The 72,089-nt window shown below is 40.0% G+C and overlaps 3 protein-coding genes across 3 annotated transcripts in view; 1 reads left to right on the forward strand and 2 right to left on the reverse strand.

Moving 5' to 3' along the window:
• The window catches only part of si:dkey-39a18.1 (uncharacterized protein LOC557637 homolog), a 5,586-nt gene extending 2,058 nt beyond the window's left edge, over positions 1-3,528 (reverse strand). The window contains exons 1-3 of the mRNA XM_053650024.1: positions 3,379-3,528; positions 640-836; positions 403-540 (exon numbers count right to left, since the gene is read on the reverse strand). Coding sequence (XP_053505999.1) covers positions 403-540; positions 640-836; positions 3,379-3,528 — 485 coding nt within the window. The remainder of the gene's footprint in view (positions 1-402; positions 541-639; positions 837-3,378) is intronic.
• Positions 3,529-6,416: 2,888 nt separating this feature from the next.
• Positions 6,417-32,894, reverse strand: cand1 (cullin-associated and neddylation-dissociated 1). The gene is made up of 15 exons (XM_053650279.1): positions 32,562-32,894; positions 22,966-23,109; positions 21,391-21,545; positions 21,148-21,271; positions 17,970-18,226; positions 15,572-15,677; positions 14,644-14,789; positions 13,708-14,000; positions 13,442-13,583; positions 10,051-11,544; positions 9,011-9,106; positions 8,747-8,916; positions 8,488-8,652; positions 7,698-7,805; positions 6,417-7,566 (listed from the first exon to the last, which is right to left on the reverse strand). Exons 1-15 carry the CDS (start codon positions 32,627-32,629, stop codon positions 7,342-7,344), a joined length of 3,693 nt encoding a protein of 1,230 aa, XP_053506254.1. The 5' UTR covers positions 32,630-32,894; the 3' UTR covers positions 6,417-7,341.
• Positions 32,895-62,879: 29,985 nt separating this feature from the next.
• Positions 62,880-72,089, forward strand: part of grip1 (glutamate receptor interacting protein 1) — a 305,869-nt gene continuing 296,659 nt past the window's right edge. Inside the window, exon 1 of the mRNA XM_053650250.1 lies at positions 62,880-63,054. Within this exon, the coding sequence (XP_053506225.1) occupies positions 63,000-63,054 (55 nt within the window). The 5' untranslated portion in view covers positions 62,880-62,999. The remainder of the gene's footprint in view (positions 63,055-72,089) is intronic.

Below are 72,089 nucleotides of genomic sequence, written 5' to 3' on the forward strand. Positions count from 1 at the left end.
GCATTTCTGAGTTTCTGAGCACTTTATGACTGATAAACTCTGAAGTAACTCTCTCTCACACACACACATGCACTCACTTTTATGGTGGTGTGACCAACCAGCCTTTAAATCATCAATAAACAGAAAATAGCTCTGTGTGATTCTGCTGTGCAAGATATTGGCTGTGCACTTTCAGAATTGCACCGGTGGAATTTAATGAACAAGTTATTCACTGCAAAGTAAAGTTCAGCAGAAAACAAGAGCAAAAAGCATTGTGTGTGTGACACCTGGGCATATTTCAGAGTGAAAAGAAAGAAGGAAATGTATTTTCTTGGATAAATGAGAACACTGTAGCCTTTTATCTAACAGTAGTTTCAGAGTTTATTGCCTTCTGTAGTACAGCTCTCTTTAGGGGTGTTTTACCTGCATCCAGCTCGGCATGGTGGCCTCTCCAGGACCGTGGATTTGATGGCAGGGAGAAAGCCCTCGGCACGAGTATATCCAGTACCTTTTACCAGAAGAGTACATCTACAGAAACATGTTAATGTTCCATTTTCACATCAGGTACAGTTTATATGGTGCACCATTTGAATGCTTCAGTTATTTGTTCAGACATTATTAGGAATTATTTCATATATTCTAATGGTGTTATTTCATTACTTGGACGTGACGAGGAGTGGAAGGCTCAAGTCAGAGATGCCTTGTCCTTTGCGGACTGTGCGTGACCTGTTAACCTTAGGGTCAGAGGCTAATGTGTTCATCAGCGTGGGCAGGCTTTTTAAACTCTGAATGTCATCATCATCATCTTCATCCTGATGAGCTCCTTTAATGAGATGAGGCAGTCTGCAGGTTACATCCTACAGATTAGACAAACACGGACACAACATAACATTTTTATAGCGCTACTTTGTAAGATCAGCTCAGGAGTTTTCGGGGTATGACTGAATCTAATTTTTCAAATAATAATAATAAAAATAATAATAAACTTTATTTCAGAACACCTTTAAAAGAAGCTTCTCAAAGCGCTGTACACAAAATAAGCAGAACGCAGAAAAAAATGATAAAAGTTAATAAGAACAACAATAATAATAGTAATAATAAAAGTAGACATCAGCAGTCAAATGCAAGCTTAAAAAAAGTGTATCTTGAGTTGAGCTTTAAAATGCCAAAGGTCTGAGCTTCCCTAAGTTCGAGAGGAAGAGAGCTCCAAAAGGAAGGAGCAGAGACAGAAAAAGCCCGGTCACCCATAGATTTTAAGCGTGTTTGTGGAACAGTTAACAGATCACACTGTGACGAGCGCAGTCTGTGATCTGGGGTGTAAGGAATTAATAAAGCAGATAAGTAATGAGGAGCCAAGCCATGTAATGCTTTGTATGTCAGCATCATAATTTTAAAATCGACACAGAACCTGACCGGGAGCCAGTGCAAGGACTCCAGAACAGGAGTAATATGATTGTATTTCCTGGTCCCAGTCAGGCTCCTGGCAGCAGAGTTTTGTACATATTGGAGTTTATTGATTGTGGATTTAGAAGCGCCGGCTAAAACGGCGTTACAGTAATCTATCCGAGTGACAACGAATGAGTCAATCAGCTTTTCAGCTACAGAGCAGTTTAGCATAGGGCATTATATGTAGCAGGGGTGGAAAGCAATGCCACTATCTGTATCTGTGGTGTTTTCAGTGCTCCAAATATTAATATTTGGATTTAAAGCTAAAGTGAGAGTAGCTTAAAGTGGAAGGTGTAGAAATGTACTGTAAGCATGGTCTGGGAATGACTCTGGCAGTTCCTCAACCTCAGCTACATCACTCCAGTTTATAATCCGGCCAAAAATGCTTAATTTTGATGCGTTTTTTTCCCTCAAAAAATTTGCGATGCAATTTGCAGAGTTGTTTGTGCTTTTGTTCCGGAAAACTACTTGAATTAGTGAAATTGCAATTGCATGAAATTGTTTGTCTTTCGCAGTGCATTTTGTTGGTAAATGAGACCTTTTAGCTGTTCTCATATTCAGCGCACATGAATACGAAGAGCGCTTTGACTGAATGTGCGTCGTGATGATGTCAGATGACACATCTTGGTCTGCGTGCGGCACAGGGCAGATTTACTCATCACATTACTTCTGTTCAGAAAACACGCCTCGGAGAGTAAATACTAAAGTTTTGTCCCAAACGAAGTACTGTATACTATGTACAGTGTACTCTACCGTCTAGTGTGTGAATTTTAGAAAGGTAATATCATCTCAAATATAACACTCACGGGTTTTTTTTTTTTTTTTTTTTTACAAACCGGAAGTATAAGCCACTTCCTAGGCGACTATGCATGACGTCATACGCACGTTAGCATTAACAGACACCCAGAATCACCGACAATGACTTTCTTCAGTTTACTTTCTGTCAGCGTTCCCTTTTATTACCCAACATGACCTCAGTCACCATCAGACGGCGGAGAAATCGTCAAGTGACTGAGGAAGAAAGTGTGTAACCTCCAAGTCCTCTAAGGCAGTGGTGCATTTTACATTAAACACCGTGGAAATCAAACATGCACGAGGACAAACTTATGTTTATATCCAAAATGCTCCACTGTATGTAAGGGGCAGGGGAAACTGGTGCAAGCTGCTTAAAAGGTTTAGTTTAATTTAAGTTTATTGATATTATATGCTGTATCAGTGTAACTTCTGTTCTTTATTATAATGGAAGTGATCTATTAGTAACGAGGCCGCGTTGCTCCACATGTGCTGTGTAGACGCGCTGATACAGAGTGGGAGCGCGAGTGAGATCTCTAATGTCTCACTAAAACATTATGATCAAAAGTAAACACAAGTAAAATAATATTCCTAAAGACAGCGAGTAACAAACCACAAGGTGCAGTGAACGTGAGATTTTATTATAAATTTAGGACTGTAGTTTAATTCGGTGCTTTTTGTGCATCCATAAAAAATAATACATAAATACTATAAAATATATATATATAAAATATAATATAAAAATATTTATTTTATAGTATTTATGCATTATTTTTATGGATGCACAAAAAGTACCGAATTAAACTACAGTCCTAAATTTATAATATATATTCTGGTGTGTGTGTGTATTGGGTTCTTTTCTGTTTTGGACAAACAGTTGTGTAAAGTTTTAGTCTGAATTTTATATTTGTAACACACAGTTTGTGGATTTTATTTTAAATAAACGGGGAAAAAAAGGTACTGAAAGTTTGCCCCGCCCCATAGGATTAATCCAAATAATAATAAACGGCCAACTAATCGATTATGAAACTAATCGTTAGTTGCAGCCCTAGTTTATTCCAAATAATACATTTGATTACATCCCTAATCATAAACAAGTAGCCAGTCCCAAAAAGTGTCCATGTCACAATATAATACAGCTGTAATCCTCTCAACTGTTACCTTGTGCTTTCGGATTGAAACCGGTTCAGAGAAGTATGACGGTACTGGAGAAACCTCACGGGATGGAGATTGACTTCTTCTCATCCTACGATGGTTTGTTTTATGGAAATGAACCTCAGCAGGCCTGGTGTCAAGGCAAAAGTTAGACATTACTCCTACTTTTTAGACTACTGCCTTAAAGTAATGATGCTTGAAATTGCATAGAGTATTCATATTTGAAACCACAAATTATGTTTATTAAGGTTTTACAGCTGAATTGCCATATAAAAAGTTTACTACTATCTCTTACCAGTTTGCAGGCTCTTCCATGATTGTGTGTTTATCTGTGATGCCCATTTTCTTCGCTTTACATTACCTCAAGATGAGAAACATTTTAGAAAATTAGTTGTGTAATCAATAATTCCAAGCCTTTCAATCTTATAAATAATAGTTTTTAATTAAAGTTGAGGTTTTGTTGTGCAGTGATTTCACTATTTCTATAACCAGCATGGTTTCTAGAATTCCATTAGTAATGGGAATGCATTAGCATATAAATTGGTGTTTTGCTGCATTAAAGCAAAGCGTGCACTGAGGGGGAAAAAATACTTTTTTTGAGCCACAATAGTGATAATTTTCCCATTGCTGATCCAGGAGAATCCTGTGCTCAAAGATAAATTAATCAAGTGCACAATCCACCATGAAATAAACCACCATATGCCTCTTCTCTCCCCCCCCCCCCCCCTTCATGTATTCTTTTTTTTTTTTTACTCAATCTCACATCTGACTGTACACGTTCAATTTAGAATAAAATGAAAGCTTTAAAAGCAACACAGAACAAGAGAAAACTTTTCTTACCATTGCTAGAGTCCCAAAGTTTCAGAGTCCCAAAATACAACAGAAAAATCCAAGTAATAGTAATTTGGTTGTGTGTAAAAGCTGAATAAAGCATGTAACTGAAACAAACTATACCTGAATGGTACTCGGTCTTCACTAGGAGTCTTTGTGGTGAAGAATGGACATTACCCTGGCCGCTCTAGCATAGCAGGACAAGTTACTCTCCAGACCTCTAGCTTCTGATTGGCTGGTGCTTCTTAGACACAGACCCCATACAGAGCTGTTGAGAAACTAGTTCTCCTTACAGCCTGGTTTGCTAAAGGATCACTTTTATAAACCATTAGAGGACCATATACAGTTCCCTCTGAAAGTATTGGAACTGCAAGGCCATTTTTCCCCCTTTTGTTTGTGCTATACGTTGAAGATATTTGGGTCCGAGATCATAAGATGAATATGAGACGATAGATCTGAATTCCAGCTTTCATGTCCTCATATTTACATCTAGACGTGTTAAACACCTCGACACCTTTGTTGGCAGACAACCCAATGTTTTTGGTGAGCAAAAGTATTGGAAAGTAAATAACACTTGATATCTGGTTGCATATCCCTTGCTTGTAGTAACTGCATCAAGCAGGTGAGCCAAACCGATGTTTGATCTCAAACCCATATGTCTTCAATGTATAACGGAAACAAAAGAATTGGCCTTGTTGTTCCAATACTTTTGGAGTGTATAAGTACACTCGCATTAAACTGTAGTTTTCCTTGTCACTGGGGTGGTATCCTCATAGGTACATATTTTAGACCTTCAGTATTTATCTTTTGTCTACAAATGTTAATATTCTACTGTTAAATAAATAAATAAATAAATAAATAAATAAGATCATAATTAGACTTTAAAATGGTTAGAGGCATATTACATACACCTTTCTAAGTAAGAGGAAAAGTACTGCCGAGGTGGACAGGAAACCCTGTTCAGTGATCAAGTGAGAGGGAAACAAGTGCACAGATTAAACATTTGGCTTGTTATGTCCTCCTGCTGTGTTCACCCGTGGGCTGATTCCAGCTACAGCAATCATTACCTTGTCCTTTCATTCCCACACATACATTTAACGTTAATGTGCTCGGTTCAGTTGAGTTTGACTTTTTTTTTTCCATTACTGAGCAACTTTCTCGAACGAAGACGTCAGACAGGATATTTGAAATGTGTAACTGTTCAGCAGTAAGCTTGTTTTGTGCCGGGGTCAGGGAGGAAGCAGACGTCATTAACTCAGGTTTATGGGAAAACAAACATAGCAGGCAACTTCAAGACAACTCAGAACAGAAATCATACAGCATTTTTCTTTCCCCAACTGAAAAAGGATCAGCATTTTCAATTGTTTGTGTGGTATATGAGGCATAGCATAATATAATTGACTTTTTTTCCCCCATTGTATTTTGATAGAAGACCCAAACAAAAAAAAAAAAATCAGAAACGTGTCTATTTTTATTTCAACTTCTCTTGAATGCCTGCGATTCTATAGGCAGCTTGTATTTTTGTATTTCACCAGCACAGTCAATGTATGGGTCTTATTATGAAGAAGTTTTTTTCCTAAGGTGTTCTACAGGCACTATATATTCTGCACATCGAAGCACATGGCTGCAATGGAAATGAGGTTTATGAAGATGTTGGACTGCTTCCTCTCTGCTGGAACATTTCTGAAAATCAATCAAAAAGCAAAGATTATGTTGTTATGTGCTGACAAATGATCGATTCCACACTGTCCCAACGTTCCGCTTGGTATCATCACTGATGTCATTCACGCAAAAATATTAATCAGATGACTTCACTGTCATATCTACAATGGGACAAAAGGTGAGCAGAAAGTGATTTTTAGTGACATTTCTTCTTGAAGAATGTCCTTACCACCAACACATGGGGCATACAATGACTATTTCTTAGCCGACTAGACTGGGAGATTTATACTCTGGTAATCAGGGCACCGAGCCAACATTCATCACCTGTAACAAAGATACGTTAGGTAATTTCCTGTGAAATATGGGGGGGGGGGGGGGGGGAGTGAGAAAGCAGACATGAAACATGAATTTAAAGCTAAAAGCAAGTTCACTAAAACCAACCTGGAAAATCTGATATGCAAACACACACACACGGGTGCAATGCAAGACTCACTCGCCTGGGTGCAGCGAATGCATACTGTAACACAACCCTGCAGATAATCACACAATACTCTCCACTAATATTTTTATTCACGTGTGTGAAACTCATGTCCATACAGAGCAGTTATTTCTCATAGCAATGTTGACTCAGATTTCATTTCTGTATGTTTCCGCCAAACAAAACTGTCAGAAAATCTTACACACACACAGAGTGTATTTAGGTCACTGGATGTCTAATACATGCTGTTTACACCATGTAAATCTGCAGATGGTGGGAATGTTAAACTGATGTTTAGGATCAGGAAAAGGGGTGAATAAAGCAGTGTTCACTCGCCCAACAGCATCCTCCAGCCACGGCATCATTTCTTTAATAGAATATTTCTTACAGATACATCTCTCTGGGAGCCCACCGACCTGTCGACCACTTTTAGGCAATTTAGACAAATTGATGAGACGAGAGATGACGTTCAAATTGTACAAAAAACACCCATTAAAACTGGTCTGGTAAGAAAAAAAAATGGTAACAAACAAGAAAGATGGTCCTTAGAACAGGTGGACTGACTTAACGCTAACACGTACCCCTGTCAATCCGATAAGAGTCTACATTGAAGAATGAAAAGAACAAAATCTCCCCCATCGATAACATAAGTAAGCTCACAGTCTGTCGCTATGATGTCTGTCCAAGTCCCTCAACTCAGCAACAATCAAAGGGAGTAAAACTAAGGATGATGAACAATTTCTCTATTTTGGGGAAAACGAGACAAAAGAAAAAGATGAATGTGGCGATAAGCTTTGAAGCTTAAGACAGTGAACATCTTCCTTTTTAATAATTGAACTTTTTCTTATTTTAAGCCATTTCATGTTTAAGCTTTTCGATTTTTTTTCCCCTCCTATAATTGTTGATTCAGTGCAATGCATGGAACAATAAAAGGGTCCCCCCAGGATTGTTGCAGCGTTTTGTTTGCGAGCGATGGTGTTGGGTGTGCCAGATGTGGTTTAACTTGTGTCCATGGACTCCATGTTGGCTGATGAGGAGTCCCTCTGGATACTGTCGAAGATGGCAGCCAGCTCAGGGTTGGAGCTGATCTGTGACTGAAACTCGCTCATCAGGGGGCTCTTCTCTGCCTCGGGGATGGTGAGCAGAGCCGCAACCGCCCGCATGGCCGACCGCTTCAGCTCATCCTGCTTTTCAAACTCCTGCTTTACAGAGTTCGCCTTTACCTAAGGGAGCACGAGAGGGAGCCCGTAAACAGAAAAAAGCACTTCAAGTTAGCACTCTCCTAGCTTGAGCTATATTTCTAGCTAAGGATGGACTGCTTGTACATCTTTTATGGAGAACCGTGTTTATTCACCTTTGTAGTACATGTGGCTCTGAGAGGCTCTACCAGTCTGTCCAACCTCTGCAGCACAGCGCTAGGACACAGAGTGGAGAGTCGGGCCAGCATCAGGAATGTCAGCATCTAAATGGGGGGGAAAGAAAATACAAAAAAAAAAAGATTTAAAAAAATGGGGCTATCAACAAATGTGAACTGTACAACATTAGGGGTGTAACACAATCACATCTATATTAGATAGAGAGATATATATATATATATTTAATGAATTTAGTTGGTTCTATTGCCCAAAACATAAACAAACTAGCAACCTCATCACCTGACCAGGACCAGGCAGTTACTGATGTTAACATTATGGCCCATCTTTTTCCTGCAAGCTTCATATCGGACCTCTCGCTCCTGCCCATATGAAAAGTTTAAATCTCTAGCTCAAACTACTTTTTTTTTTTGCTGCACCAAGTCCTGATGTATACCTCTAGTCTCAACCAAACCAAAGACATCCAAACAAAGGTCTCTCTTTAAAAAAAATAAAAATAAAAATCATATACGGGGTGCCTCCTGGTCATATCTGTGTTCATATCCACTTACAGCACATTATTCCAGATAATGTATTCGTATTCAGTTACATCTCTAGTCTACATGCTCTTTATCTGTAATATATAATATGCCACAGAGGCTTTGATATGACTACAACCCAACCCCCCCAGTCTTTCATATTCTGTATTAGACACACGATCCGAATGCCAAAAAAGCTTTCGAGTCATAAAAGATTCATAATTTGGTGCACTAATGAGAAATAATAGTCTACCTTGATATCATAATGGTCTTTGAGTCCATCTTCGACATGGTTAAGAAATTCAAAGATGTCGAGTCTATCGAGGCAGCTGTCTAGAAGAGTGTACATGCACTCGAAAGCAGCCTTCCGGATGTCCAGGCCGTCATCCACCGTGTGCTTGAATGGACCCATTTCAACCTAACGCACACCAAGGAGAATCTCGGGTGAGCTCTGAAAGAATGGTGACATTGACACTGTAACAAAAGTAAGAAGAAAAATAAGTTACACCTACCTCTCTAATCAGCTCTTTGCGCACTTTGGTCTCATTGTATAAGTGAGGAAGTACAGTGTCCAAGAGGTCTCGGATAAGCGAGGGTTTATTATGGGCTGCAGAGTTGAACGTTACAAGTGCCACTCTTCGCACATTAAGGTCTGGGTCTTCCAATGTTTTCAGAAAATCACCTAAAATGATTGTCAAAAAAAAATAAAAGGAATTTTTTTACATTTCTTTTAAGAGTTAAGAAGAGGGGAAAATATTTACAGTCTGAACGCTTACCTATGCAGTTTTTCAGTAGGGGATCAATTGTCTGTGGGTGGTCTGAAATTGTAAACTTTACAGCAGTAACTACTGAGCTTCTGGCATAAGAAGAACCTGGAAGAAAAAAAGAAAGGCGTATCCCTCAGTAAAAGATACTGTATTGAAAGTAAATAATCAAACTCAAGTATGATTCACAGTCATCTTCTAGATTTGAATTATTTTTAATTCAAATCTAATGCCTGCCACGTGGGTAACCATATGCTGTTTAGCTACCTCAGCTGTGTTTACTAACAGAAAGACCAGGGGGCCTGTACCATGAAGCTAGTTTAGTTTCTGCCAACCTAGGGTTTTAGGTACCATGAAAGTGGCTCGGATTTTACTGGCGTTCATCGCCATAGTAACTTGCGCTCCATGGCTAGCCTGCTCCAGGGGAGGTTATGTTCTGGGTAAGAGAACTCAAACCCAACTTGGACCAATCAGCTGTGAGCAAAGTGCCATATATGTGACGCAACTAATTCAACTCTCCAGCGCAAACTGTAAGAAGAGCACTTCACACAAACATTTACTTCAAACAATTTACATTTATATTGAAAGAAATTACATGAAAGATGTTTGAGTTACAAGTTTTCAATCCGTTTATTCTCACTGTGAGACAAAAAAAGTAAAGCTACACATTTACACAATCAGCAATGTTCCCGAGCTTTGGCAGCTGCAAAGGTGTTGCTTTTTGAGGTTAGTGTAGGTTTAAATTCCTCATATTTCTTGCTTTTCAACTGGAAGTATGCACACCTGCTTCCCCCCCGCCAAGTTGAATGCTATTGGCTGTTTGGTGCTGACGTCAGGTGTATGTGCATGTGCTCGTGGACTAATCATAACTTAAGGATTAAAGCCTGAGTTGACAGAGTATGTTGATAAACAGCATCATGGAACCCATAAAGCCTAATTGCATTGGTTTGGTCAACTCGAAACAAATCTTGTAACCCTGAGCTTGTTCAACTAGATTCATGGTACAGGCCCCAGCTATCTCCTAGGAGTAATGTCTCACATGTGATGCTAACCTGATAACAGATAGCCCTTTAGCCTAGGCAGTAGCGTCTCAGGGTCTATAAGAGTGAGCTTGCCCAGGCATTCTGCCACCACGTTCCGGGTGCCCTCTTCTGTACACTCGCAGTGTTTGAGCAACAGGGCCCACACGCTCTCCACGTACGGCTTGAGGCCGCCTACTGATGCTGAGCTGATGATCTCTTTGAGCGAGTGCAACAGCAGGTACTGGCGCTTGGGTTGGCCCGAGATCTCTTGCAGCACGAAGGGCAGGTACTCAGGCAGGTTGCCCACACTGATGCTGCCCAGTGCGTAGGAGGCAGCTGACTTCACCTCTTCACTGGCAGAGGAGAAGGCATCCAGGATGACTGTTTTGAGTTCAGGTTGGCCACTCAGGTCCACATGGTGGCCCACTTCACCCAGGGAGAGCAGGGCCAGCAGGCGGATTGAGTCAGTGGAGCGCGAGTTCTTAACATCCTGGATGAACTGACCGACTACGGCAGGGCCCTCTTTAGGGCAGGCACGGGTGAGGGCCGCCACACACTTGGCGATGGAGTAGTACGACTGCTTGTGGGTGAGTGAGGCGCTCTGTGCATACACAGGGCTGGTAAGCATGCGCAGCAGGTCCATGTAGCCTAGGCTGGCCGTGCCAGTGGCCACTAGAGCCTGAAAAAACTCTAGCATAGCGCCAAGAGCACCACCCTGGAGCAGTGGTGAGCGCACCAACGCAATGAGCTCCGAGAGGATGGAACCACTGATCTTGGCAAGCGAGTCTGGGTGCACACGGGCCAGCGTGGTCAGGAAGCTGATGGCCATCTGTGAGACATGCATGTCACTCTCACTGATGAGTGGTGGCAGCTCATCTAGCACAGCGTCAATCATGGCTGCTGTCACACTGTCACTGTAGTTCTTAACCAGTATATCCAGCCCTGCCAAAGTGCTTAACTTCAGCGCCCGTTGGTTCTTGCGCAGAAACGAGGCCAGGATCGGAACTGCATCGGCTAGGATGGGACGCAGGTCGATCTTGAGTGGTGAGCCAGCAATGAGTGTCAGAGCTTTCACCGTTGTCAATCTGGTGATCTCGTTCCGTAGCCGCTCCAGAAAGATGCAGAGCGTGCCTGGGAGGTCTGCACCCAGACTGTCCCCCAAGTTGCAGATGATTTGGCCCATGCAAGAGATAGCACGCTCTTTGACCTCCTGATCAATGTCAGCTGCCTTGAGACGCTTGATGGTGCAGGCAAAGAGGTCACTGATATAGGGCGAGGCATCGAAGGCATCAGATTGGTCGAGGGGCCGGATCACCCGCACCAGCTGTTGGGTGACCAGCAGGGCTTCTGAGGTGATCTTGTAGAAGGGATCGCCCACACAGGCCACTACAGGGGGCACCAAGGCCTGAACGTGGGGGTGGAAGACTTGAGGCTGGTGATTGCACAGGATCACATATAAACAGGACAGGGCATCAATCTTCAGATTGGATGAGCTTGATTTGTCATTCAGAGAGAATATGATTCCTAAAGAAAAATAGGGAAAGGGTATTTAAAAAAAAAGAAGGGTATCACAAAAGATCACTAGCATTATTCAGAAGTGTTTCCACTAACCATAATTAATTGTCTAAAGCTGCATTGATACATGGCTGATGCCATGTGAAATATCAATGGGAATATACTTCAAATATATTTTTCTCATAAGAATTCATAGAGGTGCCAATAATTGTTGCACACCGATATTTAACAAAGATTTTTTGTTAAATGCACACCTGCATTGTGTTTACAATTGCATGATATCCATCGAAGCAGAGTATTTTTGTGATTTTTTTTTTTTAAACAAAAGGTTTAAACAAAGACAATTTTTCAGTCTTCTTTACTCATATTTCCCAAGGGTGCCAACATTAGTGGAGGGCACTGTGTGTGTGTACGTATATATACACACATACCCACACACACACGGTGTGAAAAATCTAAGATAAAACAAATGCAAATTGAGTAAACACAAAATACAGTTTTTAAATGATAGTCATTTATTGGATCAATAAAAGTTATCCAATACCTGTGTGAAAATGTATTTGCCCCCTTAGTTACTAATTCCTCAAATCTATGAAGCTGCATTCATAATGGGGTTCAGCTGGACTAGACGCAACCAGGCCTGATTACTGCAAACCCTGTTCAATCAAATCAACACTTACATAGAACTTTTTCATTAGCATGAAGTTAAAAGGTCTTACCCAGTAACACACTATACCAAAGTTGATAGAAATTCCAGAAATGATGAGGAAGAAGGTGATTGAAATACATCAGTCTGGGAAGGGTTACAAAGCTATTTCAAAGGCTCTGGGACTCCAAACAACCACAGTGGGAGCCATTATCTCCAAATGGATAAACTCAATATAGTGGCGAACCTTCCCAGAAGTGGCGGACCTTCCAAAATTCCTCCAAGAGCACAGCAACGACTCATCCAGCAAGTTATATAAGAGTCAAGGACAACATCAAAGGACCTACAGGCCTCTCTGCATCAATAAAGGCCACTGTTCATGACTCCACTATCAGAAAGACACTGGGCAAAAATGGCATCCATGGAAGAGTGGTGAGGTGAAAACCCAGAACATTAAGGCTCATCTGAATTTTGCCAACACACATGCAAACCTTTTGGGAGAATGTTCTGTGGATTGATGAGTCGAAAGAGGAACGGTTTGGGTTATGTCAGATGTAAGGGGGCCCTGTCTTCCAAACACAGAATTCCACAAAAAGAGCATCATACCTAAGGTGTGGCATGGTGGTGGAAGTGTGATGGTGTGGGGATGCTTTGCTGGTTCAGGACCTGGGCAACTTGCAATAATTGAGGGAAACATGAATTCTACTCTCTATCAGAAAACATCCATGTCTGGTCTTCAGTCCGTAAGTTGAAACTCAAGCACAACTGGATTGATGCAGCAAGACAATGATCTAAAGGATCATAGGACTATGTCCTAGTGCTAGAAGTAAGTGAAAGACTGATCATCAGTTATCAGAAGCATTTTGTTGCAGTTATTTCTGCTGAAGGTGGCACAACCAGATTTTAAGTTTAAGGGGGCGATTCGTTTTTCACATGGGTGATAAGTGTTGGATAACTTTTTCGCGTCAATAAAAAAGTAAATAAATAAAAACTGTATTGTGTTTACACTTAGGTTGCCTTTGTTTTATGTTGTATTTCATTCGAAGATCTAAAACTATTTAGTATGCGATACAGAAATTTTTTTTTAAAAATCAGCAAATGCTTCACCACAGTACTGTACAGACAGACAGACAGAGAGAGAGATATTGCAATACTGATATTATGTCATTCTGTTGCCCAGGCCTAATTCTAACTTAATGCCTGTGTGCGTAGAAAACGTTCAGGACACTGTAAAATGCAGGGGATGCCAGAGGCACATACCTGGGACAAGCACTGGGATGTGCTGAGTCAGAGCCCCAGGGAGCACATTTACCAGCTCTGTCAGCATGTTGAAGCAGCACTGCCTGGTCTTCACACTCTTCTCCTTCATTTGTTTATGCAGGGCTTTCACGATCATGGGCACCTACACAAACATGCAAAATTTGCTTACAACCTCAACATTTGATACGGTTTGCTTATGAAACACTAATGCTATCCTGTGTATGCACAGTATATACCAAGACTGTGTGAGAGTGTGTGTGTTCCACCTGGCTCTGCAGCATTGTGAGTGGAGTCTCGCCTTGTTCCATAGCGTCAGGGTCACACAGCCAGCTCTGGGCTGGCCGTGTCTGTTTTAGCAGGGACAGGTACGCATGGAACACATCAGCCTTTACGTTCTCCTCACGTTCCTTGAAGCGGGCGATAAGCGCTGGGGAGACTGTGCGGTAGAACTCGGGCAGCATCTCATGCCGGGTGCTCACCACAGCATCCAGGCATTTAGCTGCCGCTCGCCGCACCTTCCAACTCATGTCGTCATCATCGCTGTATTCGTCATCGCTTCCTGCAAATGGTTCCGAGGGACGGAGTCGGTTATATGTAGATAAACAACAACCCGCAGTTGTACAGCTATAGTTACAATACCCGCCTTTAATTCCCTCGACTAAACCAAACGAGACAATACATGGTCATCTCATGCACTTAAAAAGGGAGCAGAAAAATGCTGCCTCTCTGTGTCCAATTGACTCTCAGTTCTCATCTTCACCTAACAACTGCAGGAGAAAGAGTTACCAAGAAGGGCACAGTGACACTAGCACTTTGAAGCTCCTCTACTCTTTAATCAGTGATAGATCCATGGCCTAGTCATGTACTCAAGCATTCACATCTGACATTATTGCCTAAAGACAGTCTGGCACGCAGTAATCCAACCCCCCCCATGATTGAAAGGACAGCCATGAGAGCACTCAGGTGAGAAAGCAGTTATCAATCTGCTGCTTTCAGGAGTGCCTTAGGCACCAGCAGAGTCAATATAGAGATATTCCATGCAAGAATCAAACTTCGTCTGTACTGGTTACGGGTGTTATCGTATTTCACACTCTTACAGCAAAACAAAGGGGTTTCAGTACGATAGTGAGACATACTGAGGACCTTATCCACCCAGAAAAGGTTGGATTGAGACCTGGACAGCCTTCATCCAGTCTTAATACCTTGGTAGTCTTCATCAACACCATCCGCATCCATTGCATTCTCATCTTCATCCTCATCATCGTAGTTGTAGTTGGGGTCATAGGTTAAGTATTTGAGGCAGATGTTGATGATTGTTGGGACATGGGGGTAAACCTCTTTTGGACACCTAGGTACAGAAGCGGAGTGTGCGTTACTAGATTAGACACGGTTCTGAAAACTGTTCACATTTTAAAAAGCGCATGCCCAGTGGGGGTTACAGTAGGCTGCATACTCTTCCCTTCTGTCTTCTGTTCAGCTCTCAGTCTGCAAGCTTATCTTGGAAAAACACAAGCAGATAATCCCCTCTACATATCTGTCAATTCTGCAGCTGAAGAAAAACCCGAGTGTGTTTAAACCAACAGAAAGCACATTTATTGAAAGTACTAAAAAGAGCAATGCTGTAGAGAGACAAGGAGTGGGTGGCTGAAATTCATTTCCCCCCACCGGAAGCCACTATAATGAGGTGATGAGGAGATAAGGAGATGAGAATAAGCAAGGACAGGTAATCTCAGACATTTATGAGGTTGAATCTCACAGTGTCTATTTGCCTACCTGAGGTGTTTTCTACAGCAAAATCTTTCCCTTACACTTCACATGGCTTGAATAAACCATTCAAGTAAAAGATCTTTCCTGCTCACGCCCCCTACTTGTTTGAAATGATACTATCGGGACAGGATGAGAACTACACAGAATCTTCCTCTCCCCAGGAGTCTGAGTATTCACTTATTTTCATTACTCAGTATTCAAGCATTTAACTAGCTCAACATACTTTGGGGTAGAATTATGTTAGCCTCTAGATACTAAGGCAATCAAAACTGTACAAGGCTTTTACTTGCTTGATGGACTAGCTAATGAATTTATATGATTTATCCATCCGTGCACCTGTAAACCAGTTATGCAAATACAAACCTCCTGACGAAGGACTCAAAGGCTTGTATGCAGTATTCCCTCAGTTCATCATCATCGATGTTACAGAACTTCACCACTAACGGAATTATCTTCTCCAAGTACTCGCCTGTAGAGGATACGAACAGCACAGTTAACGTTTGTCCATCTATTATGTACATGTCAGGTAATCTTTAAAGCAACACCTTGAGAAATTGAAAATTTAAAAAAAAAAAAAAAAAAAAAACCTTAGAAATAAAATAACACTAGAATTCTGCCCGATAAAGGCTTCTCTCTTTTTAGCCCAGATGAATAAAAGATGTCACAGACAAAACTTAATTAAAACTAGTAGCAGGGGAAAGAACTACAAAATTGCTTTGAATGCACTTGACTGAAGTAATCTTGCACATCTTAATCGCTGCTGTCTTTGTCTCGTCAAACGGAACTGGTAATTGGCCGATGGCTGAACACGCTCGCTAGCACAGCTAACCTAAATGACTTTTCACTTCATTTCACCCGCACCGTCCTGCGTGCTTCTCGGCGGCGCAGCTGTGGGACTCAGCACAGTGACAAGGTGACAGGTAATAACTGCGTGACTGCAGATCACCCCATCGCCTGTCACTAACGCTTGGGGAACTTGTGCAGCCTGCTTTCAGAGAATTATGTTCCTCTCCCCGGTTCTCAATGTGTGGCCCTGGAGAACTCACAGATCCCTGAAGCATAGCGTCAGCAATCTAAAAAAATTGTTACGGTAGTACAATCACAGCCCATTATCAAAAGTTATTATATTTATTATTGACTTATAGTGCACATATCATGGTTTTGAAATGTGCCTAATTTTGTTGTAAAGGTCTCATACAATAGATTTGCATGCATCCAAGGTCAAAAAACACTTTAATGTGCTCATAATTTAAACATTACCTATTTCCCCACAGTGTCACAAACGACTCGTTAAATGATCCGTTCTAAAGGATTCGTTCTAAACTCTCATATTCTGCTCTGATTGGTCAGATGTCCCAGTCTGTTGTGATTGGTCTACTGCTGTCAGAAAAGAAAATGCCCACTACCATAACCACTTTCAGCTCTGTCTGTTTGCGAGCAGCCGATGAAGACCAGAGGCGGGGTTTTTTGTTACAAACCTAAATAGGTTAGTACAGGAAGTAAAGTCTGGAATTACTGACGACTCGTTTCAGCTGTTCAGAATCGGTTCCTTCTTTTGGGAGTCAATGACTCCGTTTGCCGTGCGCTTTGATTTTTGAAACTTTGCAGACTTTTTACACTCACAAACAGCTCTATAACACACTACATGAAAGGTAATATTTGAAAAAAAAACATAATAGATGCACTTTAACAGTTATAAGTCTGTTTGACTGGTCACTTGAATTGAATGGGTTTAATATAACTCAAAAAACAAGTAGGCCTATAAATAATCGAAATGACAATCTTAATAAAAATCTGTTCTAGTGGTGAAAAGTTCAGGAATAAATGGTAAATGGCGCACTTATATAGCACTTTTATCCAAAGCGCTTTACACTGTGTCTCATTCACCCATTCACACACACACACACACACACCAATGGTAGCAGAGCTGCCATGCAAGGCACTAGCGTGCCATCGGGAGCAACCTGGGGTTCGGTGTCTTGCCCAAGGACACTTCCGCATGTGGAGTCACGTGGGCCGGGAATCGAACAGCCAACCCTACGATTAGTGGACAACCCGCTCTACCACCTGAGCCACAGCCGCCCATAAAAAGGAATAAAAAGCTCTATGGCTCCAAATCAATAACTACAACATTATTGTACACATTTGAATAACATGCCTCATATTTGAATAGAATCAGCAGGGATCCTGGATTAAACAATCTATAAATGTGTTTATTCCTGCTATTCTACAAATGTGCACTGGATTGTATAAAAGGAAAAAAAATATATATATAGACAGGTGCCTAAAGCGAAGTTCAAATTGCAACGACAGCGATTCAAAATGGAACCAGAAAGCATGGCTACACCCTACAGCCCTGTACATGAAGGAATTCTGACAAGATATATATTACTAGAGATACGAATAAATCATTCTGATAGCAAATTCTGAATAAATCGTTCCCAAAATTGCACCCAAAATTCACAAGTGTCTGTGCACAGGTGTATGTCTGAGGATCTGTTACATTTTGATTACAATAGCAATGGATTACTAAGGGATTATTAGGCTAAACATGGCTGGTAAGCAATTCAGGAACTCGAAGCTAGCAGAATTCAAAACGTACCTTGGGACGCTTTTGTTGCCATTGTAACGGCAAATGTGGTGCATTTCAGATAAGCACTAATTTCATTTTTATCTGGTTTATGTGTAGAGTACATGAAAAAATAACCAGTTGGAAAGAAAAACTAGAAGGCGCCTCCATAGACAAACACCATTTCCTCACCAATTCTGTGGCCGGCTTGTCGGCTGATGGCAGCGATGCATTGGATATAAGTGCGAGTGGTGGACATGGAATCGTTGCGTGAGAGCTCAGACAGCAAGTGCTCGATGAGGTCTACGAAGACGAGGTTCCCACAGCTCATGACCAGATGACCCAGAGCTATAATGGTCCTCTTCCTCACAGCCAACCGCGGGCTGGTCAACTGGGGCAGCAGGCAGCTCAGGATAGAAGGGTGGAAGTTCACCAACAGGCCTCCTTGTCTAAATAAAAAAATTAATTAATTAAATTTGGAACATGTCATCTATCAGACCTTGACTGGTATCACACAATGTACAGAAAGCAGTTTAAAAGCAGTTTGGGCATTTTAACACTCAAACGTATCATTACAATTTGAAAATAAGTACCACACACGTACTATGGTACAGAATGTACAATTGAACCAGGATCTGAGAGATTGTGTCTGGGCATGCACACTGCTCTAAGTAGGAAACCTCAGGATGTGAATGTTCACAGCAATGCTACTGAAGGCTGTTCACCTTATCTCAATCTCATTCAATCATTCTATCATTAGAATGCTTTTTTCTTATTCAATTCTACAACAAAAAGATAATAATATTTGAAGAGAATCTAAAGCAGTTATTAGGGATTGGCCAAAAAACAAAAACATTGGATGACAATTATTAATATGATATTCACTGAATGAACCTAGATGAAGCATCAATAAAGTCTCTTTAAATGTTCTGGAAAAACAAATACCTGGATATGATTTGAACAGAACAGAAGCCAAAGTGCCAGGAGTGTTGCTAATTCACTTTCAGTTCCTCCAGGATTTAGCGATCACAGAAATTAACAGGAAATCAAGCAACCTCCGCAATATTCAGATGAGCTTACAATTTTACTAAAATTACCGCAGATTTTCACATTTGGGTCGAGATGCGTCCTGTGACGTCATCACAATGCACATTCAGCCAAGGCACTCTGAGTCACGTGAATAGAGCTGAAAGGCCTCATTTAACATCATTGTGAAAGACTGTGCAAAACAATTTCATGCAAATTGCAATTTCTTCAATTCAAATAGTTTTCTGGAAGAAAAGGAAAAAAAAGCAGCAGAAAAACCTCTGCAAGTAGTAGTAGTATTTTGGTTTAATACCATATCAGCTTCGGTGGCTATCTTAGGGCAGAAATTATTCAAATGTTAAAAGGGAAGGGAAACGGTAATATCTGGTTTAAGAAGTTTGTCCAGTTAAAAGATGTTTTCTCATAACATTAAAAAGATAGATGGTTCAATCTTCTTATTGCAGGTCAGATTTATGCATAGCTTTTCCAGTTTCAAAGGGGGAACAGGGCAGAAGTGAGTCTGGCTTAAACTGTCGAGGTTTGTGTTCAAATTTCCTATACGAGGTCTGATGTATATTCTGATATAGTTTGGCCTCATACAGATATGAGACCAAAGAGTCTGAGATGGTTGGGTTTGGTCTCATACAGATACGTATACAGAGGGTGGTAGGTTGATTCATAGGCTGGGTTGTGTGGGTTTGTTTTTATCTTGATTGCATATTGGAGCGCTAACTTTAGATGCCTAATTTGAAGAGGTGACTCATTAGCTTCTATGTATAGACCTTGTATTAGAGAGGCCTTAAAAGCTCCCAAGGCAAGTCATAATAATTGATGGAGTACAGTATCTAGTGTTTGCAGGTGTGATTTCCTTGCAGAGCCATAGACTACACTCCCATAGTCTAATCGGGAACAGACCAACAACCTGCAGTACGTAGCCGCAGTACAACAGTGCATCGCTTTGTTGCTTTTAAGCACTTGTTCCTTAGTGACTTTATGTGGGGGATAAAAGTCATTTTATTGTCCCAGGTGAGGCCTAGGAAAATAAATGGTAAATGGTCTGCACTTATATAGCGCTATTTTAACCTTAGCGGTTCCAAAGGGCTTTACACTGCGTCTCATTCACCCATACACACACACACACACACACACCCCAATGGTAGCAGAGCTGCCATGCAAGGTGCTAACTTGCCATCGGGAGCAACTTGGGTTCAGTGTCTGGCCCAAGAACACTTCGGCATGTGGAGTCATGTGGGCCAGGAATCGAACCACCAACCCTACGATTAGTGGAAAGCCCGCTCTACCACCTGAACCACAGCCGCCCATAGTACAAAAAGGCACAAAAGGATGCATACTGTCTTGGTTTTGGAGAATTTGAAGCCATTTTCCATTGCCCACTCATTTCTTTTATTTATGCATAATTCCATTTCTTTTATTTTGCATTTTTTTGGCCGCAACAATCACAAAAACAAACTCAGCGAAATACTGTATGGACTGCTTTGTGAGTATACTAAATGTATAGCTTCACAGAATAAAGAGAAAAAAATCAGCAAGTTGTTCCTTATTGTATAATTGGGAAATTATTGGATTAAGTACAACATGTAAAATATCAGCATGGAAGTGGACTATAAGAGCTCGGCTTCTCTGAATATTTCTACATAATTGACTACAAGGTTTGCCTGACAAATGTGTTTTCTAACTTTAGCTTTTGCTTGATGTTCATTAACATAAGATATCGAGTATGACAGAGTACGGGATATTTTGTTTTTGCATCTAAACCCATCTCAGCCACGTAACTGTTTACGCTTCGGATCTCAGCCACGAACATAACGATCGCAATTTGTGTGCCAGTCAGAGCCCTACAAAATTATATCAAGGGGGAAAAAAAAAACGTAATGGTTGATTCATCAGCTACAACAGTAGCTAAACTAGAAGGCTCTACTAGCACATGCAGCTCTGTGTTTTTCCATTGAACATTGAAAAACTAGAAATGGTCAGTGTGACTAGGTTGTATTTCATTTTCCAACAACGTGAGAGACATCATGCAGTGCTGATCAAAGCACACGGTGACTTTACTCCACAGTTAAGTCCAAAGAAATGAGGGCTTGGATTAACTTTGATCAGCCTCTGGGTTAAATAACTTCTCCCAGCTTAGATATAATGAGTACCTGTCTCTTCTTATTGTTCCATTCTCTATTTTAGAAGACAAAAAAGATATGCTGTATCAGCAACTAACAGCGCTTAGTAATAACTGAACTGAATTAAAAAGAGGACACTGAGACGCTGTTCTCGAATCGACAGAAGAAGCCGTCTTCCTCGCATCAGGAATGTGTTCGAGTGAGTGTACCTGCACAGCATGTCAGCCATGATGTCCAGGGCTTCGAGTTGCACCGACACATCCTCCTGCTTGGCAATGGCACTTGTGAGACGGCCTGTTATCTTTTTACAAACGCTGGCAGCAAGGGCAGAGCCTACGGGGGAAAAAAACAACAAAAAACAAAAACAGACTGTCTGAATTTGACTGTACTTATAATGGTACTCTGTTCTTACGAGAGGAAAAGTCAGAATGCAGGGGTTTCGGGAAGATTACCGCTAGATGCTGGTGGGAGTTCCCCGATCACGGTCTTCAGACCAATGCTGGAAATGTCTCGAAGCTGCTCTTTATCGGACAGCATGTTCGTGCACAACGTGTCCACAATCGTCTCGACCTGGTACTCTTTTACTTTGCTCACGAGTGGTCCCAAACTACGACACAAATCAGCAACATTTTAACGACAGCCTAGAAACGGACTTTATTTAATAAGCACAAAGGTTTATGTCCATGCCCGTTTTCTAGTGACAGATTTTTTTTTCTTTGTGCTCAACAATGACTTAAATCATAAAAAGCCTCAAAAGGCCCAATAAGTAATTTATGACCAGATAATAAATAAATAAACAAATATTTAAAAAAAAAAAAAAAAAAAAAAAAAGACAAGTGCAATTGCGAAGGCCTATCATTGTTCATTTTAAGGCATTTTAAACCACAAATTAATTACAGGAGAGGACAAATCACAGTCTGGGCTTCTTAGTATTCTTATTTGTCTGATGGACAAGTAGGTTTAAACAGCCAGAGATAAAAAATATATACATCCTACTATTCTATTATATCGTATTACTATTAACTTGTCCAAAACAGAGGTTTTGATTATGTTTATACATAACGCACTACTCAGTGATGTGATGTATGCTGATGCTCTAACTATAGTTCTCACTATAACACATTAGCCAAGGAGCGATCTGGCTGACATTATAAACATTTAATATTAGGCAGATTAATCGGTGTGAACAACTTAATGACTTTTTGTCATTGTGCTACATCAAACAATATCAGAGAGGATACAGAGTATTGCTACATAGCTGTCCTCACTGGGAATTTATCTACATATCTAATATGGCCAAAAGTTTGTGGACACCTGACCATCACACCCATATGTTCTTGTTGAACATCCCATTTCCGATTTACTCCGACTCTGCTGTTATAATAACGGGAAAGATCGCCCGTCCTCTAACACAAGCTCATTATTCCATCTAGTAAAAACAATCCTACCCATGGAGAGATAGCATCTCAGCTGGTGTTTGTAGTTAAGCAGGCAGCGTATTTTAGAAACAAGTGGCACACGCTTACAGTCACACAATCCCTGCATTAAAATATAAACATCAAATGCAAACTTTTTGTGAGTCACTATAAAGAAATTTGCCCCCCGCCCCCTCTTTTTTTGGAGAGAGATGGAAAAGAAACGGTTGATCCACTGCGATTTACTCAGGATTATGTTAATGAATGTAAATGAAGATGAATTTACTCTGATGCTTAGTCCAAAACCACTCGGCTCTGTCAATCATCAAATTTTACAGAGCTGTAGTCTCAAGGAGCTTTCTCTGACAGTCTAAATATTTAAAAATAAGTAAATAAATAAATAAATAAATAAGGAAGGAAATATGCGGTCATGGTGAGGACACGCCTCAGTATGGCTTGACATTGCAGCCATACTTACAACTAAAACGACCTGCAATACGTACACCTTTACTTAACCGTGACAATCCTGTTACAGAGACACTGTGGGAGTGTGTGGGCAAGTCTTTTTTTTTGTATTAGTTGCAAAACTCTACCAGCACAATCAGCCAGTACCATTTCACTGCCAGGTTCTGAACTTCTCCGTTTTTGTCTTCCAGAAGTTTGAGAATCATCTTGACCACTTTCCGCTCGCTGTCATCATCCAGCTTGATCGAGTCCTTCTGCAGCTCTGACATCAAGTCATTAGTGGCCATGAATCTGTAGAAACAAAAACACATCCTGATTAAGCAAACACAAAAAAAAGCAGATTAGACTGAAGTACAAAATACATGCTTATTTTTACGATTAAAAAGTACAGTTCATTAACAGTTGCGGTTTTCAAATGGAGACCGGAACAGTAAACGCATTTCAATGTTTTCTTCTAAAAACCCTCTCTTTCCAAGCTGTGGTGCAGGAGATACAAATCATAAAGTCTGGCAAATCATCGTCAAGCATCATCCTGTTTTTGTTTTGTTTTTTTACTAAACTACGAATGTTCTCATGGCGGATAATTTTTTAAATAATTAAAACAGGTTTTAAATATTTCACTAGCCTGGGCTATTTGTGCAATTTAGAGCTCCTGTTAAACACATTTTACAGCAGACTCCAGCTGCACTGCTTCCCACATGCTCCCATGTTAATCAAAGTGGCCTTTTACACACGACATATGCCGTACGGTTGATTTTTTTCCCCCTCAAGTTGTATTACAACATTCATGATATATTTTAGCTTTGCAGTTCAGGCCCAGAATGGAAACAGACAACGGACTACATTTCAGTGTCCTACTGCAGCAATGCATAAAACCCAGCCTGTATCGAACGCTCGAACTACCACAGACCGTAGGGGTGATGTTCATGCTACATTGACAAACTTTACAGCAGCATGCATAAGTATTTACCCCCTTTTCCACATTTCACATAGTGTTACAGCTTGAACTGAAATGTAAATCAGATTATTATTATTTTTTTTTTTTTAAATGGTGAGCAAACCTACGCAAGCCACTGTGTGACTGTATATAGCGGTAATGCATGTTTATAACACTGATGGCTGATCACTACACGTAGTTGTGTGTTATACTTACTAAACCAGTGAAAAAATAAACAAATTACAAAAACGAATGCTCAACATCCAGGATACCTGAAGCACAGGTGATGGCAATTTGTGAAACAGGCTTTACGTTAAATGCACCACCTTACCTGGCGAGGTGAACTAGCGGTATCATTTGCATGGTTTAGTGCTCGTGTGCATCAAATAGAAGAAGCGACTAGGTGGGTGGAAAATCAGAGTTCAATGCTATCAAACTATGTCAGATGACTGAAGTAAGCTGCAGATGAGTGTACCGTCACTGGCTCGGATATCCAGCCATTCATAACAGCGAGAAAAAAAAAAAAAGAATCGTGTGTGACCTTTCTCGCATTGATTTTGCTCTGCAGTGCAGGAATACATGTAGGACAGCTGATTAATGAGCAAAGACCAAGGACACTTTTAAAAATATTATTTCACATTCTGTGGCCTGTGCCCTTCCTTACAGTGAGGCATTGTGAAGTTTCAAAGTAGTACGTCCGTGCCTCCGTATCTACTGCGGGTGGGGAAAAAACAACAGAGATGGTGGAGATTGGGGTCACAGGAAGTGTATGCTCTTTTATGGGGTCACTGTCCAAAAAAACCCTGCTATACTACACAAGTGGTTTTCAGTATGAAGTAAGAACCTGTATAGCTCTCATTTTAATAAGCCTATAATTGTACATGGGTACACTCTGCCCCTGTAGCAGAAGGTAAACAGACAGGAGATTGGGTTTACCACATCCTCAGATACACTGGTATCATGAGTCTTGTCTAGAACTTTCAGTAGAAATGACTTAGAACCAGTTAGACTTAGTAACTTCTGGCTGAACGGCCTGCACAATCCATCAGCATGCCGATTCCCGCCATACCAGCTTCAATGGCTATTTCATGGCGAATACAGGTCTTTATCAGACATAAATAATACAAAATTCAGTAATAATAAAAGTAATAAGTAATTACAAAATAAATAAAATAAAAATATATCACTATATAATTCAGCTTAAATAGTAAAACATTTCTGTACATGATGACTCTATGAGAGATTCTTTAAATTTGCTTGTGATAAAAATTGCAAAAAAAAAAAAAGAAAGTTTTCCTGGGTGCATCTTACAAAACAAGCCTTTCAAAGTTTGACCTGATAAAAGGCATGTCTCATGACATTATAAATAGGGCAAGCTAAACAAATATGTTTTATGGTCAAGGGAGTGTTGCAATACTGGCATTTTGGTAATTTGTCATCCTTCAATAAATATCCAGGTGTAAGTCTGGCGTGAACTACACGGCACCTTGTGTACACCACCTGATCATGTCTAGTTTTAAAAGGGTAACTGCAGATTTCTCCTACTACAAGGTTTATTTAGAATAATTTGTGTTTTCATTCAGTATCAATTTTAAAAATATATAGTTGATTAATCGGTTATCGGCAGGTAGCTACCAGCTTAGTTATCTCAAAGGAGATATTTTATTGATAGCTGCTGTAGAGCTGTAACTGAATGAAAATTTCATATCACGGTTATCAGTATTATCACAGTATTAAAATGTGCTGAAAATGTACAAAACGTACTGATACACACTGACGTTGTTTAAACAGGTTTTATATTTGACTATAAAGTGATGGATGGTTGTCACTAGGCTTGCTGCGATCATTTAGTTCAGTTGGAGAACATGGCGGAAGGCGGTGACGGCGCTCGGGAGATTTTCCAACCTTCCTAGAGGATCAATCCAAAGTGTGGTCACGTTTTGGATTTGATAAAAATGCTGAGGGAAACTTAATAGAAGATGGTAACCCTGTCTGCAGAGCTTGCCAGAAGAAAGTTGCTGCGAAAGGGGGCTTTGGTGCTTTGTTGTTGCTTTTACCTCTTTCCCCCTCGCTTTTTAATCGCTTATGAATGCCCATGCGGCCACGTGCAGATCATGATCACTTTCAATCACTTTCAGCAATTGCTTGAATGGTGGGTTCATTATTATTCTTAATGAAAAACAACAACAGTACAATGGCAAACTCGCTTATATTAAATCAAATCTTCCGCCATTGTCCGGTCCGGCAGCGCGCCTCACTCTTCCTGTCAGGCAGCGCGCCTCACTCTTCCTGTCAGGCAGCGCGCCTCACTCCTCCTGTCAGGCAGCGCGCCTCACTCCTCCTGTCAGGCAGCGCGCCTCACTCCTCCTGTCAGGCAGCGCGCCTCACTCCTCCTGTCAGGCAGCGCGCCTCACTCTTCCTGTCAGGCAGCGCGCCTCACTCTTCCTGTCAGGCAGCGCGCCTCACTCTTCCTGACAGGCAGCGCGCCTCACTCTTCCTGACAGGCAGCGCGCCTCACTCTTCCTGTCAGGCAGCGCGCCTCACTCTTCCTGTCAGGCAGCGCGCCTCACTCTTCCTGTCAGGCAGCGCGCCTCACTCTTCCTGTCAGGCAGCGCGCCTCACTCTTCCTGTCAGGCAGCGCGCCTCACTCTTCCTGTCAGGCAGCGCGCCTCACTCTTCCTGTCAGGCAGCTCGCCTCACTCTTCCTGTCAGGCAGCTCGCCTCACTCTCGTCACGTGACTAAATGAAATAGGACTCTTGCTGATCTGTGCTGTGACTCTTGACTCATTTGGCTCATGCTGAATTGAGCAGACACGTTGTTTTTAATTGAAGCATCCGTTTTCACGCTCAAAAAACAATGTTGCATTCTGTACCTGCGTCAGACTCGTGCTGCATGTGTGTGGACAGCATTTACAGCGAGTTTTACAAATCACAATAATTGTGCACGGTTTTAATGATAATTAAACGTGACAAGGTAATACTAACCATCTGGGAATTTTATCGTGAAACCGGTAACCGTTTCATCGGTAAGCTGCTGGCTGGAGTAATGCTGTCAGTCCCTGACACTGAAGACTGGCAGCCCTGGCATTACAAACTTGGCAGAAGGACAACCAGATGCCACATCTGCAAAGGTACTACTCAAGAACTGATTTAAACACATCTGCCTCTCATCCTGCATGTCAGCGTTTGGTAAACTCATCATAACCCACTTTGGAATAAAACCAGAGTGGATTAGCATATAGGCACCCATCCTGCCTGGGCGTGAACATCAAAGCTGCTGCGTCTGAAGCTTCATAACTGGGGGGAAAAAATAAAATACCCAGCATCCAAACTGAGAAACATGCCTCCAGCATGCAAAACAAATACAGCCTGTGAACAGCTGCTTTGGCAAAGGTTTAACGGGAAGCAATTTTTTAAAGGGCTCAAGACAGGATGAATAATGCATAGGGGTCCAATCAAATGCAGGCTAAATGAGCGTCTGCACAAGGAAACAAAAATGGTGAGCAGACAAACCATCCAATGGGGTAATTTTAAGCTAAAATTAGGAAATCAGAGCATACAACAGATGAAGATTTAAGAGGCATTTTACACACCTTTGAGAACTGGGAGGGCTGAGCTGATACGGTGAGACTAACATGGAAGCATCGTAAACCTTTCACTGCTGTTACACAAACATACCAAACTAGGGATGTGCCGTCTGCCTAATATTAAAGCACACCTGTTATGGTTTTGAAACATGCCTAGTTTTGTTGTAAAGCTCTTGTACAATAGATTTACATGCATCCAAGGTAAAGAATAATAATTTAAATTACAGCATTACCTTTTTTCGCCCCAGTGTCAAAAACGACTCCTTAAATGATCCGATCTAAAGGATTTGTTCTACACTCTCATAATCTGCTCTGATTAGTCAGATGTCCCAGTCTGTTATGATTGGTCTACTGCTGTCAGAAAAGGAAACGCCCACTACCATAACCATTTTCAGCTCCGTCTGTTCACGAGCAGCCGATGAAGAACAGAGGCGGGGCTTTTTGTTACAAACCTACGTAGGTTAGTACAGGAAGTAAAGTCTGGAATTACTGACGACTCGTTTCAGCTGTTCAGAATCGCTTCCTTCTTTTGGGAGTCAATAACTCCTTTATCGTGCGCTTTGAGTTTTGAAACTTTGCAGACGTTTTTACACTCACCAACAGCTCTAACACACTACATGAAAGCTAATATTTGAAAAACCATAATAGATGCACTTTAAAACTGAAATATATGTTTATGATACATAACGTAGTATCATTTCTACTGCAGTTACCGTTCTCCTTTTAATGGCATAGCACGTGTTTAACAGAAACAGTGAATATGAAAAGCTTTACTGAATGTCAGATCAATAGTTCGGCTTGTAGTTTGAGGTCAACTGATTGATCGGTTTTGCAGATTAAGGCACTGATAACCGATTGCTGGAACTATGGATTATCGGCAGAATTCCTCAGATAGTTTTTGCAGGAGCGACTGCGAAGGGTTCGCTGTCATTATACAGTACGAGAAGTTTATTATACTAATAATAATTAATAATAATCTGACAGTCAGTACAGAGAACTGTATGTTATATTTATCACACCAGTAAATGAAAACACAAATACTGTAATTAAACACAGTGCCCAGTGTAAAATGAAAAACAATGGCGGAGCTGCTGAAACGTTGCTTCTGGTGCAAAACTTGCTTAATTTACAAACCTGAGCTACCCACTCTGTGTCCACTCTAGAGCACTTTTAATAGAGTTTTACTGAACGTTATTGGAAATGCATTCTCTCTCTTTTGTCCCATGAGCTTCATATCTGACCACCTGCTCCATCCAGCACGAGAGTAACAACCACCTGCTCCTGAGACTCGACAGTGCTCTCTGCATCAAAACATTCCCCGCACATGGCTTTTCCTTTTTCCAGTTTCTCCTACTGACTTCCTGCACAACAAATACCAAACAGTGATTTCAGCCTTCAGATGCTGGCACCTCAATCAGTAAGCTGGGTATTTTTGAATACGCAGAATTTAAAATAAAAAAAAAAAACATTAATTTGTAATATACTATAGTAGTGGTTCTCAACAGGGGGGGCTAGGGGGCGCGGAGAGATCGGAAGGTGGGGCGCAAAATGCTTTCAAGGAAGAAAAAAAAAAAACAGACAGGGCATCATTTATGTACTCGGTGTATTTTATTGCTTTTCAAATAGAATATGAATAAATGAAAAACCCCACGTTCCCTCTCCCTCTGTATTTTCTTTTTGCTTGGGAGAAGTGGAGCTTAGCCCGCCTTTTATCTAGCTGTCAGTGCAGACCAGTGTTAAAAGTCTTAACGACTTTTCAGACCCCTTTAGCTACCTTTTTTTTTTGCAAAAATAAAGGTGCCTAACGACAAATCTAGCAACTCTTTGGACAAACCTTAGCGACTTTCCAAATGTCAGCAGTACTGTCCTGCAAGCGTGAGGTCTTGCTTTCCCGCTGCACTCTCACCTCTCTCTGCGTCTGCTCTGTTCAGTGAGTGACCGAGAGACGGAGATTTAACAATGTCATGGATAAAGAGACGCGCCCTTCGTCCCAATTTACATCATTCATATGCGAATGTTTTTAGGATGTAAGACGAATGTAATGCAACATGTTTTACATGTAAAATAGTCCACGTTATTACAGCCTAGTTCTCTTGTTCAAAGTAGTTATAGTGTTCAGAAACACTTTTGATCATTCATGTTCAATACCTGTCCATTATATAGTTTTCTAATTTTTTTTATCACAATGAAAAGTTATGAAAAACTATTTTTTTTTAAATAAAAAAAGCAAAAAAAAGTATGTGTATCTATCAAAATAGATAAGGTTTTTATACACACACATAATATATATATATATATAGAGAGAGAGAGAGAGAGAGAGAGAACAGAAAAGATAATCATTACACCTGGTCTCCTCCAATATGGGGGGGGGGGGGGGCAGCGTCACATGATAGGGAAAGCTTGGGGGGGCTTTAGTTACAAAAGGTTGAGAACCTCTGTACTATAGTTATGCACATGTACACATGACACATTTTGATTCACAATTGAAAATGATCCCTCCCAAACACTATCATGAGAAAATGTGTGCGGTTTTAAATAACAAATCTCCCCAAGTTCAGTAACAAGCATGCAGATGGAGGAATCTGTTTAGCCTCCACAGCATGTATATTAGGGAGAAATACATTTCCAGCATGCAACATCTACAAAACAACACTGGCTGCTCAGCTATATATTTTTTTGGCTAAGCAGCACAGCACACTAGTTATACTTTTCTTCTGGCTGAGCTTGTCACCTTTCCTCACAGCCACGCTCTCATTCAGCACGAAAACACAATAAATACTGACAACCCAAGTACTGTATGATTTCAGTAGTCTTTTAAGATTTACTTATCACCCGTGCATGATACCAGGTCATGCAGAAAATCGTATCGCACAAACAGGAACAAGCCCTCAGTATAATAGTGGTAATGTAATGTCTAGGGAAAACATGTCGAAAAGGCGAAGAGGAGTTGGGAGTCATCTGGGGGGTAAAAGAGGACTACATTCATCCATCCATTTTCCATACAGTTTATCCGATACAATAACGCGGTGGGAGCCTGTCCCAGGGAACTCGGGCACTAGGCGGGACACACCTTGGACACGGTGCCAACCCATCGCAGGGTACACTCACACACACATTCACACACTACAGACAACCAACCTATAGTGCATGTCTTTGGACTGGGGCAGGATATCAGCGTACCCGGAAGAAGCCCCTGAAGCACGGGGAGAGCATGCAAACTGCACACACAGGGCCCCTGGAGGCAGGATTCAAACCGCCAGAAAACAAAAAAAACATGCCATGCCCATTCTTCAAACTGAGAAAATATTTTTTTCCCCATGTCAATTAGCATGTTTTGTTTAGGTTTCCCCATTCCCACTACCATATTTGTAGCTTTTGTTTTTTGTTTTTTTGGAGTTTCACATAATCCTATGTTGTCCTCCTATTGGTGACTTTCGTGTCCTAGCAGCTATTATACTCGGAGGTTTAACAATGCCAGATGCATTCAAAGACCGCAGATCTCTATTCATGACCATAAGTGTTCTTTTACGATATGTGGTTTTTGTCTGGAAGAGCAATCTCTGTCTGAAAATCCTACAGTGTAAAGACAACTTAAGAGATTAAATATACATGTCATTCTCAAAAAAAAAAAAGAAAAAAAAAAGTTGAGATTAGTTTTTTTTTTTTGTTTTTTTTAATCTCTGTATCACTTTTGTTATATACACACACACACAAACACGATATGGCCAAAAGTATGTGAACACCTGACCATCACACCCATATGTGCTTGTTGAACAGCCCATTCCAGAAGTATTCCCCCTCTGCTGTTACAATAACCTCCACTCTTCTGGGAAGCTTTTCCACTAGGTTTTGGAGCATGGCTGGGGGGATGTGATCATTCAGCCATAAGAGCATTAGTGAGGTCAGCCACTGATATTGGGCGAGGAGGTCTGGGATCCAGTCGTTGTTCCAGTTCGTCCCAAAGGTGTTCATTGGGGTTGAGGTCAGGGCTCTGTGCAGGACACTCGAGTTCATCCACACCATGCTTGGCACACCATGTCTACATGATGATCGCTTTGTGCACAGGAGCATTGTCATGCAGGAACAGATTTGAGCCTCTTAGTTACAGTGACGGGAAATCTTAATGCTACAGCATACAAAGACATCTGATAAATGTCTAGTGGTTAAGACGTCGGACTACTAATCGCAAGGTCGCGAGTTCAAACCGGGGCACTGCCCAGCTGCCACTGCTGGGCCCCTCAGCAAGGCCCTTAACTGCTCAGTTGCATAAATGAGATGAATGTAAGTCGCTCTGGATAAAGGCCGTCTGCCAAAATGCCATAAACGTAAATGTAAACTTTGTAGCAACAGTTTCGGGACGAACCGCATGATGGGTATGATGGTCAGATATCCACACACTTTTGGTCATATAGTGTACACACACAAGATACCTTTGTACAAGGATTTAATAATACATTTTCACCACTGCCCTCTGTGTGTGTGTTTAATAGTTGATTAATATCGCGATACCATGACACACTTATTTTCAGACAAAGTTATCATACCGTGACGGTTTCAAACCGTACCAGCCCTAGTTAGCTAGTTAGAGAGTTGTGCAGGATTAACTTTAACAAACCTCTCATTAGTTAAACACCAACTTAACACTTATTCTCTCACACTGTATATTCAACTAGACGGAAAACGTAAATAAAAGTGACAGAGAAGTAGCTGGCTAAGCTAACCGTGACAACCATACACTGTTCCCGAGCACTACTAGCAATAATATTAAACACAGAGCAGTGTTTTCTCCGTGTGCAGCTCTGCTTATCGTCTGGAAAGGAAAACCTGTTCCGGACCTGAACAGTTAGAGCTATAATGAAACTGAACCTGCAGCGATTTAGGCGGCTAGCTAACCTAGCTTCTCACACTTGGTGTAAATTAATTTAAAAAAACAAACAAACAAACAAAAACCGTTAACAAAGCGTTTTTAAAACAGGCTTACACAATCACTTCTGTACAGCTCCTAGAGAACATCAACACACAAGTCAAAGTCTGACAGCAAAGCTAGCAAGCTAAGCTAACGCTAGCTAAGCGGAATGATCCGCGGCCTAGCTAGCCGAGTTATGCAGCGCGAGCTCCAGCTAAACGAACGGCGATAAAAAACCGTTTCACCGCGTCAACAGCTGCAACCGCGAGGCGTTTATCTCACTCTATCCTGCATTAGCCTCACACCACCGCACCTGAAATCCTTGTCGCTGGACGTCATCTTCTCCAGCAGATTAGAGATGTGATACGAAGCACTCGCCATGTTTGCAGTGCTGTGTGTATGACACGGCTTTAGCTAGCAACCACTTGTAAGTGTTGAGGCTGTTTCCTCCCTTTCCTCTCTCGCGTACGCGGCTGCAAAGTAAAGCCCAGTTCTCCGGGATTTCCTCGCTTCTACTCGTCTCCGGGAGGCGATCAGAGGCTGTACAGACTCGAGTAGACTTTCATCCCTTTTTCACTTCGGTTGTTTGAATGGAAGTCCGACTTCGCCGTGCAGGAGAGGGAGGAGCCGCGGATCCACACCAGCAGCGCCGTTACACGGGTCAAAGTTGAGGGGAAAATTCTATGGGCGGGACTTCTCTTTGATTGACAGGTGGATTGTCGTATCAATGGTCTGGTAGACATTCCCGGAAATGGAGATTCGGTCGGTACGTTGTTTCTTTTTTGTGAGATACTGTATATGGATTTACGAAGACGGGACAAACTCCAAGTAGCAAAACATTAAATAAGGGGTGACCGATATATAATATGGTTTATTAAATAAATAAATAAAGTGACATCCATACATTTTAGCAGTCTTAGCTTTTCTTGTTATTCACCAATCTATTCTAAAGGTGCTTATTGGTGAGGCAAAGTCATTGTAACAACATTTTTTTTTTAATCTGTTTTTGTTTTTAATGTAGGTGCAAATAGTGGTGCAAGTTGAGGAGTTAGTGTATCATAGGAAATTGTTCAGTTCAGTCTCATGGCAGCAGGGTGTTGCCTTGAGGAAAAAGCTGTTGCAGATATTCAGATATTTTGCCGGAGAGCATGTGGGGTAAAGAGTCTGTTGGAGGGGTTATTTACAATGCTGGTGGCTTTGCAGACTCAGCTTTTATGGTGAGTGTTCTTGATGGAGGTGAGAAAAAATCCCAATGATGTTTTCATTTGTTTTCACTATCTCCATCCATACATCTTCTATACCGCTTTATCCTTTTCAGGGTCACGGGAAAACCTGGAGCCTATCCCAGGGAGCATCGAGCACAAGGCGGGGTACACCCTGGACAGGGTGCCAATCCATCGCAGGGCACACTCACACACCCATCCATACACTATGGACACTTTGGACATGCAAATCAACCTACCATGCATGTCTTTTGGACTGGGGAAGGAAACCGGAGTACCCGGAGGAAACCCCCGGAGCACGGGGAGAACATGCAAACTCCGCACACACAGGGCCACGGTGGGAATCGAACCCCCGACCCTGGAGGTGTGAGGCGAACCACTAAGCCACTGTGCGCCTGTTTTCCCTATCTGTTGTAGGGTATTCCAACAGTGCAGTTCTCCAGGGCTGTTTCTGACCATTTTGGAACCCTAGGTGAGATTCCTCTTGGTCACATCCCCCAAACACCCCCCCCCCCCACAACTCTGTACCCAGCTAATCATTTTTGTTTCCCAGAACATAAATTTTTAAGGTTTGTTTTTTGTTAGCCAGGAAAGTTTTCTTTATGGAGTTTTAGGTTTGTAGAACATTCCCCTAATGTTCTCTTAGTGTTCCCCTAATGCTTTCTTAACATTCCCATAATTTCATGAACAAGAGTTGAAAATTACTCAGTGTCTGAGCACTTAACATTCATAATCTGTTTGTGAAAACCTTGCTGATGGACCTACTTGATATTAACTACAATTTCCACCTCAATGGTACAGGTAGTAAAACTTGAGAAAAATAATGGTCAGTTCTCCAGCTGAACGTTCTCAGCTCAGCTAGTAGCCTAAGGTGTTTTTTGGGGGGTTTTTTATTATTTTTTTACAGAAGCTGTGGAAATTTACCTGTCAGACAAAAAGTTGGATTTATCATAAAACTTACCTCGGGTGTTATGACTGTTTACAGGACTACCAGACTGATAAAATCTAAAACTTTTTGGCTATCTAGCATGAGAATAGACTAGTTTGGTGTTGCTAACCAAGGGGAGGAACAACTAAGCTGTCACTGTATGGGTTTAGCCGCCACAGAGCCATGGAGTGTACGTCATTAGTCCTTGTGCTCTGCTCATATCATGTTCACGTAACTTGGAGCTCATATAGACATTTACACACCTTGTTTTCCTGCTCAGCATGATAGAATATTAGTGTTTCAGTTTCAACCCCTTTACTGGTTCAAAATAAATAAATAAAAATCGGTGTATATCCATTTTTCTCCTCACACTGACTGTGTGAGCTAGCGTTTGCTAGAATTGAGACTCATTCAGCCAATAAGACACAAGTATTTCCACTTATTTTCCTGTAAACCCTGTCTGATTGGTCTCGCCTCCGTTCACTGAAGATAAAATACAACACTTCATTCACAGAAGATACAAAATTGCAACACTTCAGTCTTCTTTTACTGACCTTCAGTTATGTAGTGACAAACTGCTCACTATGTGAATTATTCACTGCTGAATTTTTCGGGGATAAAGAAAAAATATTCGAGACTACCGACCCAAATTCCCAGGCCAGGCACTCTCTTTCTTGGGCGGGGGTGTTGGGGTGCTCATCTGCGCCCCCATGCTGGTGATGCCCTAGGCGACCACCTACAGTAGTTTGCCTATGCCTAGAAATGGCCCTGCAGTTCTCCTACCACACAGTGATACAGCTCTTCACAGTGCACTTAATGGTCCCCCTATGGAATGTAGTGAAGGTGGGGTTGTGAGCTCACCTTAGTCTCTTCAGGAAATGGAGACACTTGGCCTAAGTGTCAGGTGAAGTCGTCTATAATATGTACACCAAGCAACTTGGTGATCTCTTGATTGTCTTATCCCAGCCTATCCCAGATAAACTATGGATGTGATGCCACTCTCTCACAGAGCCCAATTCACATGCACATTCACCCACTCATTCACGCTCGGGGCAATTTAGCGTAGCCAATCCACATATCTGCATGTTTTTGAGAGGTGAGAGGAAACCAGAGAACCCAGTGGAAACCCAAATGGACAAGCAGAGAACATACAATGCTCCACAGACAGTAATGTGAACTGCACCTCTGTGCAGCACTTTTTATATTAGTGGATGCAAATTTGAAGCAGCACCACATTCAATTAGGTAGAATTACAGTTTATTTTATTCTCTCTGGATTATGATTTTAAAGCCTGTGAATGTGCCTTTTGGTTCTGTAGCACCATGTACTGATCCATGACTCAGTCTAAAACAGGAGCTTAAACATTATTCAAATTACAATGAGGGGCTCTGTCACCAGTGCATGACACACTCGCACAGCGAGAAGCTATGTTTGTGCTTCCAAATCTAACAAACCTCTTTATCTCACACACACACCCACACACCCACACACACACACACAAACTCACTCATGACTGCAATGGTTGTTCCATGATAAGGATGTTTCGAAAAATCCTGACTAAACAAATATCCCATTATATTGATAAAGCAGAATAAAATGCAAATAATAATAATAAATGATCACGCTGGCATTTTGAGTATTCAAGGCAACTACTGCCAAGTTTATTTCCAAAAGCGTTTTAATTTCACTGGCAGTAATCTAGTGTCAATTTCGCTTCCAATTTGCTATAAAATCCTTTATGATTTCAAAGAATACCCACAACAGCTGTGTACCAAATGCCTCTTCGATGGACAGCAGGTGGCAAAGGCATAAAAGGAAATTGAGAAATGAGTTTAATGTTGTGATGTTGAACATAACTTTTTTGCAGAAGACATTTACTAGTTAATATTATGGGATTGATTTACTGACTAAACTATTAGTTTAAAGCTTTAAGACCAGTACGCTAAAAAGAAGTTCCTCACATATAGATGATTATATGATGTAATATTTTTGTTCGGATCTTTTATGTTTGATCATAGGTCTCGAATAATATAATCGAGATTCAGATTGTTTATGTGTGTATGTGTGAAAGAATAAGCATTCTGCCATTTCGGTACTGAGATAAATCTTCATGCTACAGTCTTTTTTTAGGTAGCCATGTACCCAGTGTCCTAATCCATTGGCTAGCAGCATCAGTGACGTGTGAATGTGAAGTGCCAATCATGCATATAGTGTTCACATAGCAGCATGCTTCCTTATGCAGGCACTGGGGCACTTAGACTGAAAAATAGAAACATATACTGTAGACCTGACCTCATTTCTTCTGAGGTGTACATAAATACTGCTGCATATATAGGATACATATATATATATATATATATATATATATTTGCTGAAGTATTATCATTGGGGAAAAGATGTGAATGAGTAATTTAGTCAGTATTTAATCTAAAAGTGTTTAGTCGAAAAAGAGAGGTCAGGCAAAATTAGCAAACTCTAATGCTATGTTAGTTCGATTCAAACTGAGGCTAAAAGATCTCTTAATTACACAGACAGACAGAGACCCTGCAGCGGTGAATGACAATGAAGATGAATAGGCGCAAATGGGGTTTAATGATGCACTTTCTGTTTACAAAGGTCCCCTGAGGCATTATAATAGATTATCCCATGCTAACAGTCCCCTTCTCTATGTGTCTCTTCCTCCCTCTCTCTCTCTCTCTCTCTCTCTCTCTCTCTCTCTTTCTCTCTCTGTGAAATTTCAAAATGATAACCCCTTGTGATTTTGATAAACTTCTGGCCTATGAAGCATTTAAGCAACTGCATTCAGTTCCATCGATGAGCCTTGACCTCAGCTCATAGCACTTAATATATAATAAATTTCCTTTCCCACCAACTGAGTTATTACAGATGGAACAAAGTCATTAAAATGAATAGACCTTAAATACTGTATGTCCGGTGCAATTACGTTATTTACTCGACATAGAGAGCCTTAAGGCACAATTCCCAGAGAGCTCTGTCTCTTAATGCACATTCATAAGCGTGCAAGCATTTCAATTCCTAATCATTCATCTTCACTATCTCAAATGAGACTGCTGATTCACATGAAGGAGGAACACAGCTCATTTCATTACCTATTCTTTCTAGGTTAAGAAACTGCTTATCATGGCGAATGGAAGGAAAACCTGATGTTGACTATATTCATGTGGCAAGCATGGAGGAGAAAAAAATCAATTGCACTTGCAGTTTGCACTGCCACGTATACTCGGTGCAAAAGGTTTTTTTTAATGACCTTATCTACCACCACTATGATTAACATCATTGCTATTTATACCACAGAGCTGGACAATTTTCAAATCTGAAAGAAGGTCAGCAGGTGTGATGGCTGTAATTCAAATCACAGGTTTATATGTGCTCATCATATTATATTATTGTTTCTATAGAAACAGCTATGTCACAGGGACTTGTATGCTGGCCGATCCATATAATTATAAAAAGTTTTAGAAAAAATGATGTTATTTGACAAAGACATGTAATCATTGATATGGTGAAGCTTTCTATAAGTTTATTTAACATTTATGGATGGAGTCTCCAGTACAAGTGCTTTGTAAAGATTGGTAAGTTTTCTACCATGGGAAAGAATTTAGCACATTGGAGTTTGCACTTTGTGGTATCTCAGTAACATGACAAGCTGTGTTTTTATTGTTGGTGGTGTTGTTGTTGTTGTTGTTTTATGAAATTCAATACAGAGAAAAATTAAGAGGGGGGTGAGGGAATGACTGTTTATAGCTGCCATAATGTAAGTGATAACAGGACTTAGCTTGTCTCAGGGACATTCAACAATACTAAAAGGTAACTATAAACAGTTAGAAGTACAATGTTGGGTTGTTTGAAAAAAAAAATCTATTTTTAAAAACATATCAAAAAATTTAAAAAGTTGAAATCTATAATAAAAATTGTAATGGCACATAAGAGGGAAAAAAGACTTCAGGACATGCTGTTATTGGAAAATAATCAACAACACACCTTGAGCATTGATTTTTTTTTCCCTATAACAGCACGTCCTGAAGTATTTTATTCTTTATATAGTATAATACATGGCCTAAAATATTATACTTAAGATATTTAAGATACATACCTTTGCCTGGTTTATTAATTATAATTAATTAAGTTCTGGTTCATATGCTACTCTTGCTTTCATATGTATGAATGAACAACTCTGTATAATCTCAAACTTGTTTTTAAGGTTCTTCTAAAGAAATCACCTGACATAATAAACAAATTGTTTGTCAGATCTACAACAATGTGGCTCATTTTTCTATATTACAACCTTTCTCTGAAATTGATGATGTCTAAATATTTCTCATCAATCTACAAAACAAAGTCCATAATAATATAAAAAAGCATAAACAGGCTTTCACAATTGTTTGTAAATGTATTTTGTAAATGTACACAATTGTTTGTAAACCTGTGGTAAATTGTGTTTGTTGAACATGCAAAAAAAAAAAAAAAAAAGAATTTAACCTATTACGACTATGATATAACAACAAGAGAAAAAAAATAAGAGGGTTCTGAATACGTTCTACATTTCCAAGAGATTAAATGCATACAGTAGGATACTTCAATGTTTTATCTACAGCAACAAAGAAAACAGAGATAATGTTGGAAATAAAGCAAGTCATTTGAAGTTTTGAAGTGTTTCTGATTTAATTTATGTTTACTCATGATTACATTTCGGTGTCAGCAGCATCCTTTACTTATGTCATACACAACATTGTGTGGCTGTGGAAGGCTACACTATGAAAAGTGCTCCTGTATGTAGTTCTTCCCACTGTTCTTTACTAACTGGCTAAGGCAGAGAACATCTAATCTCTTCCTAAACCTCTTTCCCTCTCCTGACACGCTGTCATTTTCCTACCACTCTCTCTCCTCTCATTCCTTCCTCACACTTGATTAACAGTGAGAAAGAACACCAAGCTCTCGACAGGGGATTCTGGCTAGGGAAGTAGGTGTCTATACATTAATGTGGGTAGGTGCTGTGTGTGTATTATTCTTGTCACAGATGTTTTCTCTGAATAATGGATGCTATAAATATAGTGCTGAATAGACAATAGACAATATTTCCCAATCCTGGTCTTGGAGTACCACCACCTGCACATTTTAGTGTTTCCTCTCCTGTAATGTGTAATAAAGTTTGTCGTGCCCGGATACACTGACTCTCGAGGAATTAATGAAATCCCAAAATTCAGTCGTTCTAATTCTGTTCCTCAGTTTCATTTGTTGCAAACTAGATATATAGCACACCTCCACACTGGGATCGTGAGGTTTTGTGATCATCTTGTGTAGTTATGAGAACTTTTGTCAGTTCTGCTTGTCTGGTTTTTAATGTTGCACTGATGTTTCTCCACATTACTCTGTATGTGCTTTGAAGTGTTTTTGACTATGCTTCTGCCATTTTGATTCTGCCAGTTGTATCTGTCTGCTTCCACCTCTTCATGGCACACTAGTAGAAGGATCTTGGACCCAGACCTCCATGCAGAATGTTTCAATCTCGTTTATATTCTGAAGTTCGTGCCTAGGGACTGCCTTCTTCAGTTAAGAGAACATGTTTTCATTAGAAATGCAACACTTCACCTGTGGGAGTGTCCCAGACCAGCCACACAATCAGGAATTTCTGCACAAACAGTCAGAATTTGTCTTTGGGAAAGATATTTGCATGCTCGATGTCCTTATCGGGACACTGATCCCGATAACTGATGTGAGTGGGTAACAGTTCACCTGCACCTCTGCTGATGCTGAGAATGTCACCCTGAAGCTCGGTGTCAAACCATTCATCCATCACAATCATCTTGAATGCCTCCATGTGGCATGCTTTCTGGCAGCTCAATATGTTCCAGTTCTTCCATGGCCTGTATACTTGCATCATCTTTGTGATGCATGGATCAGTGCATATGACAGCATGTTCCAGCTCCCACAAATATCCAAAAATTTCATATAGCTATAGCAGAACCTGATCAAATCTATGTGAAGGAGATGTCACATTGCTACAGGCAAGTCGTGCTCACACCAGATATAAATGTGGTAGTTCTGTTTCACAACCCACACAGTTTTTGGGGTATCAGCGAACAAGGGAGGCATATTTGTATTCTCAAACTAGTTGAAATCAATAGATAAGAACCTACTGATTCTATTTCGGTTGATGGATTTCCATTTGTTAGCTTATTTTCAGTACAATCTTTGAAATGGCTGGGTTTTGTGTTTATGGTTTTGGGGCTGTGATCTTAAGAACTTCATCATAACAAAGTCTTAACCTCCTGGCTGAGACAACCAGGTTTGTGGTTAAATATTCTGGTACTCGGTGAACATCATGATGGCATCAAACATCAAGAGCTCCTGAACCACCAGCCACACCACAACCCCAAAGCATCAGTGATCCACCACCACCCATCCACAATTTACAGTGTGTTTGGGTGCTTTTCTTGAATGTAGCCTCCTTTTTTGCATGAATATTTTAATTTTGTTCTCATCTGACCAGAAGACAGATTTCAACTGTAGTTCCAATGACGCTTGTTGAAATTCAGCTGCTGAATTTTGTATGTTGTTTTTAAGAAGGGTTTCCATCTTGAGACCATTTCAAGTAACTTGTTATATCTTTGGTGTATAATATGATGTGTAATTTGATGTACAATGTGCAATTGAAATAAATGAAACTGCGGTTATTGGGCTCTTGTCTCGCTCAGAATTCTCCTCACAGTATGATCACATGTCCTCTTCCCGAGAAATTTGTAACTGAGACTTTTTAAAGTCTTCGAAATGCTTCTGAAACTCTTTGTAACTCCAGACTTTTGATACATTTTTATTATGGCCCAGATTGTGCTTATTTTTTATTATTAAGTACACATGAATATTGATTAAATGATTTTGTGTAGGTAAATATCGATCTGTCTCTTTATGTTGATTGTTCTTCGGTTTTCAACAAAGGCAACAACAGAGTTTCTGGAAACTGAAAGTAAAATGTAAAGAAAATGATTTGTTGAAAGATGCCAATTTGTTGCATTTTAAATATTCTCCAGTGGTGTCGATTTTTTTATTTATTTCTTTTTTGTTGCAATTATGTAAATGGAAATTTTTATTCACTATATGTAATGTTTATTTTATACAATCAGTTTTGCCAATTATTTTAAAGGTTACCAATATATCTGAAGAAATAGTCCCTGTTACACTGAAAATAATTTATTTATTTATTTTAATGACATTAAAGGTGCATAGACTTTTTGTATTGCAGTGGAATCCATAGTATAGTGAAATCTCTGATGTGCAACCACTGAAAATCATGTTCCTACATCGTTTCAAAGGCTGATATGATGAGTGCATAATGCTTGACCATAAATAAATTTATAATAACAGATCTGTTGGTTTTAAATTTAGAGAAATGGCACCTCATAAAGCATTTTAGTGCACCCCAGAGCGCAATGCATACTCCTCCTCAGATTATGTAAATGTACAACCCTGTGCAAAAGTCTTAGGCACCCTATTTTTTTTTTAAGCACAAACTTTGATAGATTTTTATTTTATGACTTCTTTTATCGAGTCAGTATAAAAACATGTTAGATTTCCAAACATTAGTTTTATAGCACAAAATTAAATGTTACAGAAAAATGTTTGTATGTCAGTAAAGAAAGCAGCATATTGAGTGGTGAGAGACACTTTTCAGACAAAAAAAAACACAATGAAAGCTGCTGAGTTTTGTTGCAAAAATAAGAAGCAAGTGCGACAGTCAAATTCTCCAGAAGAACTGTGATTGGTTCTGCAACATGCTCAATAAAACTCACAGCTCATTTCCTTATTAAACTGCACACATTCTACCTGAGACTACTAATACATTTTTTTAAGCAAAGAGTCGTCACACTAAATATTGTCTTTGTTTCATTTATTACTGTTTACTGCTCTTCATGGTATTTTTTTTAATGGATAAACATTTAAATTCATTATTTTTCGAAGACTTTTGCACAGTGTTGTAAATGTATACATACATTTCAATTTTGGTCACACATAGCACCAATCTGTACTCACAAAAACTACAACGTAGTTAAATATTTAAGAACAAATACTTTATGAAATGTTCTTTACTCACAGAGGTGCAAATTAGGTAAACAATTTTTTTATGCTGATTAGCAGGTAAACACAGCATGATATTTAATTGAGAGTGCTATATGATGAGAGTACTTGTGAAATAAGTGGACATTGCTAAGTTTAAAATGTTTGCTGAAATTTCAACCAATGCCAGTAGCAATCATTTCATTTAAATGATTGTTACCCCCAGTAGTGCAGAATGAACTTTGATCTATTTCCATTTGTAATATGATATCAGAATTCATTCTCACATATAGTTCAGACTTTTAGACTCTTTTCTGGCTTCAAGCTTCAGAATCGTGAAAGTTGCGATTCAGACAAAAGTCTGCGCTTCTGTATGTGTATTTTCTATATTTTCTGCATGTGTGTTCCAATAGGAAAACAAACTTTTGAACATAGTTAGTGTTTTTTTTGTTGTTGTTGTTTGTGGGTTTTTTTTTTTTTTTTTTAAGAAAGATATAGTCACTGTAAAAAATGTCTCTGCATCCTGTGTTTAAAAGAGTTTTGTTTGAGGCAATTAGTGTGGAACAAAATAGTAAATCTTATGTGTTTATCAGCCGTCTGCCATGTCAATCAAATTACTTCTTCCTGTCAAAGTAGGTGCTTTTTGATCATATTAATTAAGGAGTCATAGCAGACGCTTGCAAATGGTAGAAGTCTGATTGCAAGACTATTTTCACAATCTATAAATCTGATTTCTGTGTGCTTCTAGACAGCTTTAAAATAATTGAAATCCCACGCTGTCACATGGAATATCTCAGTGCACTGGATTGAAAAATATGTTAAATCTAATCCAATACCCACTTAGTGTTACAAGTCAGTATCAGCCTTGACATCAGTATTCAGTATTGAATCAGTACACTCCTAACAGTCTTCAAACATGAAGGAGCAAGTGTTTTTCTGAAAAATGTAAAGGTTATTGTCCTGCCTGTACACATATGTCCACCAAACTCATGTAACCTCAAATATGCAAATTTTATGGGGATGAATGAGTTGCCTCTGGTAGACATTTACAAATGTCAAAATGTTTTGAATGATAATTAGTATTTTCTCAAAAAGCTAGGGAAAAGTAGTTGCTTCTACTACACAAGTTGAACAGCACCTATGTTAAAAAACATACTTAATCTATGTGTTTTCTTTATCATAGTGTTCCTTTAGCCATGGATCAATAAGCACTGCCTTTTACATCTAGTGATTCACAGTGGATGCTGCCACAGGCGTTCTTGTTAGACTGTTCAAATGAACATACATATTGGCTCAAGGGTTATGAGAAAAAATGTCAGTCCTTTTCTTTGTGTTATGGGCCAGTAGTCATTAAGCAGTCAGTATAATATATATGTACAGTTTTCCAGCACAAAATTAAATGTTACAGAAAAATGTCTGTATGTCAGTAAAGAAAGCAGAATATTATGTAAGAGACACTTTTCAGATGAAAAACACAATGAAAGCTGCTGGGTTTTGTTGCAAAAATAAGAAGAAAGTGCGACAGGCAAAGTCTCCAGAAGAACCGTGCCTGGTTCTGCAAGATGCTCAATAAAACTCACAGCTCATTTCCTTATAAAACTGCACACATTCTACCTGAGACTACTACTAATTTATTTTAAGGCAAAGGGTCGTCACACCAAATATCAACTTTGTTTCATTTATTACTGTTTACTGCTCTTCATAGTATTTTTTTAAATGAAGAAACATTAATTAATTTCATTATGTTTTGAAGGCATCTTTGCTGTACAGCATTTTTTTGCATGTGCCTAAAACTTTTGCACAGTACTTAACTGCTCAGTTCTATAAATGAGATAAATGTAAGTTTAACCACAGAGCTAACATTATCCACATATTATGAGTTCAAATCCCCAATAATATTGGGATTTTGATTGTGTAGCATTTTTAACTGTATACATTGTCACAAAGCAGGTTCCCAGTGACTAATAGCTAGCATGTGGCGCTCTCATCACCACCACCTGGGTTTGATTCATTTACGTTTTTACATTTACAGCATTTGGCAGATGCCCTTATCCAGAGCAACTTACATTTATCCAATTTATAGAAATGAGCAGTTAAGGGTTAAGGGCCTTGCTCAAGGGCCCGGCAGAGGCAGGTTGGTGTTGCTGGGATTTGAACTCACAACCTTCCAATCAGTAGTGCGATGTCTTAACCACTTAAAACTTGTGCCAGAATCAATATGCAGATGTGCTGTGGTGACCCTGAAAATGAAATGGGAGCAGCCAAAAAAAAAAAGGGTGGGGGGATGATGTTTGCAAGAGCTGTAATGAGGAAGAAAGCTTGAGATGAACCTTTTCTAGTGAGACTTGCTTATGGGATTATAAATCATTTGTATACTATGTAAACATGTATACTATAAAAGATAGAAAGGCAAACAGTACTAAGTTTGTTGAAAGGATGTTCAGTATGAGCGTGTTCGGATTAAGAGTCCTGGGATGAGTGTTTATGATTTCAGAAGTTCTTATGTACATGTCTGCAGTATCCAGGTGAGATTATCCACTGACGTAAGGGCCAGTCTTGGGAGTAAACTTCAGCAAGTCCATGTAGAGCCATCCACAGCAGCAGAAGATGTGTAACAACTGCAGAATTTCCAAGCAGAGAAAGTATCAAGATGAATCAGGCACTGGAGGGCAAGAAGATTCACAGGTAGTAAAAGTGTGCCAGGATCTAGCTAAAAGGGGTAACACAGAAGGTAACACATTCATGAGGGCCCCTTGGGACACACTCCCAAATCTGAGTGATCTAAGTAGAGAGCGTGGTGGGGGTGGGGGTGATGACGTGACAGTCTTAAATATTGAAACTACCTTCATTATTCTTCAGGTACTGATAAAAAACAAACAAACTGTGCACTTTGATTGAAGCAGATGAGGTGGATCATAAAAAAAACGAAAGTTTACTCAGATGCTATGGGGCAAGAACTTTCAGTGCTTTGCAGGTCATCACTGATTTTATAATCAGTATGAAATTTTACTGGAAACCAATGTAATGTGGATAGAATGGGGATAATATGATGAAATGTTCTGGTTCTTGTAAGGACTCCAGCAAGGCATTACAGTAGTCCAGCTTATAAGTAACAGAAACATGAACTAGTTTTTCTGCATCATGTAATGGCATTAGATTTTTTTTTTTTTAACTTAGCAATGCTGAGATGAAAACGGCTTCAGGTAATATTATCTACATAAGCTTCAGAGTCAATAATCATACCAGGACTTTCACTTCTACACATGATGTAACTGAAAGGCCATGCAGAGTTACTATATAATCAAAAAACTTATCTGTCTGTAGTAAAAATCTGTCTGTGGTCCTGGTAGAAATTCTTTTCAGAACAGTCAGACAGTTTAGTACCACTTTAAAACCTTTAAATTATACAGTCAGGTTCATAAGTATTTGAACAGTGACACAATTTTGGACATTTTGCCTGTGTACACCGACGCAATGGGTTTGAAATGAAGCAATCAAGATGTGATTTCAGCTTTAGACTTTCAGCTTTAATTCAAGGGGTTTAACCAAAAAAAAAAAATACTGCATAAACCGTTTATTAATTACCAACATTTTTTACATAGTCCCACCATTTTCACAGGCTCAAAAGTAATTGGACAAATGAACATGATCATAAATATTAGGATTATTTTTAATACTTGAATGCGAATCCTTTGCAGTGAATGACTGCCTGAAGTCTGGAACCCATGGACATCAACATATGCTGATTTTCCTCGCTTGCGATGCTTTGGCAGGCCTTTACTGCATCCACCTTCAGTTGCTGCTTGTTTGTGAGTCTTTCTGCCTTCAGTTCTGTCTTTGGTAAATGAAAAGCAGCTCAATTATGTTGAGGTCATTAGACATTTAAGAACATTTCATTTCTTTGTCTTAAGAAGCTCTTGGGTTGCTTTTGTGGTACGTTTTGGGTCATTATCCATCTGTAATGTGAAGCATTGTCCTATCAGTTTTGCAGCATTTGACTGTATCAAAGCAGAATGTATAGCTCTATACATGTCAGAAGTCATCCTGCTACTTCTACCAACAGTCAGATCATCAATAAACAACAGTGACCGAGTTCCATTGGCAGTCATACATGTCCATCCATACCCTAACACCATCCTCCATCATTATCGTTTGAGAGATAATGTGGTATGCTTTGGTTCATGAGTCCTTCCATTCCTTCTCCATACTCTTCTCTTCCCATCATTCTCATCCAAGGTAATTGCATTAGAACTGGTCAGGCCTCTTTTTAAAAGGTTTTTTTACAAGTCTAATCTGGCCATTCTGTTCTTGAGTGTTACCAGTGGTTTGCATCTTGAGGTAAACGGTCTGTATGTGTATTGATTGTAGACTTTAACAATACGCCTGTCTCCTCCAGAGTGTTCTTGACTAGGCTAGATGTTATGAAGGGGGTTTTCTTCAACAAGGAAAGAATTCTGCATTCATCCACTTTTGTTGTCTTCCGTGGTCTTCCAGGTATTTTGGTGTTGCTGAGCTCACCAGTGGATTCCTTTTTTTAAAGAATGTACCAAATTGTGGATTTGGCCACTCCTAAAGTTTCTGCTATCTTTCTGATAGGTCTGTTTTGTGTTTTTTTCAGTCTAATGATGGCCTCCTTCACTTGCATCGACACCTCTTTGGACCGCATATTGAGAGCTCTCATGAACAGCAACCGAATGCAGATTCAACGCTTGGAATCAACTCCAGACTTTTTATCTCCTTAATCTGTGATGACATAATGAGGAAACAAGCCAGACATGGCCATGAAACTGCTTATCAGTGTATTGTCTAATTACTTTTGAGCCTGTGAAAATGTCTATTAATTCCTCACCGGTTTTTGTTAAACCCTTTGAATTAAAGCTGCAACTTGCAACTCACATCTTGATTGCTTCATTTCAAATCCATCGCAGTGGTGTACAGCGGCAAAAACGACGAAAAAAAATGTGTCGCTGTCCAAATACTTATGGACCTGACTGTATATTTCATGCTCTCATGTAAAATGTTTGTCAGTATGCCTGCTAGTTGGCTAGACTCTCAACTTCATTGCTTGAAATAAACTGAATATACTGTACCATCAGCTAAAAAAAAAGGAAAGAATTTTCAAAAACATTGTGTAAAAGAGGTTTTCTTGAAAGGACAATCATGTCACATCTCATAGAGCACCAGATGGATTGCGCCATACACAGTTCATCAACAGCCCAAACTTCAGACTGATTATTATTCAATCCTTATGTGTAACCCATGTCTCGTCCAATAGAGCCCTATTCCCTTACTAGCAGCTCTGACCTTTCTTTTGTTAATTCCTCTCACTGTCTGACTTCCTCATACTCTCTCTGAGCCTCTGTACTCTGCAGGTATGTGCAATGTAACCACAGATGAGTATTTCTGAAGAGTACATCTCACCATCACCCACAGCACTACAGGTGAAGTGGGTATATATATATATATATATATATATATATATATATATATATATATATATATATATATATATATATACACACAGTGTATCCGGAAAGTATTCACAGTGCTTCACTTTTTCCGCATTTTGTTATGTTACAGCCTTATTCCAAAATGGAATGAATTGATTATTTTCCTCAAAATTCTACAAACAATACCCCATAATGGTTTGAAATCTTTGCAAATTTATTAAAGATAAAAAACAAAACAAGCACATTTACATAAGTATTCACAGGCTTTGCCATGACACTCAAAATTGAGCTCAGGTGCATCCTGTTTCCACTGATCATCCTTGAGATCTTTCTACAACTCGATTGGAGTCCACCTGTGGTAAATTCAGTTGATTGGACATGATTTGGAAAGGCACACACCTGTCTATATAAGGTCCCACAGTTAACAATGCATGTCAGAGCACAAACCAAGCCATGAAGTCCAAGGAACTGTCTGTAGACCTCTGAGACGGGATTGTATCGAGGCACAGATCTGGGGAAGGGTACAGAAACATTTCTGCAGCATTGAAGGTCCCAGTGAGCACAGTGGTCTCCATCATCCGTAAATGGAAGAAGTCTGGAACCACCAGGACTCTTCCTAGAGCTGGCTGCCCGGCCAAACTGAGCAATCGGGAGAGAAGGGCCTTAGTCAGGGAGGTGACCAAAAACCCGATGGTCACTCTGACAGAGCTCCAGCGTGTCTCTGTGGAGAGAGGAGAACCTTTCAGAAGAACAACCATCTCTGCAGCATTCCATCGATCAGGCCTGTGTGGTAGAGTGGCCAGACAATAGCCACTTCTCAGTATAAGGCTGATGACAGCCTGCCTGGAGGACTCTAAGACCATGAGAAACAAAATTCTCTGGTCTGATGAAACAAAGATTAAACTCTTTGGCCTGAATGGCAAGCGTCATGTCTGGAGGAAACCAGGCACCAGTCATCACCTGGCCAATACCATCCCTACAGTGAAGCATGGTAGTGGCAGCATCATGCTGTGGGGATGGATTTCAGTGGCAGGAACTAAGAGACTAGTCAGGATCGAGGGAAAGATGAATACAGCAATGTACAGAGACATCCTTGATGAAAACCAGCTCCAGAGCGCTCTGAACCTCAGACTGGGGCGAAGGTTCATCTTCCAACAGGGCAATGACCCTAAGCACGCAGCCAAGATAACAAAGGAGTGGCTACAGGACAACTCTGTGAATGTCCTTGAGTGGCCCAGCCAGAGCCCAGAGTTGAACCCGATTGGACATCTCTGGAGAGATCTGAAAATGGCTGTGCACCGAAGCTCCCCATCCAACCTGATGGAGCTTGAGAGGTTCTGCAAAGAAGAATGGGAGAAACTGCCCAAAAATAGGTGTGCCAAGCTTGTAGCATCATACTCAAAAAGACTTGAGGCTGTAAAGGTGCTTCAACAAAGTATTGAGCAAAGGCTGTGAATACTTATGTACATGTGCTCTTTTTTGTTTTTTAATAAATTTGCAAAGATTTCAAACCAACTTCTTTCACATTGTCATTATGGGGTACTGTTTGTAGAATTTTGAGGAAAATAATGAATTTAATCCATTTTGGAATAAGGCTGTAACATAATAAATATGGAAAAAGTGAAGCGCTGTGAATACTTTCTGGATGTACTGTATATATATATATATATATATATATATATATATATATATATATATATATACACACACACACACATATATATATATATATATATATATATATATACACACACACATATATATATACATACATATATATATATATATATATATATATATATATATATATATATATATATATATATATATCTATATATATACACACACACACACACACACACACACACACACACACATATGTATATATATATATACCCACTTCACCTGTAGTGCCTTGGGGGATGGTGAGATGTACTCTTCAGAGTACAGAGGCTCAGAGAGAGCATGATATATATGTATATATATAGATTATTTATTATTTATAGATATATACAAATAATTAAAGCAATAGATATCACAGTCAATTACACAATCTTTGACAGTTGATGAACATTTTATTCATGCACACTAAGGATAATTAAACTGTCTAATTCAAAATGTATACATAATAAAACCAAACAACATGGAGTCTTTTCCCTTCATGCTCTCAAGAGAATTGTTTTTGCACAAACATATTTTGTTCCATTTTTCAGTCTTCCTCTGTAATGTCCTTCAAATTAGGGATAACAATGATCATGTAAACTTTCATGAATGCATCTCACCTAGAAACTCTGTGTTCATAACATTAGGAAAAGCTCAAGTCAAAGTAGTCTTAAAGTCTTAAAGTGCTCTGTCATAATGCCAAAGCCTGCACTGTGGCTGCGAGAAGCAGTTGTGGATTAGAGCTGACTCTGCACTGCACATCCTCAGGCATGCCAGCCTAATGCAGCACAAACTCCTGTCATGCCTCCTGATTTCACTTCTGCCAGCAGTTATTTTGATTCATGGAACATTGGGATGTTTGACAAGACTTATGTGAGAGGACTAAATAAAGACAAAGTTATAGCTGACTGTTTTTGACATGTTGGAGAGTATGCGCATGGAGCAGGTCATTTTGATGAGAAGCCATCAACTATAAAATCCGTAATTACAGAAGTACTTTAAATGAGTAAGATGATATTATTTCCAGATCATTTTCTAAGTATATTATAGGCCACAACAGTGGTCTTATATTTTGTTATATAGTCATCACATAATGAGAAATATTTGATAAGGTTTCCTTTACCCAAGATTATTTTAACCCTCCTATTACGTTGTGGGTCAATTTGACCCATTTCCACATTTGAGATGTCTGAAATACTGCTTAATCTCTCTTTTTCTCTGAAATGTTTTGACTTTCCTCATTTAGGGTCATGAACTTATATGCAAATATTTCTTCCTATAAAGGTTTATTGTTTTAAGCTGTTCTTTGCTGTTTTTGTGTCTATTTAAACCGTAGAAGATATTTTGACCCTTTTTTCTCCCAACATAATAAGAGGGTTAACTTGCTAAGATAGCATTTTTTATTTTTTACAGTGTAGAAAGCTTGTCACATGGTGGTAAATAGGTAAGTATAACATTCACTGGAATTATGCAAGCAAAAAATATGACCTGACTATCATGCATCAAGGATGTATTCAGAAGCAATCGCAGATATATAACATTTATTATAATAAACGAACAACAAAACATAGACACTAAGACAACTAGGCAAGATACTGTGGCATGAAACAAAACACAGGAACATGGAACACAGAAGTCTAAGACAATGAAAGACAGAAAAACAGTGCAGACAATGACTATATATACACAAGTGTGCTCATTAACAGAAAGTGAGGTGGTGCAGGTGCAGGTGGTCATGTGACATGTAGTGCAGTGCAGTGGCTGATGGGAACTGGAGTCCAGAGTTTCCTGATACATGACACTGACTTTTTGACTATAAGCACCAGACAAACAATATTAGTTGGAAGGTAATCCTCTCCAAAGATAGACTCCTACTAAGACAGGTAAAGCATGGCAATTCTATCTAAATGTAGACTGCACTAAGTTCTCTCCCCCCGGACACCCCCCCCTTTTCGTACCCAACACTATCAAGGCAGTCTGCCTCTTTTTGGCTTTCCTCCCATTCTTTTCTCTGCTTCTGTGCCCTGGCTTCCTCTGGCTTTTAATATCAGACTTACATCAGCTTGCTGCCTGCAAAGAGGAAGCCGACTGACACTGGTATTTTATTCCGCCACACAAACAAGTGGTGAAACGGGCAGTAAAGCACTCTGATTGAAGTAGAAATCATATTGCCTTTGATTGCACTGAGAAAGCTGAAACGCTGCCAGAGCCCCATGATTCATCTTGTGTCAGGCAGCAGGCAGGCACGGTCCAATAGGCCAGACCTTTTACAGCTCCAGATGCACACAGTCCCTGCTATAAGAATTACATGCTTAGGATTCAAGCTTGACATGATGTGTTGCCAGACTCTCACGGTGCTTCTCAATACTCAAGTTGATGCTTCCTCGTTTCCTCGCTCCTCCGTCCTCCAGCCCGTGACCCGGAAATCGATCGAAGTCAGCCATCTTGAAGGATGAATCAATTTTCTCATTGCACAGCGAGGAACGAGGAGTGAGGAAGCTTCCAGAGGAGCTATGAGCTATGCTGAAATGTTTCTTGTTGAAAAACCTGATGCACATATAAATTCCCCTCCTCCTTTACATCTGCCACACTCTCAAATAAAAAGTCCTTTGATGATGTGATGGAATTTTGTGTGAAATATAATTAAATAATAATACGCTTACAATAAGTATTATAGTTAACTGATCCTTGCATGTTTGGAAATGCAAAGCTGCACAAAAGATGCGATCAATTATGTTTTGTTCATGAATTCATTGTTGAATAACCCAGACATTTCACATACTATCAGTGCATTTTGCTTTATTAAGAATGTCGTTATTAACAACCTAACGGCAGATCCCTGAAGCGCAGTGAGGTCATCCAGCTGAGCACAGTCATCATTAATTGACGTCGCTTTGAAGTGACGCTTGAGAGAGCGAGGATATTCCATTTGAGTTGCTTCCATTCCTCTCTCCTCACAGCTCATCCTTGCATCCAGGGGCATTAGCTGAACCGTTAATCATCATCAAACAAAAAAAAAGCACTTTTTATCATCAAACTTTTGAAAAAGCACTCCTAAATAGACTGAATGCATTTTTTTCCTTGCTTGTAAGGGCTAATTGAAAATTGGACACATTGGATTTATCATAAAACTTCGGGTGTTGTCACTGTTTGCAGGAAGACCAGACTGATAAAATAGAAAACTTTTTGGTTATCTAACACGAGACTAGGCTACTTTGGTGTCGCTAGCCAAGGGAAGGCACAACTAAGCTATCATTGTATGGGTTTAGGTGCTACAGGGCCATGCAGAGTATATTATCTTTCCTTATGCTCTGCTCATATCATGTTCATGTAACTTATACACATTCACAAACCCATATAGACATTTACATACCATGTTTTCCTGCTCAGCACGAGAGGATGTTCAACCACTTTACTGGTTTAAAAAAAATTGGTGTATATCCATTTTATCAATTTTTCCTCACACTGACTGTGTGAGCTAGTGTTTGTCAGAATTAAAAGCTGTCAGCCAATAAGACACGAGTATTTCCACGTATTTTCCTGTAAACCTTGTCTGATTGGTCTCCTCCGTTCACTGAAGATATGAAATTACAACACCGCTGTCTTCTTTTTCTGACGTTCAGTTACATAGTAACAAACCGCTCCAAGTAGAGAATTATTCAGGGCTAAAGAAAAAATCTTCAGGGCTACAGCCCCTAATGCCCAGGCCAGGTTACACCCCTACTTGCATCCTTCCCTCACATCCTAAGGGGGTGGAGCTAGGAAAGGTAGTGAGGAAAGGAAATGAGGATACACAAATAAGAAATGAGAAGCACGCTCACTCAACAATCCTTCCGTCCTTCTTTCCTTTCTTCCTTCCTTTTTTACTTCCATCCATCCTTCATTCCTACCTTCTTTCTTTCCATCCTTCCTTCCATCCATCCATCTATCCATCCTTCCTTCAGTCTTTCTTCTTTTCTTTCCTTCCTTCCTTTCATCCACCCTTGGTTCCTACCATCCTTCCTTCTGCCCTTCCTTTCCTTCCCTCCTTCCTTCTTTCCCATTTGTATTTTCATAGGATATTTAGTCAATATAATTTGAGTGTATGTATAAAGAAATGAATTAGGTATTGATAGGCAGCATGGTGGTGGAGCAGATAGTGTTGCCGACTCATGCCTAGGATTCGAGCTTGATATGATGTCTTGCCAGACTCAGTCAGTCAGCAATCTCCCTTCCATCCATCCATCCACCCTTCCTCCCTTCTTTCCTTCCTTCCCATTTGTAGTTTCATTGGATAATTAGTCAAACTATTATCAATATAATTTTTCATTTAAACTAGTGTGACACAGGTACACCATAAAATGGTGGGAACTGGAAACGATCCAAGGGAATCAGACAGGTTTTTTTCTCTAAAAGAAAAAAAGCAGTTCAGGGCAGGTGGTAAATTTGTACCTGCGTCCCTGTCTGTATGCTATGATACTCGATACGGTTTATATTATTTACAGTGATGGCAATAGTGGGCTGTTATTTTTAGGTCCAGATAACACTTTGAAAGTGTTTATATTGTAATTTATCTGACTCTACCTTCATTTCAGACTGGTCCTCATGACAAAAAACCCTTTTAGTATTATTTTTTGACTAAAGGTCGAGATCAGCTATGTGACAGAAACATTTTCTTGGCTCTTTACTTTTTTCTCTTTCTCGCACCCTGCTACTTTAGGCTAGCTGATTTAATCCCAGGTGGTTTGCGACAGCACTCACTCAGATGCTAAGCAGAAAGAAGTCAGATTCTCTAAAGGTCGCAGTAGTGAAACAGCCTTAGCTTAAAAACCATTATTAGCTTTGACATTTAAGAGAAAGAATGCCATCATATTACTCACCTGGTTGCATAATTTTATAACGCAGATTACCGTAATGGTGTGCTAGAGAAGACTGTTGATATAAGGTATCAAAATTAATTTGCATTTGCTCATTTGCCTGATACTTTTATCCAGAATGATTTACAACTGAGACAGGGCACAAGTAAGCAATTGCTGGTTAAAGGACTTGCTCAAGGATCCAAGCTTCCAATCAGTAGCTCTAAGCATTAATCACTGTGCTAGCACTTCCCCACTTAATAAATGATTTCTGATTATTGTTTTATAACATTGAACCCTCTTAAAGAGACACTTTTAGACAGTTTTCACGACACTAGCCATTCCTACAATAAATTTGAGCTCAAACTCAGAACGTGATTCTCACCACAAGCGTGCACTTTCACACTTTCACAAACTGATATTATTAATAACCATACAAATACTTTGCAGACCTCATCTCTTACCCATTCTCCACAGTCAGAGTGGAAACACCGGTAGCCAAATGTTGCTTTGATTATTTATTGTATGAGGGTCTCCTTGAAACAAGTTAGCATTAACATCAATCAAAGCTTGACAATAATTGCCTCACTATCTGGCCATGCGTTTCCAGCAAGAGTGCCACACACACAAGGTAGATGACATGTTCAATTATCTGGAAGGTAAATGCTTGCATTTGGGGAGTGGGGCGGAGGGTGGGGGGGATAGAAAGCAATGTCAGCACAATGACAAGAAAATATTGTGCAATGTTTTATTCAAACTTCAGGAAATGAACATTCATTAATACTACCTGTCCAAGAAGGCTCAGATTTATATGCTCTTTTGGGGTGGATAATAATGAAGCACTTTTCCGAGCATTTTTTGTTATGTGAATGAGCTGATAATTTTTAATCACTGTTTACTGGGAAACAGTGGCATTTTATTACAACAAACATTGTCATTTATTCATTATTTCAGGATTTATTATTATTATTTTTATTTCCCTCCAGTACAATATGAGTAAAGAAGGTATATTAAAATTTACAGCTTCTTGTTTTTTTTTTTTTTTTTTTGATTTATGGATGTTCAGATTTGTTGTTTATAGCCCTGTGTCATGCCTCAATGGTAAATCCATTTTACACTGCATGTATGCAGGTGGAAACTTGTTGGAGCTCTTATAGTGCTCCACTGTCTTGAAATAATTGCTCGTACACCACGATGCAAAAGAATTCATTTTGCTATACATAATGCTGTCAAATCAGTGGTACACAAGTTGTTACCTTGTGTTATACACTGCAAAAAATTCAATCTTAGCAAGTGAAAATATTTTGAATATTTTCAAATATGTCTAGTATTTCCTATTACAAGATTACAACAAACCAAATATAAGATTACTAAAACCTATTTCTAGACATTTGTACATTCACAGTTGCAAATAAAATGACTCAACTCCCATTGCAAATCAGGTTTATTGTCAAAATGTACAGGCTTTCAGCTGTTTGCAATGAACAAATCAAACAAAAGCAATTGAAATGGTTCAACACAACGAATGCTTCAAGCGGTTTCCCCAAATTCAACTGAAAATGCAACTTATAATGATTTCTCCACTTTCAAAATAATTCAACCCCTTCATGGCAAGCATCTTTAGTACTTTAGTATTTCTAGAAAGAAGCAAACTAATCTGCCAGTATAGAACAAGAAAATGTCAAGTCTGTAATGAGTAACAATATGTAGAAAAAGGTTTAATAATCTTATATTTAGTTCATTGTAATCTTATCATAGGAAATGCTAGATAAATCTGTCTATATTCAAGATATTTTCACTTGCTAAGATGTTGGGGTTTTTGTTTTTTTTTTTTGCTTTTTTAAATTTTATTTATTTATTTATTTATTTTTTCATTTTTTTAAATTTATTTTTTTTTACATTGTACCACATTTAAACCACACCATTCAAATCTCATTGGTAAGATGGTGTTGATGTATTTTCTATTACAGCAGCTGACAGTAATACTGGCTGTAATTCAAATCATTGTTTATATTAATGCGTTCAAATACATTATAGTTTCTATAGTAACAATTAGCACAGGGGGTTGCATGGTATATGGTGTATGATGGACACTCATATAAATAAACTTAAACAATATGTGTGCTGTTGATCAGGTGAAGTTATTTGTAAAGAGATGTTTATTTAACTCCCTGCGATGGGTTGGCACCCTGTCCAGGGTGTCCCTTGCCTCGTACCCCGAGTCCCCTGTGATAGGCTCCAGGCTCCCTAAGGTTAATATAAGCAGTACAGAAAATGGATGGGTGGATGGATGTTTATTTAGCATTTTTGGAAGGAGTCTCCAGTGTGAGTGCTTTGTAACAGTGAATGAGAAAGTTGTTCCTTTCAGTTTTCTGACACAGGAGAGTGTTCACATAGGAAAGCAGAGCAGTCTTTTGTGGTTTTGAGTTTTTGGACTTACTAACTTCAAGAGAAAGGCCAGTGAGGGAATGACTGTTTATAATGATAATGAGTCTTTATTGATCACATATACATACACACACACAGTGAAATTATTTTCTTCACATACCACAGCATGTCAGGAAGTTGGGGTCAGAGTGCAGGGTGATGATGCCAGAGTCCATGATTCAGCACCCCTGGAGCAGAGAAGGTTAAGGGCCTTACTCAAGGGCCCAACAGTGGCAACTTGGCAGTGGCAACTTGAACCCTGACCTTCCGATCAGTAACCCAGAGCCTTAACCATCAAGCCACATATATAGCTCCTATAACGTAAGTGAAACTACTTAGTTTTGTGGATGTTCTATAACATAAACATAATAATCATTTTAAAATATGACCTGTCATCCTTATCAATAAAAACTGCAATCATTGGCAAACCATAAAAATCAGAGGAATAAAACACTTTGGCATGACCTGTTAGAGGAGGATAATCAACTTCTGAGTGGGAACGGCATTATATTTTTTATAACAGCATACCACATTTTATTCCTTCCTTGGCTGGGATAATGAACCTTTAATGGCATATTATTTTTTTAAGCCACAGGGAACTAAAAAAAACTAGCATGAGCCATTTATTCAAGCCTCACTGTGAGATACTGGATGCAGCATTTATACTAACCAACCTCTTCCCAATGCCCTATTCTTCTTAGCATATAAGGAAGGCCATCTAATTTCCTTTGCACAGACATTACACCCCCCTAACCCCCCACCCCCTTCCCTACACTTACATCCTAAACTGTGCATTTCTGGATGTTACCTCAGGGGTAAGTGGATGGGCATTAATAGACAAATGCTTGCCAGACCAGACCCCGTCTACTCACCTCTGAATAGCATCACTCATTAGTGCTTGGTTATGCCTTGCAGCATTAAGCCAGTATGAAGCTGCCAAGACTCCTGAGTGGACTGGTAAAGTGAGAAAGCAATGATGAGGGAGTGAATTGATATACAGGCAAGACATTAATGATGTAAAAAAGAGTAGCAAAAAGTGTCACAAAAAAATCTATCTCCTGTCATGAGCGGATGATGTTTATGTACTTACGCTACATCAGCTATCTGATAAAAAACAAAAGAAAACAAAACATAGGGTTGAGGAGTGTCTGCTTATCAAACATAGATTAGATACAAGTCAGGTTCTGTACAAAATATGTCAAACTTCTAGCTACATTCCAATTAAGATTCATACATATCTGTGACTAATACTATTTCAGTAGACATTTTGCAGCGCACTATCAACCAGAATCAGATAAGCCCTCTTGCATACATATAAAGAAAAGTGCTCCACATAGGCTTACATTTAAATTCCCTGTATTTTTTTTTTTAATGATTGTCCTCGTAATATGATCTGGTGAACAATGGTGGATGTTGCCTGGGGAGGTTAAAGTGGCACACAGGACTTGTGTGAAATGGCCATAGCAAAGCAAGACATCATGTCAGATAATCTAAATGTGCAATTGCTTTAGTTTGCATGTATTGAAACAAATGATTTCAATATTTGGGTTAAAAACAAATATCATGTTTGTAGTGTTTTTTGTATTTTCAGTCTATAATAATTTTCAGCAGTGACTACACTGAAACATTTTTTTTAAAGATGTTAGACAGAGTAACATGAATGACTATATGAACTGTTTATTAAAGTCATCACTGAAAATATATATGTAAGTAAGATTAATTTCAATATTCAAATCTTCCATTAAATAGTCATAAGGCCATAGCTGATCATTTAAGTCCCACAGACCTTCACCAGCTTGTGTCTTAATGTTGTAGTTAAAGTGATGTGATATATTTTTCAGAAAACACATTTATTTCTATAAATAACCCACATGGGTACGATATACAGCAGTGGTGTCCACTTTTATCCAGAAAGGGCCGGTGTGGGTGCAGGTTTTCATTCCAACCAAGCAGGAGCTACACCTGATTCCACCTGTTTAATCAGTTGATCTTGGCTTTCAATAGAATAAAACTTGCACCCACGCTGGCCCTTTCAGGATAAGATTGGACACCCCTGATATACAGTATGTAGGCCATGGGAAAAAAAAAAAAACACTGACAGGTGAAGTGAATAACATTGATTATCACGTTACATTGGCACCGGTCATCATGTGGACGGCCGGGAGCATGTTTCGCTTACATGATTTAGCATCTGTGGGATGTGCTGGACAAACAAGTCCGATCCACGGAGGCCCCACTTCGCAACTTACAGGACTTAAAGGATCTGCTGCTAACGTCTTGGTGCCAGATACCACAGCACATCTTCAGAGGTCTTGTGGAGTCCACGCCTCGACAGAGCCAGTGTCATGTTACTCAAGAACTTTGGTGTGGCAACCAGGCTGACTGCAAGGTACCCTAACCTCTTCACATGGCACTGCATGAACCACGGTTGGAACTGGCTGTATCTGATGCTGTGGATGAGGTTTAGGCAGTCAACCACTTCAAAGCATTCATGGAGAAGATCCACAATCTCCACAGTCGGTCCAATAAAAATTCACAGGAGCTTCTGGAAACAGTGCAAGAAGTGGGCTAACAAGTCCTGAAAATTGGCAGAATTTTAAGTACACGATGTGTGGCCAGCAGCTTCCGTTCTGTAAAGGCTGTGTGGAGGTCGTATGACGCACTCGATAGACACGTTGAAAATGTTGCGGGAGGCCAAACAAGAAACAGCAATGAGGGACAAACTTACAGAGGACTGGCACGTCGTATGCAAAGCAAGGAATTCCTGTGTGACCTTGGACTCATGTACGAAGCACTGTCAGAATTTGCAAACCTGTCTCAGCAACTCCAGGCCCATTCAATCACACTCTTGAGAGCAGACCAGCTTCTGAGTGCTGGCATCATTCAAAGACACCCCAGGAGAGAAATAAGAGGAGGCACTGACAGCACAGGCTTTGGGACATTTTGGATCGATTCCCCTGGAGTCAAATGCAAAGCTCCCACCAATCCATGCAAAGCAGTTCCTACAAAGTCTGATCAACAACATGGAGAAGCACCTCTTATTTGAAGGTGAAATGCTTCATGATCTCAGTGTTCTTGATACAGGCAACTGGCCAGCAATACGGCATGGCGAGGCACAAGTGAAACGACTGTGCAGGCGGTTCAATCTTTCTGAAGAGTAAGCAGTTAATGATATGAGAGATTTCCTTGAGCACCCAGACAGTGAGCCTGAAAGCCTAAAACCACTCATACGACGCATGCAGACCATCCCTTTCAGCACAGCTGAGTGTGAAAGGGACTTCAGTCTCATGAACAACGTATGCACGGACAAAAGTGTTGTCCAGTGTAAGTAATTTGATGATGATCAGCACCAATGGGCCCCCTGTAAGACTTTTTGAACCAAGGAGGTATGTTACAACATGGCTACCCACCCTCCCTGCTGTAGTGACTTAGTGACCCCACTCATCCCCTTCTTACCCCACCCCAAGGACACTGCCAGCAATCTAGGTGGAACAGGAGCTTGGCTGTCTGTAAGTGTTTCATTCTTTTTCCAGGACCTGTGGACTAACACAGTTCAATTCAATTCAATTTTATTTGTATAGCGCTTTTATCAATGGACATTGTCTCAAAGCAGCTTTACAGAAACATATAAACACAGGATAAAGATTTTAAGTGTGTGCAACCGTAGTCCCAGCAACCACAGTGAGAATATCCATGTGGAATTGAGGTCCAAAACCATTTCCTTGGTACTTCAAGTGGTACCATCCTTAGCCATCTCCAGGCTGTGGCATCCAGTTGCGTACGGATACGATGACGGTGTTAAGTGCCTTTTCAGATTTCATTTATTGAGGTGAAGCTTATTTGTCTATTAACCTTGTTTTTTTGTTTTTTTCTTATTTGAAGCTTATTTGTACTGTAGCAGTTCCTAGATGCTTTCTCATGCATTTAAACTGATACAGTACATAGCCTAAATTTGACAATGGTTTTGGAAGATACGTGTGCTTGAGAAGATGTGGACCACTTTTTGTGACCTCATATTTCATTTCATAATATTCTGTAATGAATTCTGTTGGTGATAGAACTGCACAAATGTTCATTGTTAATACTGCTACTGATAAGCCTCAGCTTTCCATCCTTGTTAATAATAGTTGCGACTTGCACTGTGCATTGAAAATGACCAGCTGATAAAACCTGTGCTCCAGGAACCATATTCATATATTTAAGGCTAAATGTAGCTCTTAACTGGCCGAGTTAGATGGTGATTAACACTAAACAGTAGAACATCAGTCCGGTCTCCCCGGCTGTAATTGTCACTGGCTATTAAAGCCTTGTGTTGCTTATAATAAACAGACATGTTGATAACCGATAAGCAGTCTTTCAGAATGCGCTCAATTACATGTAGATGCATACTGTTTGCATTATTAGTGAGTGTGCTGGTGCTTATGGGGTGTCGCTCTGGGACAGGTGTGTATGAGGCTGGGAGGGAAAAATCACAGTATACTTGCTACAAAAAACTAGACTATACCACTGCACCAGTCCTAACTTCAAACACAAAAGGAAGAAAGTAAGGATTGATAGAGTTATAACTTTCTTCCTTGGTGAACAGGTGGCTGTGGTTCAGGTGGTAGAGCGGGTTTTCCACTAATCGTATGGTTGGAGGCTCGATTCCCGGCCCACATGATTCTACATACCGAAGTGTCCTTGGGCAAGACACTGAACCCCAAGTTGCTCCCGATGGCAAGTTAGCACCTTGCATGGCAGCTCTGCTACCATTGGTGTGTGAGTGTGTGTGAATGGGTGAATGAGACACAGTATAAAGCGCTTTGGATAAAAGTGCTATATAAGTGCGCCATTTAACGGATAAGGCATTCATTTGTTCCCTCAACTGGTTGGAAGCTAGTGAATGATAGTTCAGCAGTTGATTTATCTTTGTTGCTGAACTTGTATCATAACCTAGTAGAGAGATTGTGTAGCTAACTTGTTAAATTGGAAATTTTCCGTGAGCTCAGACTTGACAGTATTTGACCTCTTGTTATATATATAGGCTAACAATACCTATAAACGAATATGACTGGAAACGATGGCAGTGGCTTTTCATAGTTTAAGATAGTGTAAATAATCAGATTTGAATTCTATAGGTGTCTATCAAATATTCACCTGAATTGGGTTATTGTTCGTGTGGCGTTCTCCCCATGTCCGTGTGAGGTTCCTCTGACCTCCCAAAAACATGCCAGTAGCCCTAGGTGTGAATCTGTGTGTATCATGCCCTGTGAATGTCCCATCCAGCATATATTCCCATCTCCTGCCACGCTGAACATTTCTAGGATAGGCTCCAGACCCACAACCCATACCAAGATAGACTGATTTCTAAATATGAGTGAATGCATGAATGATTGCATGAATGCGCTCAGCCCTCAGGTTTAATGTTACCAAGGAGACGCAAGTGCCAATCATTTTGTAATCTGACACACCTACCATTCTCTTCAGGCAGAAAAACAGTCATTTAAAAATGATTTTCACAAAGTTAGTATCACAAAGCTATATTATAGCCTTTATATTGACAGATGATAGTGTGTAGTTAATTGCATGCATTAAAAACCACAGACAGAAGAAATGTTTCATGATGCGGTGATTTAATGATTAGTAAATAATAAATACATTGTAAATAAAACCCGAGCAGCGCGTTACAATCGCTTCATGATATGAATGAATGAATGAATGAATGAGGCCATATTGGGCTACAACACCGGAACAGACCATTGACGTCCCTGTACACATGCACGTTTACACGTTTGTCATGCATTTGGTTCTCTTTAGTCTTAAAACAACGTTCACCACATAAGAACTAAATGCAGTGACGGTGAGCACGGAAGCGCGAGAAGTCTCCGGTTATTTACGTGGGGTTGTAGTAGTAATAGTAGTGCCCACCTTTGCTGCCGGCTTTCCTCCTCCTCCTCCTCCTCCTCCTCCTTCTTCTTCTTGTTGTACGCTCGCGCCACACCGAAGCTGAGCGAGACGCACGCGGCGTTGAATTACAGCGCTCGCTGAAAAAGGAAGAGCCTGCAGTCTCGGTGAGGAGGGACATGCACGCGAGCGGAGCGCGTGTCGAGACCGAAAAGCGCGTGAGATTATGCGTTTGAGGCGGCTGTAAAGGCAAAGCACGCTGCAGAAAACATGCCGGGTTGGAAAAAGAACATCCCCGCTTGTCTTCAGGCCGACCAAGAAGGAGGTAGGAAACCGCGTTCCCTACATCATGCTTCTCTGATCACACACACACACACACACACACACACACACACACACTGTGGTTTGACTGATTCGGTTCTCGGGTGCAGTGTGTCTGTGTTCTGGGGTGAAAGTTGTCCCGGCTGTGTTCCACTTCATGTGTATGATAAAGTACCGGATGAATCTGAGACTCGTCTGAACGCGCGGATTGTTAGAACTTTGTAGCAGTTGTGTTGGAGTAAAGCGGCGCCTCTGCGGCGGCGGTGTTCAGAACCGGGGTGTTCAGAACCGAGTCCACAACACTGCACTTGTTTGCGGAATGTGCTTCAGTCTACAGTTAGACTTTATCTTGTCTGGTGTCCATTCCGCGTTTCACACATGGAAGTGCTACAGCATATATGTATGTACTCGCGAGTAACAACCGTCTCCGTGTTAAGTCCTTTATGTGTGTGTGTGTGTGTGTGTGTGTGTGTGTTTATAAATGCAATATCGCTCCGTCGCTATAGAGGTGCATCTGCTTTATATATCATGCGATTGTCGCTCATTGTTTGCAAGACATGTTTTCTGCTTTATTTTATGGTCACCCGTTATTAAAATCCATGACTAAACACGTCTGATCCTGACATCACATCTGATCCTGATTGCACATATCCCAACCCTGACTAAACACATCTGATCCTAATTGCACACATCCCGACCCTGACTAAACATGTCTGAACCTGACTAATCATATCTGATCCCGAATGAAGACATTAGATCCTGACTGCACACATCCCGACCCTGACTAATCATGTCTGATCCTAACTGAACACATCCCAGCCCTAACTGCACACATCCCGACCCTGAGTAATCACGTCTGATCCTGACATCACATCTGACCCTAATTGCACATATCCCGACCCTGACTAAACATGTCTGAACCCGACTAATCATATCTGATCCCGAATGAAGACATCTGATTCTGACTGAACCCATCCCGACCCTGACTACACACATCCCGACTCTTATTAAACACATCTGATCCTGAATGAACACATCCTGACCCTGACTAATCATATCTGATCCTGAATGAACACATCCTGACTGAACCAATCCCGACCCTGACTACACACATCCCGACTCTTATTAAACACATCTGATCCTGAATGAACACATCCTGACCCTGACTAATCATATCTGATCCTGAATGAACACATTCTGACCCTGACTAATCACATCCCGATTCTGACTAATCACAGCTGATCTTGAATGACCACATCCCGACCCTGACTAATCACATGTGATACTGAATGAAGACCTCTGACCCTGATTGAACACATCTTGACCCTGACTGAACACGTATCTGGTCCAGATCTGATCCTGACTGAATACATCTACTCCAGAGCCTGACTAAACACATCTGATCCAGGTCTGATCCTGACTAAATGCATCTGATCCAAAATCGGGTCCTGAATAAACACGAATGTTTCCAATCCTATCCTGACTAAGAACAACTGATCCAGGTCTGATCCCGACTAAACACAACTCATTCTCAGTCTACTTCCTCATCTTGATTAATCAGAGTTTGGGTTAGAATTGAATTCTAAACTTTGCAGCTTTGCTGACTGAACTAGACTATAGCCTTAAGATGTTTCTGTTGAAATATTTGTGATAAGTCTAGTGCTGTGTTTTCTTTGTTCTTCGTTCTGTGAGCAGTTAGCGGTTTGTGTGTTGCTCTGACGTCACAGTGCAGCGCAGTTACAACGGGGTTCAATGGAAGAAGAAAACTCTGATCTCAAACCTAAGTGATAATGATCACAATTTGCTATTGGCTCCTGAAAATAAGAGAACGAGGGCTTATTTTTTCACTCTACGCCATTTCTCAGTGACGTGTAATGCCATATTTATAGACGAAATAGAGACAGCAAATGTCGGGCTGAATGATCCAGAATGCATTGCTGCTACAACTATAGCAGAGACTCGGCTAGTTAGTGACCTGCGAGATAACACTGTTTCAATACGGCCCTGTAGAAGGGAAATATTTTCACACTGCGCACCACTACAGCACATTAGTAGGAATGTTTATGTTTGAGCTCCTCACTTCTTTTTGTCCTGTGCATAAATCCATCAGTCTGACAGATTCATTTTCAACCACTACCAGTAACTTTCCCACTTCGAACACGATTGTCCTGTTCTAAATGTTGGCCATGATGTGGTCGAGTCTCAGTTGGATTAAAAAACAGCTCTCTGAAGTCCGTAATTCACCATGACGGATCTGCTTTTAACTCCATGCAGTAGAGGAGGATGTGTTCGTACGTTCTGTAGGTCACGGGCTGAAGAATGCGAGGTATGGAAGGGAGTATGTGCTCTTTCCTTATAGCCGGGAACCTTTTCAGCTGTTTGAGGAGATGTAGTGTCAGCAGACTGAACGCTGGGTTGAGTAATAACATTATGTTTAGTAATAGCTGCTTCATCGCTCGAAGATCAAACTCATTAGAGGTTCATTGATAGAGCTATACCAATTAATTTTTCGAATGGCATATTATCGTTATAGTCCTCGTCAGGAATGAGGTGTCGGAACAGCTCTTGTCTTTATCTTGACGTTAATACCATCTATGTTAATGACACACACACACTTATTAGCCTCTGCTGTCTTGTAATCGCTCTGTCTTACTCATCAGATGGAGAGGTGTGTGAGTGACGTGTGTATGCACGTGCTGCGGCTTCGTCTCGCTCAGATTTTTGAACAGATCCTTAAAAAAAGAAGAAGATTTATTTATTTATTTATTTTGTTTTGAGAAAGTTTATCAAAGATTTAAGCCACGGGAGTGTTTAATAAAATTGCCAGTCTGATTAGGTCTAATCAGGACCTGTATTTTGATCATGATAATTAAGATGACATTTATATTATTTGAGTGCGTTTGGTTGATCAGATGTTATTTTGTTTGATTAAAGGAGGACTTTAATCATATATGTAAGGAAAGTCCACCCTGAGCAACTTATTAATCTTTGAATGCACCCCAAGTTTATTCTGTAATGATATTGAGGTTTTTTGTTTTTTTTTAGTTAAAACTTCATTCATTGACATTTTGGTCTATTTTCACTTTGGCTAACGATTTCCTATGTTACCCACAATGCCTTTCGACTACCTGCCGATAGTGGCGCCAGTGGGAATTGGCTCTGGTGTCAACGATGCAACAGCACTTTAGTCTTTTAGTCTGGCCGGCTCACTCACCTCTTCATCTGTTCAGTCTGCTCAAACAGATCAGCTTCCAAAGCTTCGACTTTCATGCCACCACCACCGACAACGCTATCATGCTTGTCGTCTTGTAGATTGATAACTAGCCAAGTCAAGTCTTTGTCGTAACTCAGAAATGTGTCATGTAGCTGCATTGCATTCTGGAACATTGAGTCCAGTATTTGTTGTCTCTGTTACTTCTAGTGGGAATTCTCATTAAGAGCGAGAAAAGAAGCTCTTGCTAGGTTTTTTTTTGGGGGGGCGGGGAGATGCTGGCTAACAACGAAATCTGGCCATTAGCATATCAGTTTTGAGATCACGTTCTCATGGGAATAATCAAAATACAGAACCAACAAACAAATTAGGACTAGACTTGCTAAGCATGTCACAAATATTTCAATATAAACATATTTAATGTGTGTCAGGGTGGATTTATTTATTTTTTCCCCTCCATGTAATCATGTAGCTGACCAGGTAAGAGTTAAAGGGTTCAACACACACATTTGGACTTTTGCCAGTTCTGGGATTTGAGCAACCTTCAAGTCACTGGCACAGAAGCGTAAACTCTGAGCCAAATTAAATTCCCCAAACTGGTCAGACTAAAAAAAAAAAACGAACCCGATCATCCAAAACAGAAGTAAAACACGCAATACTAGGCTAGTGCTCAACAACTAGCTTGTTAACAAGGACAATAAAACTGCACCAGCTTGTTACAGCACTACTTTAACCCAAAATGCCTGTGTACTGGTTCATAGCAAAATCCCCAAAGTGCCAGATTATAGCCGGGTTCACACTGTATGATTTGGCTACAAAATTTGAGAAATTTTAAGAATCCTAAAAGCTTCCTATAATCCTAGGCCAACATCTCTAGTCTTTGATTAACGGCCGTTGCGATCAGATTTTTCCTCCGATTAAATTCTGCAGTGTCAAAAGAATTGAGGCACAGTCCTGTTGTGTGGCTTCTCCTCCTCCGTACGAGTCTCCTTGCGTGCGTCCGTGTTTCGCGTCTTGACTGGCATACAGTCTGACATTACTGACAATGAGATCCTACAGTCTGACAAGCAACAGTCACATAGGACTATTAAAAATCACACAATGTGCACCCGGATTAAGTCTTAATGAGCAAGTGTCTCGCTTTCACATAGTCAGAAGAAAAATAAAAGGAAAAAATTGAAAGCAGTTGACTTTCCTTTGCTTTTACTTAAATATAGTGAACTAGAAGCATGTTTTTTTTTCCCCCCTTCTGTTACCTTCATTTTAGGACACGTTTACATGGTCACTACGTCTTTTTCTTTTATTTTAACGTCTAAAAGAATTGTGTGGGAGGTTGTACTTCATTATGTACAGAGTTCTGGGTTATGAACACATATTGTGGCTGAGCTAATGCTGCACATGCAAAGCTATAGTTGGGAAAATGCGATGAAAATTGAGAATGGCGATCGCCAATGCAATTATATTCACAGACCTGCACACACAGATGAACAATAAACATAATTAATGGATACATTTTCAACATATTTTCTCAATACGCTGCTTGCTTGTATCATGGTAACTGTTTTTAAGATTTGCAATCAACTTACCATATCACCTTTTTTGAAATGTTGTAAAATAACGTAGTGACAGTGTAAGTGTTTACGTTATTTAGGTTTGGAAACTATACGACAGTAGAAACTATTCGGTTTGGAAACGGTGTTTCTCTGGAAACAATAGGCGACCCTGTGACTCATACCATATTTCAGATTTCCTGTTCATACTAAAGCGTATATCAGTCCCGCCAGGATTTAGCGATTTATTTATTTATTTATTTTTATATTTTTTGGGCGATCGGAGAAATGAACATGAGATCAAGCAAACGCTGCAATATTCTGAGGAGCTTACAAGTTTTCAAAATCACGGCAGGTTTTCCCTAATATGGGCGGAGACGTGTCGTGTGACGTCATCATTCAGCCAAAGCCCTCTTCGATTCATATGCGTCGAACACGAGTACAGCTAGAAGCTCTCATTTGCCAACAAACATCACTGCGATAAACAATTTCATGCAGTTGCTGTTTTGCCATTTCAAGTAATTTTCCTCCAAAAAAAGCACCTTTGCATCGCAAATTTTGAAAACAGCCGCAGCAAAATCGAGCATTTTTTGGCTGCAACGGTCACAAAAAACATTGTCAAATCCTCTGTGGGCTGTGTAATACATTTGGGGCATGCTGTTACAGGAAAATAATCAACAACAGTGTTATATGACGCTCCAGAAGTTGATTTTTTTTATTTTTATTTTTATTTTTTTTTAATAATAGTGCATTTTATTCTCTTTTTTTTATACTACGGCAGTTTGCCAATGATTACAATGTTTTATTTATTTCTGAATCGTATGTAGTACTTTATAACCATTTACTAGTCACAGTTAATGTTTTGGAACATCTGCGCGACAAGTTAGTTCCTGTTATCAGTTACATTATGACAGCTTTTAGTTATTTTTTCCTCTCTCTTGAAAAAATGAGGCAAAAAAAAAACCTCAACCCTGGAGACTCCTTCCATAAATAAACCTCTCCTTACAGTAAGCTTCACCAGATCATATTATCAGATACGTATATGGTATCACCAGATCATATATCGTTACTATAGAAACAACAGTTTATTAGAACGAGCATGTGAATATACCGTAAACCTATGATTTTGTCATAGACAACGAACGAACGTTATCTGACCAATCGGATTCGAGAGCGGTGTTGTGGTGTACCCGTGAAACCGTGTGAAAAGCTTTAATGTGCGAGTAGTAGTGGTGGAAAGTCTTTGATAATATAAATAGCTTTATTCCTGAATAATTTAGTTAACACAGCCACCGCAGCTCTGTTGCATTTTTAAAGCTTGGCGTGGGAATGATCATTTGGGTCACAGGTACAGAGAGAAGGATACGGGAGTGTAGCTTAATGGAATGTGTGCGTGTGTGTGGGTTTTTATTTATTTATTTATTTATTTATTTATTTATTACTATTAGCTTTACTTCTTACCTGACACAACAGTGTGTATGTACTCTAATGACATTGTGCTTTCACAGCATGACTCCATATGCAGTGTATAATCCTGCATGCTGTTAGTGCCCAGCATGCCAACCCTCCTGATCTACTGCACTACAGTCTGCCAGTGTGGCATGTAATTGGGTTTAAAGAGGGCCGGGGTGGGGTTGAGCAGATCTCTCGAACACGGTGAGAATGTTTGCTGAATTTCAAACTCCTTCTTTACTCTGGCTTATATTGTTGAACTGAACGAGAGAGTGAGACGCCGTAGCACAGAACGCTCTCCCGTCTGCAAGGTATAAATGAAACTGTCTCCTTCTTTTGTGTGGAAATCATCGCTATTTATAATCGACTCTTTAACTATACAGAAATAGGTGGCTCATTCGCCACGTCTTGTAATCGACTTATCGGAGGCATTCAGACGACTTTTCCGCTGCAGCAGACAGGTTGATTCACTGGGTTAGCCATTACTCGAGGTCAAGTTTCCTCTTTGACGGAGTTACCTTATGGCAGCTTTTCCGCTGAATTATTCGATTACGTCGCACCCACTGAGTTTTTACTTGTTAAGCATTCATCGATCTTCTGATCTTCACTCAAATGTTGCTGAAGACTCCTTCACTGGTCTTGTGCAGTGTATTAAACACAAACCGGGCAGCGATGGAGCATTGCCAAGTGCACTCTATGTAAGAATAGCTAATGGAGTATACAGTAATACCATATGGTGAGTTAGTTAACTAGGTAAGTGCTCCATGGAGACTAAGTGTAATGAAGAAGCGTATGATTATCTTATTCTAATAAAGTTTGTAATGTAGCAAATTGTCAGCCAGACGTTGGCCAACATTTTGGCTGGGAGGTGTGCTGTTTTGTCCTCGAGTTACACGCGAAAGAATCCGGCTAGCGCAGGGGTTCCCAGACTAGGGGTCGTGACCCCTACATGGAGAAACTCTCAATCTCTACATTTGTTGGTTTTATTAATCTACTTTACAGATTAACGTTACAAATATCAGAGATGGAGTTTGTGTGCTGGTATTTTGAAAAGTTACTGGGAGTCACATTCAGACAAGCAACATTTCGGTGAATAGGGTAGACCTACATGTCATTTTCATCGACACTGCACTAGCACTGATCAGCACTAAAAATGGACACTTTTCCCCGTCAGTTTGCCTCCGCTGAACAAGCTAACATTGTGTTCCAACTTTATTCTAGACTATTATTGCGTACTAATACCCATGACAGCAATCACAACGACAGCGGGAAGGTTTAAGGGAGACTGAGACCGTCATTGTGTCAGAAAATCTGATTGACGGGGAAAATTTGGCTCTGAAATGCCATCTAATGAATGTCGTTTTTGCCTCAGGCTCCTTTGCTTCAGGTCGGGCCATACAGGCATGTGGAAAAATAAGTACACCCCATGGAAATTGTTGGCTTTTTTGACATATTTGGTCAAGCAAACGTTTGATCATCTTTGAAACAGTGCGTATTAATGACGTTGATATACTTCAACAAAACCAAAAGTTCAATCATTTAATTCAACAGAAATATCAATAGATGTGAGATTCTTCTGTGGAAAAAGTAAGTACGCCCTTGGGCTCAGATGCTAGTATTGCCCCCTTTAGCAGAAATAAATTTTGTAGGTGTTTTCCATAATTGTACATCAGTCTCTGATATCGGCTTGCTGGAATTTTTGACCCCTCTCCCATGCAATATTTTTCAGTTGCTAGATGTTTGAGGGTTTTTTGTTGCACATACTGCCCGTTTCAAATCCCGTCACAACATTTCAATGGGATTCAAACCCGGGCTTTGACTAGACCATTCCATAACCATCCATTGCTTCTTTTTGAACCATTCCTTGGTGGATTTGCTAGTGTGCTTCGGATCTTTATCCTGGTGAAAGGTCAAATTTTGGTTCAACTTTTGGTCAGATGGTCTCACGTTATCTTCAAGCACTCTTTGATATGATGCAGAATTCATAGTTGAATCAATGAATGTAAGCTGTCCAGTCCCTGAGGCAGCGAAGCAACCCCAAACCATAACATTTCCACCACCGTGCTTGGTATGAGGTGCTGCTCCAGAGCATTTAAAAAAAAAAAATGTCCAGAGCACATTATTCCAAAAAGTCTGGTCTTTGCCTATGTCCTCATTGGCAAACTGATGCTTTTTTCTTGGCACACCTCCCATACAGGTCAAATTTCTGCAATCTCTTTCTGATTATAGAAGCATGCACTTTGTAATTTTGGGGTTCTTGGTGACTTCTTCTTTTTGCATCAGACGGTCTGCTCTTGGGCTGAATTTGCTGGGACTGCCAGTCGTTTGAAATGATGCCGCATGTAGATTGTTTTCCTTAGATGTATTTCAAATAATTTGGAGATCTTTTTAAATCCCTTTCCAGACTCATAGGCATCCACAGCCTTTTTTTCTGAAGGCCTTAGGGAACTCTTTAGATCTTGGCATGATGACACCACACACCTCACTAACAAAGGGAACACCAGACACTAGATATGAGAGAGGAATAAATAAGACAGGTTCCACCTGCACTCCCTAAGCCGGTTCTAATCACTGGCACCCAATCCTGAACACTTGATTAAAATTATATGGATTTGAAGGTGTGATAAATGTAGAAGTGTACTTATGTGACTGATCTGTTTTTTTTTTGTTCATTTAAATTGTGAAAATGACTACAAAATGCCAATTTTATGTGTCATTTGAGTGTGTCACCTTTTTAATTAATAGGTACTGTTTCAAAGATGATCACTTACTTTACATATATGTATATTACTGGCATAATAAATTCTTGTGGGTTGTGGGTGGCAC

The sequence above is a fragment of the Ictalurus furcatus genome, chromosome 19, assembly GCF_023375685.1.
Source record: "Ictalurus furcatus strain D&B chromosome 19, Billie_1.0, whole genome shotgun sequence".
In the NCBI taxonomy this organism is placed as follows: domain Eukaryota; kingdom Metazoa; phylum Chordata; class Actinopteri; order Siluriformes; family Ictaluridae; genus Ictalurus; species Ictalurus furcatus.

Coding starts and splice junctions, on each gene's coding strand:
- cand1 (XM_053650279.1), bottom strand. CDS start 32,629: ATGGCGAGTGCTTCGTATCACATCTCTAATCTGCTGGAGAAGATGACG. Junction 21,546..22,965: donor CAGAACCTGGCAGTGAAATG/GTACTGGCTGAT, acceptor TTTGTGTCGTAG/TTTGGGACCACTCGTGAGCA. Junction 14,001..14,643: donor TGTTGATGAAGACTACCAAG/GTATTAAGACTG, acceptor AACCATTTGCAG/GAAGCGATGACGAATACAGC.